The 72089-nt window shown below is 34.5% G+C and overlaps 2 protein-coding genes across 2 annotated transcripts; one reads left to right on the top strand and one right to left on the bottom strand.

Moving 5' to 3' along the window:
* Positions 1 to 23446: 23446 nt before the first annotated feature.
* LOC107189979 (arginine kinase-like) lies at positions 23447 to 35552 on the bottom strand. Its single transcript, XM_015578680.1, has 4 exons — positions 35037 to 35552; positions 33168 to 33333; positions 26076 to 26377; positions 23447 to 23611 (listed from the first exon to the last, which is right to left on the bottom strand). The coding sequence occupies exons 1-4, from the start codon at positions 35550 to 35552 to the stop codon at positions 23447 to 23449; spliced, it is 1149 nt and encodes a 382-aa protein (XP_015434166.1).
* An 8299-nt stretch (positions 35553 to 43851) lies between these two features.
* LOC107191148 lies at positions 43852 to 56928 on the top strand. The gene is made up of 7 exons (XM_015580117.1): positions 43852 to 43911; positions 44003 to 44125; positions 45938 to 46000; positions 47511 to 47573; positions 47734 to 47775; positions 47848 to 47922; positions 56854 to 56928. Exons 1-7 carry the CDS (start codon positions 43852 to 43854, stop codon positions 56926 to 56928), a joined length of 501 nt encoding a protein of 166 aa, XP_015435603.1.
* Positions 56929 to 72089: the final 15161 nt, after the last annotated feature.

Raw genomic sequence — 72089 nt, 5'->3', positions numbered from 1 at the left:
TGATTTGAACGTATTTTTCCATAACACTCTTTTTTGGCCTGCCAAATATTTTGGAATTTACAATTTGGCCCAACTAGGTAAAACTTCGGGAACCCCTGCAAACGACACGTTCGAATCTGCCTCAGTCGTCCGCAGACACTGTTAAAATGTAAGTGTCATTATTACGTTTTTTTTCGAAAAATACACAAAAATTGTTGTTATTAATGAAACAATATTGAAGCGTTTTGTCAACTGGGACGTGTTACCTAGTTTTTCCCTAATTAAACGACCGCAAAACCGTTCTCACAGTCCTCTATAACCGCGTTGCCCGAATCGGGCGGTATAGGTCATGAAATTGATATAGTGCAGTCGTAAGTTAAAGCCTCAAGTGCGGACGTCGATAGATGTAAACCGCACCCAGGGCTGTACCCGTCTTATAGAAGTACTACTTTGCATGTCAGCCACCAAAAGTCATTTGTGAATTGATATTTAATATTTCCGCTTACAGACTTTCATTAAAATTGTACGATATATAATTCCCGTATTAGTACAAATTAATCAGCAATCGTTAAGGATTAGGAAGAATGTAATCTTTCACTCTTGACACATTTTACGACATCATTATATCGATTCCAGGACCTATACAATTGTATCTGTTCGTAATTGAGTGGTTCTTAATACAAACGACCCTTAACAACTTTTGTTTTATTTATCAGGAGAGTAAAAGAAATATTCTGGCAATTTTACGAATGTTAAAAATCGATCAATTTTGTTTTTAGAATAAATCGAGACTTACATAGGTCGCCTTTGATAGCATAGGTTCCCACCATGTTGCGAGTCTTCTGACTACTAGAATCTATTGTTACCACAAAAAACGAAACATTTGACAAGGGTCGTTTCTATTATGAGAGCCCCAATTATACAGATGTAATGATATACAGAGTGAGTCAATAAGAACTACTATCTGAAATAATTCGCTACCTATTGATTGTATCAGAAAACGTTTTAATGAATCATATTAGTATTATACGGAATGCATCGGATGGGTACAATTTGATTGTTTTATATCTTATTTTTTTTTTAGATATCAAGGTGACCTTGAGGTTTTCCAAGGTCCATGCATCTTTTTTTAATATCACGTTGTTGCCAATGGAAGGACAAATTCAATTACTTATAGCATGGTGGTATTAAAAAAACAGATTCTTGATATTCTTTTTTCGAAACCATTCAAATTATGCTTCAAACATATTCCATATTCATTAACCTCTTAACCGGGGAATTAACCTTTGTCTAACTCGTTTGACAATGGGTCCATATGGCCCATACATATTTTATGTATATTTTTCCATATGGCGACGCAAAGTTTTAATGGATAAGAACGACGTAAAACGTAATGCGGATCATTAATAAAAAAAAATGAATTAATTAAATATATATGTAACTAGCCTCTTTCACTTATAGTGCATTCTGTGTCTTTCTCCAATGAAACACGATCCATAGAAATATTCTTCTCTATTCTTCGAGCACGTCTGACAAACAAACAACCGTTAACTTCCTGACAAAGTTTCTAAGTGCAAAATTTTCTGTTATAGATTCATGAACTTTACTGCGCGACATAACATGTCTTACATACCGTTCGCTGCGGCGACAATTAGCCAGGTCGGTTGCGGCCGTGTAATTTACACGGCCGGGCCAGACGAGACGACGACGATACGAGGTGACTCTGGAATAGCGGGGCAAAGAGTGCCCGTCGGAATCGGAGATCGAGTGGAGACCCTCGTGTGCTATCGGAAGACACCAGGGGAGCTCTACGAAGACGGCGCGCCGGTTCTTTGTCCACAGGGGACGGTTCGTAGTTCACGATACGGAGCCCTCTGTCGTAAGTGTTCTCCCCTTTCTGTTCTCTCTGTGTGTTTATGTAAGTGACAGTCAAAAGTGAGTTCACACTTTGAAAGTATAGGATTCATTCATATTTATTTCTCTCACTTTAGAATCTAACATTTTTCATAGATGCTCTATTACATTGAGATCTGGTGACTGTGAAGGTAGGACCTGACTGATTGAAAGTGTTTTCCAGCAAATAATTTTTCATCGCCTTTGCTATACAGGATGTCCCACCTAACTCTGTCACCCTTAATTATTCTCTTATTTGTTACGGTACAAAAAATGGTTCGGGAGAAAGTTAGTGTATTTTGGGGGAAAATCAGGCTATGAGATTGGAGGTCATCTCAAGGTCATATCTTCTGAGATTTCTCTAATGGTAACGTTTTTTGTAAATAAAAACCCTATTTTTTGTTTGCCATTACAAAGAGGCCATCAAAACGTATCTAACAATGTATCACATTATGCCCTTCAAATGACCTTGGGCTGAAAATTTCGCACGTAACTGGTTGAGATGGAAGCTCACAGACAATGAATTGTAGAAACAAAATAAACGCCATAATCGCATTATTTATTATTTTAGTGTATGTTCAAAGTATTGTCACCCCATAGTGTGGTACATTGTTGGATACATTTTGATCTCCTCTTTGTAATGGCAAACAAAAAAATAGGGCATTCAATTTAAAAAAACGTTACCATTAGAGAAATGTTAGAAGATATGACCTTGAGATGACGTTCAATCTCATAGCCTAATGTCTGATTTTGAAATATTTAAATATCCAAATCTGTCCATAGTACTATAAATAAAAACCAATTGTCCTACATCAAAGGTTGCTATGCTGCCCGCAAACCATAATAGTACATTCACCATATTTAACCAAATTTTCTGGTTATAGTTCCGAATTTCTTTTTCTCGGACATGTTGGTTGCCTATTTATCCCGAAAACTTTAAAAAAATCAATAGCAAGATGCTACAGAAGTATTACCACGAACCTCACGTTTTATAAGGTGTACACTTAGTTCAGACTCTCACTGTATGTACGGGGTGGCCACTGAAAGATTGAAGGGTTTGAAAAAGTCATAACTTGTTCATTTTCATTTTTTAGAGGTTATAGAGCATCCCTAAAAAAATCCATTAATTACATTTCTAAATAAAATAATAAGAAATTAAGAAAACATGTGTTTGTAAAAGTTATTTTTATTTTATATCATTCAGTTTTTCAGTGGCCACCCTGTATGTGTGGGTACGTGTGTTGTCGCTTCCTACAGCTACGGTCGTTACCCGCCACGGATACGCGAAGCAGTTAACAGCGACGAATTTTGGATACGAGCAACGGGAGAATCGTTTTCGCGGCGCGATTCCAATTGCTCGTCTCACGAGAGACTATAACGGTGTTATTACAACACCCGGCGGATCAGACGAAATTGATCTTTACGTGAGACATATTCCACATAAACTCAATGTCGCTTATAGAATGGAAAATGCATGCCACTCCGTGCAGTAAAGAAACCATCCAGTCAGCCAAATCTGCAAAACCAAATTTTGTCCAATGCCTGTTATAAAGTTATGACTACAGGTTTTATGCAAGATTTGCTATAAACAACTTGCATGCACATTGGCAGCAATATTGGCAGGGAATTGACAGCAACATATACAGCAAATTGGCTTGCGCAAACCTTGTTCCGGTTTTGCCCTCAATTTGACATACAGTGGCGGCCATATACTTATGTACAAATTGTATTTTAACTTTCAAACTACCTGCATTCTGTTGGAAAGTTCATAAAGATATGGAAATCATGTTTTTATAAAGTTTGAACCTTCTTTTATTAAATACTACTAAAGCTTTTATTTATTTATAAAATTCGACAAATTCGTAAATATTTTATGTTTAACAATAGTTTTTGGAACGGACAATTACTTACGTACAAATTTATATATTCCTGTATCAAATGTTAACTTACAAATGTTAACGCTTAATATCTAGTAGCTAGTCCTTTTTGTCGTAACACAGCTGCACATCTCCGTGGCATGAAATAAATTAATCTGATACACCTATCCACGGGTATCGACTTCCACGCTTCTCCTACTAAAGTGTGCAAATCTTCTAAATTCTTCGGTTTTCGTTGTTGTATGTATTTCTCTACATCAATCCACAACATCTCGATGGGGTTGAGGTCGGGAGATCGTCCATTTCAAGCAATTAATATTTTGATCAGATAAAAACGTGTTCACGACACGTGCGGTATGTTTCGGGTCGTTATCTGCTTGATAAATCCAATGAATTGTCAGGAATCTTTCTGCATACGGTAGGAGTACCTCTGTTACTATATTTAAATAAACATAACGGTCCATGATTCCCCGTATTCGATGAATGGGACCCACACCATTCATGGATATTGCGCCCCATACAAGTACTGATCCACCTCCTCCTTTGATCGTTGATATTGTACATTTTTTTTGGTATTCCTCTCCGATGCGACACCTAACATAAGTTTTGCCATCGGATCCAAGTCTGTCAAATTTTTATTCGTCTGTGAAAATTACATTGGACCACTGCTCCCGTGGCCAATTTAAGTGCTCCTTCGCGAAAGCAATTCTGGCTCGACGGTTTTTTCTGAAATAAAGGGCTCCTTTCTTGCAACTCTTCTTTTTAATCCAAATTCGTTCAATCGACGTCGGACTGTTCTCACGTTAATATTTTGGTCAAGATTTGGCATTATTTCTTTATGAATGTCAACGGCTGTCTTAAATTTGTTCGCTTTTCTTCGTCTTCTAATTTTCCAAAGAATATCATCTACGGTTCCATGAGGCTTAATATGTTGCATTGCTTGACAACAAGCCATTGCAGATATTCCTAACTCTGTAACTATCTCACGGAATGTTTTTGGCAGCTTTCGAAGAGATTCTACTTGACGCCGTTGATCTGGTGTCACTTTCTTTCCTCTGCTCATAGTAATCACTTACATTACACTTCTTACTAATTCAACAGTTCGACAGACACTGACGAAAGTTGATTACACCGATGATATTTCGACTTACGCTGCTACTACCAGAGTATACGTAAGTTATTGTTCACCCTAAAAGCAGTAGCTTACAAAAAAGTAAATATAAATAACCTTGAATTCTGGGAATGAAAAATACTTTACGGAGACTTTATAACAAAAGGTTCAAAGACTCTAAAAACATATTTCAGATATTTTTGCATGTTTCACGGAAAGCTGTGTGCCATTTGAAAATGAATATTTGACTTGTACGTAAGTGTATGGCCTGTAGGTCGTGTTGCAAGACTTTCTGCCAATTTGCTGTACCATTTTGTCAGCTGGCGTTGCAAAACCCAAGTCAAATACGGAAACAGATGGCTATGGTATTTCAGACAACTTTTGTCATTTGTTGCTGGCAATTTGCTCGAAACTTGTACTCAACTGGTTATCAGGGCACCTTTCTATTAGTCGTTAGGGGTTCAGCTGCGTCTCCACTATACATACAGCAAAATAGTGTTATATAACAAATAGTTAAACAAATATAACCTTGCTATACAACATGGTTCTGTAATTTGTTACAAGATTATACATTTTGGAGAAACCTGTAACAAAGTTGCATAACAATTCGTATCTCATTATTAATAATGGTGTCACATTTGATGGATAATATATAACTTAGGAGTTCTAATGTGTCAATAATGCAACATAAATACTAACAAATTTTATTAGAATCTTTATTTAACTACGTTTCACAAGTCGAGGGGCGCTATAAATGCATAAATATCATACTCTACTTATGAAAAATCCAATAAAAAATGGACATTAAATTAAAAAAATAATAGGTTGCGCGAAGAGCAATAAAAATATTTCGATGTCAATAAAATAGAATTTATCTTGCACTTTCTCCATTACTTGCTAATATTTAATTAAATTTACTTGCAAATTTGTAATACAAATTGTTTCTTAACGTTCAAGGATGAATATAGGTGATCAATATTTCAAGAGAATAATCCGTCGTTCAACCAAAACGTCGAAGTTAATGGTCGAAGTTTAATTAATAACGGGATATGTTGATTCATTAGCGCGGAAACGCGGATAGGTCTTATCAAATTACTATTTGCACGGGAAGGATGGGGGGGGGGGGCGTTAACATAATTCTTTGCCTGTCAAACGACGCGTACTGTTCGGAACAGTAAGAAACTAACAGCATGATGAATGGATTAATTTTGTACGTAAGAACTTTCGCCGGTCGTTTCGCGGGAAATTTTAGTTTTTCATTTCCAGGAATACGTAATTATACGGAGATACGACCTTCTAATTTCGAACAACCGTCCAGGTCAAACCGATCCTTAACAAGACCACGATTATTCCATTCCATTATCCATAACGTATCATTCTTTTAACCGTATTATTACATTTTTTGATAGGACCGAATCGCGATGTGGGTCAACGAAAAAGTTTCACGAGGGGACATTTACAGTGTTCAAAACGATAAATCACGCAATTCGTTTGTAAGCGAAGGATTCGAATCGTGAATGTATTGTGTGAGTGGTTATACCATTTCAAAGCAGCCGCTAATAATCTACAGTGGGTAGAAAAAGTATTATTTAAGTAGATAAAAAAAGTATTAAAAGTATACAAAAAGTGTTCGTACACTCTTTGAAACAGGACAACTTTTTCAAAATAGGACCAAGTGACTTGAGTTTCTTCGTGAAGTTAGAATGATTAGTTTACTGAATGATGTGTTTAAAAAATTACCCTTGTAAGTGTAAATAAAATAACAACTACTTGTGATACTAGTATTAAAATATACATACAATTATGTGCATGCAAGTAGTTACATTAAATATATCTTACTATTTATAATTGCTTTCATGTGAATGTCTAAAAAGTTTTTCTTTATGATAATGTTTATGAATAGAAAACTTGTTTCTGGCTTTTTAGTTCAACCTGCTATCTATAAATTCCAATACATACAATAGATAACTGTATAATTAAATTCTAAATTTAATGCACTAATCTGCCAAAATAATACAGTATTTAATTAATTAATAAATATTATAAATAATTAGAATGTAGTTTCTGTCGTAGTCGGGATTTTTTGTTAATTACTTTTTTTTATTACTTATTGACTATTTATTATTTTTTATTTATTTTTCATTATTTTCGTTGTATGAAAATGCTCTTTAGGACTTTGCAGTATTTAAATTGGTACATATAACGGTAGAAAACATTTTTTGTCAAGTTCATTTTTTAATGAAATTTTAAAGTTATTACTATTTTTTTAATGGAATCCTATTTCTTTCTATATCATTTCAAAGCATGAAAAAACTAATTCGACGACCTTATTAACCATACCGTTCCGATCATTTAACCCCGTGATGTTTTTTTGATCTGCGCTATCGCATGCTATAGTTAGCTTGTCTCCTACACCCTCAATTTTTGAAATAAATCAAGATCAGCAAAAATTGGTACCTTTTCGGTGTCCTCGTCACGTTGATCATTATTTAAACATATTTAGATGTCTATAATGTAATAACAATTTACATAATTTTGTTCGAAAGAGGCCAGAGAATTAGTTGGTGTCAAAAACAATCGAATAACTTTAAAAGCACAACACACCTCCAAACTTGAAAATTTGCAATTCTAAAAAATTGGATTTTTTCCAAAATTGGACATGCTGGTAAAAAACTGTTTGCAGATTCGTATTCAGCTCATAACGATATATCAGAAACATCTATTAACAACAATAAGATAGGAGAAAAGTTAAAATTTGTTCAACAGTTTTATTGCCGACAGAGTAATTCTTGTGAGTGCAGTCGTCAGAAAAATCGTAAGGCAAGGGGTTAATGACGTTAAACGAGATACTTGTTAAAGCTTTCCGCGAGATACTGCGAAACGAAAAAAAAAAAGTGATCGGTTCTATTAGAAAAGTTTCAGAAGTTGTTGCCGCGAAAGGTGGACCGAACGACTCGACTGAGCCAGAAGAAAAAAACAGTACGGACAATGACCGGCGGCGCATTCCCAATTAAACGTCCAGTTTATCTCGTTCCGCCGGTGTTATTATTACTGGCACGGCTGTCGACGTGATCGCCGCATTATCGTACATCGTCGATTAAATGTTGCCTGATGCAGCGCTACCAATGAAACTCGTGTTCCCCAGGTAAAACGTTTTTATTGTTTCTCGCATACATATGCAGGCGTGCAGGTATACGGTATAAGTTACAAAGTGCTCTCGTTCGGTTTAATATTTCTGCGAAAAGTGTTCGGCACACAAACAAGAGGTTCACATCGTTAAATTACCGTGTTTTTTTTTTATTAATCCGTTTCAGTGGGTAATTATTAGATACGGTCAATGTCCCTATTTATAATCATGTAAGAGTAATCGCAGAAATTGATTTTTATTATTTATTTATGCAGCAATCTAGAAAAGATCTTATTAAATATAAAATTTAAACCTCCCTTTATAATTAAATTTAAATAAAAGTATTTTTAAAAATATTTTAACTTAATAATAGCTCATTTAATACGAAGTAGAAAATGTCCCTATTTCTGCTCAGCGAAAATGGAAATGCTAAAACGAAACTTTGAAGAACCATATTAAAGATTTCATAAGTTTCTCTTAGTAAAATACAATGTCCACGTGTAACTCACGACGGACAAACTTGTTAAATTTATTTTTATTAAAATGCTTCCATGTATTGCACCGCATTATGTACGAAAATACTAAACTGATTTAAATAATTTTTTGTATAACTAATTTATTAATTAACTTTTTGCATTAAATAACACGTACAGAGTCACCTAACGTTTTTACCTCAAATACCTTTGTTGTTTTTAAAGATACGTAACATGTCTTAAGGACGAAGTTGAATGGTTGAATGGGACTCACACGATGCCAAAAAAAGTTTTGTTTTTATGTCATTTTTCTTTAGAGATATCAAGGTCACCTTCATTTTTTTAAACGGAACGACCCTTTTTTCCGTGACCTTGAATGACCTTGAATAATTATAGTTACTGAATTCCTAATGAAAGGAACTATCTTTGTAGGTGTTTAAAAAAAGGGTGGTTCCATTTAACAAAATTTTTGGATAGACAATTGACAAATGTAATGTAATACAGAATACATTCTGATCTTTATAAAATGAAATGGTAATTTACTGTATCTTAAAAACGATCAGAATAACCAAATATTTGTACATAGACATTACATTCCAATATCTAGACAAAAATTTCAATATTTGATGTCACATTCCTCCTTCCATTTTTTATTATTTATACAATAAACAAGATTATTCGTTGCTTTGTTAATATTATTTATCATGTAATGGTAGCTCTATAGAATATTTCTATGTACGTTTCACTTGCTACTAACACATACGTATGTACATAAAATATTCCATGTACATACTTTCTAATTGCATATACGTATATAGTGTGCATATTATTTCAATTTTTTTCAAATTTGAATGTACATATGTACTTGATATATATTTTCTAAAATATCTACAATTTGTACACATATTGTGAACTTACTATCCTATCGTTTGAATACTTTCGTTACTTGTATATTTCAACTACCTTTCTCTTATGTAGAATACTTTAAGAAGTCTTACTAATGGCATTAAATTCAGAAGATGGAGAGGAAATACATGTTCCACGACTGCAAAAATTTCAGAAAGAAATAATATTAATGGTAACAGTAATTATAATATTACGTTCGTACTTCGCCCCCAAAAAAATTGCATATTACAAGAAATATTATAGATTCAAAAATATACTGAAAATTTTTCACAGCATAATTCTAATTATTTTGGCCTTTATAGCCGATTAATTGTAAGTAAATATGTGCACGAAAAATTAGTACTATACACTTTAAACTCGTCTTTCTCGAAACGTCAATTTTCTAACGGGAGCAGGGAAAATAAACTGCTATTCAACCAATCGTTCTAAAATTTTTACACGTTGTTCTACACATCATTGATTTTGGTGGGTACCATGATCACATTTTTTTTATTGAAAAGTTCATAATTTTTATATCGTACGATGATTAAAACACTTATCTAATTGCGATAATTCATGTTTGCACACGAGCCACTTTGTTACTTTTTAATTTATTATAATTTAGACTGCGGATTTTTATGCAAAATAACATTTTATAAAATGTTTTATAAAGTCAAGGGCAAAAATACCAATTTCCTTTCTCTCTAAGCAGGCATCGGAATTAACTGATCTTTTCGGCCGATTTTTGGAGACAACGCCCCCTTTCTCCCACCGCACGTCTTGACCGCCGTGACGGCCGAAAAGCTTGATCCACCTCAGGCGCGTGCCATATTAACCACACGTGGCGTATTAGGGCGACACTCGTACATATTAATTCGTGGGCGCGTCGAATCACAAACCAATGTTATGTTAGGTTATGTTTCGTTGCTTTGTTAAAAATTGTCTTGCATTTGCTGTAGCAACGCATCGTTACTCTCTCTGCCTCTCTCTCTCTCTCTCTCTCTCTCACTGGAGAGAATATAATAAACGGTACATAGCAAGAGAAGATTAGGAAGGTTGCACGAAAAATAAGTTTTATAAATAAAATCGAAAAATAAATTCGCAGAACATTTTGACTAAATCATTTGGAAATTGTCATTCAACATAAATGGAAGCGAATTTCGAAGGTACGACATTGGAGTCGAAGTTCAGTATTACATAAAGACTAAAAAGAATTTATTCACCTAATGATCTAACATAACCGTTTATTTTAAATTGTTCAAATAATACCCAACTCTAATTATTCGTACCATTATCTGAATAATTTTTTAAAGATTTATTCAAATTGATTATGTGAATGAATAACATACATGTTCTAACATCATCCGCATCGCCAAACCGGGTACGATGTAAGATGTATATTAATATATTAATAGTACAACAACAATTAAATGCCAGGCATGTAAAAGTTTTGTATGTAGGAAGCACTCTAAAACAAACATAATGTGTATTTATTGTTTATATGCTACTGAAAGAGAAGATTCTACATCACCAATATAAAATTTGAGAATCAGTACCAAAAGGAACACCTCCTTATAATTCGAGATAGTGAAGTTTTTGTGTACATTTTACTTATACATAATATATATTTTCCAACGAATTATCCATCACAGATAATAAAACAACTGCTCCATTTTTGTTCAATCACAATATATGTATTATTTTTCGGTTGTCAGTGCCCGTGTTATATTTTTATATGCGTATAATTATTTCCCATTCATTGTAAAATAAAGAGTACACTAGTCAGTTTAATAATAATTATAACAGTAATAATAGACAATTGGTTTGCATTATAAATTAAACCACGTTTTCATTGTACCCGTCTACATAACGCGTCCGCTCGTGCTACTCTGACGGGCGTGCCCGCCTGCGAATTAATATGTGCGAATTGATATGCCACGCGCCTGAGGTGGATCGAGCTTTTTGGCCGTTATGGGGACCCAGACGTGCGGCGGGAGAAAGGGGACGTTGCCTCCCAAAATCGGCCGAAAAGATCAGTTAATTCCGATGCCTGTTCTAAAGTATTTTATTAGGTTAAGAATAAAAAAAGGATCTCGTTACATCTGATGAAGGTTTTGTCTTTCATTGTATTTCACGGAGCTGTATAGTCTATAAATACATAAAATCCGCAGTCCAATTATAATAATTCTGGTACGGACGAAAGCGACACCCACATTAAATAAAAATCCTTTTAAATTCTTATTTTCCGATGGATATTACGCCTGGAATCACTTACTCTAGTGTTGCGTACACTTTTAGAGGAGTCACTTTCTTCTGTGTATGTATACATATTCAGAATAAAAACATTCGAAAAAATGTTTAAAAAATTGCTTTGTTTTCACTATTTCTATTGAATAATTCGCTGATGAACTTTAAATCTACTTATTAGTTAGTTTTATTCTGCCAAGAAAAAATTCCTAAAAAATGATACATTATTGAGACGTCAGAGTAAAATGACTTAAGTATCGGAGATACATCTGGCAAGTTTAATCGTTCCCCACGATTTCCAACCGTGAAAGTGTTCTACCACGATAACGATGTAACAGCATTACGTGTGTTGGCGTAACGTTGATTTCTGCTCGGTCGATTTGCTGACCCATTACTTTTAGCCGACCGTAAGGATTTGATCGTGCAATTAACCAGCCGTGACGAGCTACGCCCCCACCCCCAGCTTCCAGGCAAAAAATGGATCCGACAGGTCGGAGGCGATAATTGAAAGGGACAAGCCGGAAGGGAATCGAGCAAAACGGTTGATGAATATTTCAGCGAAGATCCACGAAGAATTACGAGGCGGAAAAGGGGCCCCGTGAAGAGGATCGGAAGGATGGAAGAGAGGGAGCCACGTGTCCACCGTTGATGTCTGCCTGCGCACGGGGAAATCGACGTTTTGCAGAGCAAACAATCGTGCTGATGTTATTTTCTTATTTACGCAGTGTCAAAATGCTCGTAACGTGTTTCGTTTCCGTTTCGCCGCAGAAATATCGTTCAATCGGTCGACCATCAATACTTCATGGCTTTCGCCGATGAATATCAGCGACAGAAACTTGCGTAATACTCGATTCGCGAAAAATTCGCGACACCAGACGAGATCTATTAGGTTATTGCACATGAAATGATCGGAATTCGATGTTATATTCAATATTACGCGAATTTTATTAGACAACGTTACATTAAGGTGGTTCGTAACTGACTCTGTACCCTAGTAGCAGTTATGGTTGTCCAACGGTGGCCAACAGTTGGGAGTTAGTTGGGATATGGTTAGTGTTTTTGCCTACAAATTCTCAAAATAAGGCCTACGACGAAAAAGTTATGACAAATTGCCAACGAATATCCAATGTTTGGTCTACAATTATTATAGTTAGGTAATTAACAAGAAATTTACAATGATAATACAACATTGGCCTACTCAAAGTTTGCCAACATTTAAATATAGTCTTGAAGACGCCAGAAATGTTGCTACAACCAAAAACTTGTCATTATATTTCAAATTAATTTTTTTGTTTTTTTCTATTTGTGACTTTACTCGCAATTAGTTACTGTCGCGCAACACATTTGACATTTGAAATTTTGTGAAAATAGAGTCAGAGGACAGAAAATTGGAAATAATTTATAATAATTATTTTCTCTAATTAATCATATTCTCGTGCATTGTAATTTAGAAAATTAGAATTCACTAAAACACAAAATAAGTAAAATGTTTTTTAAATGTATTTGTATTTCGCGGGTATGACTTCAGCAACATTATCAAGTTCTCCACATAGTCCCAATAACCATCCACTGACCTACATATCCTGGACTTTATTGTCAAATATCTTCCTGGAATGTTCGGCATGGTACAAGATTTAGTTCATTATCAGAAAGCTCAGGATTTATACTTTTAGTCCCTACTTTTTACTTAGCCCTTTTAATTTTTGTGAATAGAAAAGATTATACTTCCAGTAAGAAATCGTAAGACTACCATAAGAGTTGTGTTGAAAACTCAAGTTTTCACAAGCTTTTTCTTATTTATTTGATCGGCGACCGATTCTCAAATTTGCGTGTGTGTGTATTTCCTTCTAATAAACAAACTGTATGAATTTTATTTAATTATCCAGTCTTTCGAATTTGGTACGAACCACCATAAACGTACACGTACACGAATGTTGAATCACTCCGGGGAATTACAGCAACGAACAGAAACTATATTAGGCATTCATTTGAGCAATGCTGGACATTTTCGATAGTTTGGACGGAGGATAAATAGATTATGACATATTCGCGTTGCCAAAAGAGAAAATTACTTTTATTTCCGACACTATAGACTTCTCGAATAATGTTTACTATGCCCTCAGAGCGTATAATTCTCCGTGACACCCTATACAAATACAATATTCCCACCCCATAATTACACGGCTTAAGACTGATAACATCATTATAGTAGAGCAGTGGACACAGTTCTACTATTGTTTGATGAACGGACCGCTTATTCCATTCTTGTTCCTTCTTAGTGATTCATCCGTACTCCCTTTCGCTTTCACCATCAGCAAGACTGAAATAAAGTCCCCCTATAATTTCTCCGAGTACATACACCTGATGGTTGAAGGAAAAGCTAACAGGACAAGCTGAAGAAGTGAACTGTCATTGGGATACTTTCGTATGTCGGCTACTTGAACTGACAGGAGCCGTGAATCTGCGCCCTTCGTTTTTGAAACGTTGATGACGGAAGACGACAATAGAGAGGCTCGTAACAACAAAAACAACCGCTGTCAATTTTTTTTTTCCAGATAGTAAAGAAATATTCTGGTATCTTGAAGATCCTTAATTTGATGAGTATAGGGATGAAACAGGGAATGTCCATATTTACTGATTTTATTATATGTATACAGGGTGTTCCCCTTAAAACAGGCCATCTTCTATCTTCTCTATCTGTGATAATACGAGAAATAGTTTTTACGTAATTTAAATGGTTTTTAGAATCGGATGGCGGCAAAAATGTGTTATAAGTGTCTTTTTTAATAATTTTTTCAAGGACAACCTTGTTTCTTTACGTATATGCACATCATTTTTCCTGTTACATGTTATAGCCAACATTATTATGCATTTATCCATGTATAATAGTATCACCTTGAAATGACCTTGAACTCTTAAATTCACTTATATAATTTTTGCCATCATCTGATTCGTCTTTTGAAACCATTTAAATTACGTAAAAAATATTTCTCGTATGATCACAGATGGAGATATTTAGGTGGCTTATTTTAAGCGGAACACCCTGTATAACGCATTCTTTCGGTGGACACTGGGACTACTGAACTGTAGAATCACGATGGTTCACGCCGTAGAAATATCCACATAAGATAACATTAAAAATTTGATATGTTGTTAGAATATGCTTGTTAAGAATCGGAAACACAGCCAATAAAAATAGTTTTCCTCGGTAAAGGTATTTTGTGACATTTTTTATTTCTTCCCCTTACCCTTCATTTTTATTTTTCTAGCTGATATTGATTTGATTTTTTCCTTTCCGATGCAATTATACATTTTTCTAAATGCAACTATCCTTTTTTACATAATTCGATTCTTTTCATTATTCTGCGTTTAAAAGTATTAGGTTAGGTCATTAATAAGTGAATACTTTACGAGATATCAGACCTTTCGAACAATAAGTATCCAAACAGTTCCATATAAATTCTGAGAACTGCTGATTTCGTGTTTATTGTTTCGTATTTACAATTTGCTATCACTCTCATGCTCACTATTTGCACTTCAAATCATTCTGATGTACATTTCAGTCGGTTAATTATTACTTATCTGTTAGTTCTTATTTGTTATTAGTTTGATTGCATGCAAGGTTAAAATTAAAATACTGTCAGCAATATAGTGCAGCAGCTCATAACGACCAGATTGCAACATTTGAACGAAACTTGTTAAAACAAAATCATTTGATACCCATAGTTTGATTTGAATCCATTTGACTTTTTTTCTCTGGGATTATCTAAAAGACAAGGCGATGTGAATAACAATCATCTTCATAACGTTATAAATAGACTACGGATTTTTATATAGAATGAAATTTTCTAAAGTAACTCATAAAGACAAGAGCAAATGTAACAATTGCTTTATTCCCTTAAGTATCTTATTAGGTTCGGAATAAAATAAAAAACTCGTTGCGATTCATGGAAGTTTTGTATTTTATTATACTTCATCGACCCTGCATAGGCTATAAATGTACAAAATCCGCAGTCTATTTATAAAAACATAAAGAAACATGTTAGACGATGTTTAGAGTGTAATGGGGGGACACTTCAAGACTTTTCGTAACACAGTTCATTTCTGACATAAAATGTCGAGTACTTCGCAAAATATTGACCTTTCTGTTGAAACGGGATTTTAAAAACTTTATATTTGAGAAGCAAGTCAGGAAATTTAAACTATATATATGTATATCTATTTTGTATCAGGTGGATAATATGGTTCAAGTAAAAAAACACGTAGTTTCCTAACCTATATAAATATACTAATTTATTTAAACACACAAACATTCTTATAGTTAAACTTACTGAATTAGAAACAAACAAAACTTGTTGAGAATATTGTATAAAAAATTGAAGATTCCTAATGACTATCTTATGAGACCCTTTTATTTTATTTTATTATTCGTTTTGATAAGCTCACCTACACGCCTTCGCAGTCGCCGCAAGAAGGAAGGAAGTGCCGACCGCAGCGCACCTTCCAAGAACACATAGACTATAGCGCCGAACAGAATTACCAAAGCTTAAGATATAATTTTAACACTTTCGATTACATTATCTGATACTTGTATACGCAAAATAATTTAAGTAATCGATTTATACAAGAAAAGATACAACTATATTTAAAAGAAGCTGTAATTGCAGCGGTTAAGTGCTGTTGGAATTTCGAAATTGGCGCCATTCCAGAAAATTCGCGAGCCCTTTCTTTTGCTTTTGTGCAGCCAGAGGGCGCTCGTGCTGTGAGTATTCCCCGGGTATTCCGATCCGTTCCGTTAGTGTGTATGCAGGATGTAATACGTAGTAATATAATTCAAATACATAGCAATATAAATTCATTTTAATTTTCCTATTCCCAAATAAAACCATCAAGTACACCAATGCATCAGCAACAAAAGTGATGTCAGGAAGTTAATCGTGAGTACATTATGCAATATTTTTCACTGCTATTTCTTTCTGTCTTCACTTTGAAAAAAGCATTACCCTGTCCCAGTTGCCAAAATCATTCTCATAGGTAATAAACTTACCGGGGCGATAAATGAAAGCTTCTTTCGTATGTGAGGTCCAAAAAATAGTCGCCAGTAGGAATTCTAAAATTTCCTACTTTGGTGTAAAAGGAAAATTGAATCAGAAAGAGGATGCTTTGCACAGCACTGGACGAGTTCAGTTTCATTTTCTTGGTGTCATAACACCGTTTATTGTCCGCCAGATTCAAACCCCCTTTTATGATCCTGCTGAGTTTATCTCACTATACCACGCACATCTCATTTCAGAGGCATAAGAGTTAGTTATGTTATGATGACTATGATAAATGTCTTGTTGCCTACGGATTTTATTAGCGTAGAAAATTTCGTTTATAAATCTTATTATGGTTAGTAAAAATTCGGTAAAACATGTGCTGTGTGTTTTTTCGTAGAGAACGTATCACTAATAGAGTTTTTGAATTTTAACGCTTTCTGAATTGTCTACAATTTAGTGCTAAACTACTTCGACAAACGAACGGCTCAATTCTTACGAGCTATAGAACGTATTGACACAATTTGTTTAATGATACCTGCAGCATACTACATACACTATTGCTCGTAAGAATTTGCCCACTAATATTAAATTCATCTCATCAAAAACGTGGTAAATTAACAAGAAAGAACTAGTTATTTTAACAATAAGTGTTATAATTGAAGCAAAATTCGTGATTATTTAAGAAAAATCCTCAAAATGATATGTAAAACGAAAAGGTGCAACTGTTTCTTAGAATTAGATGACAGGACAAATTTTGTAATTATAATATTATGTAATATTACATACCACATTTGGAACTTACTTTATTTTTCGGATTATTATGGACATTCTAGTGCCACTTCTGGATCTACTATGAACAGTAATGGAAGCACAAGATTATGTATGTTTTTAATGAGCATTACTTAATGTATAATGGCATTTTCGTGTTGCCACGTTGAAGTATGCACATTGAACTCTTTCATGAGAAGCTAGCCAATGACGAAAACTTCATAACTTCACGAGACGTTTATCGCGTAATAAGAACGTCTAAACAGTGAGAAAATAAAGCAATATTTTGTTCCGTTCGCCAAATGTTTTTTTTTCTAAAATTAATTTTATTTCACAAGCATATACAGTATCGGGGAAAATTATAACAACGTGACCATAATGATTCATTAAAAATCAATTTCTTTAGCATATTCTGTATTAATTAACGAAAAGTATGGATTTTCTTAGACGTTATTTTCTGTTCTTCAATGCCATGTGAAAACTGTTTGAAAATTACTAAACATAAGAAAGTTACTGTAAAAGATGTTGAATCATCTGAAAACTTCTATAAAAAAATATAAGATTTATTCTATAAAACTTACTACAGTGGACTTACGATATTGTCGTGATTGGGGCTGTAGGGGAATAAAATGGCAATTAGTCGAGAGCCTTCTCCGTGTTAACTTCTGTCGTCATAACCCCAGACGCGAATTTGTGTGTGTAAAAGTACGTGTGGAGGGTAAGTCCCTCGGGTGGTAATATGCCTAGTGGCAATATCGTAAGAGTCCGTACATTACTATTCGCATGGATGTAGATCCAAGCAACAAAACGGACTACAAGAAGGAAAATGGTCAATTACTGCTTGACATCGACAAGTTATAGACTTCATTAGTGGCATATGAGAAACTCGCAATACTAAAAATGAAATATTATTGCCTATTGTTTTAACGAATACGTTCTAAATCATCCCCATAATATAAACACAACTTTATTTTTAATGTAACATGAAGTACATAAATTAATCGACTATTTTTGTCATATGATCATCTTACATTTTCAGTTAACGTAAGAAAAATATGAATATTTTTTATACAATAAGTGACATTAGTTTTCATTAAAAAATACTAGCAAGCTCGAAAAATATTTTAGAATGACGCCAAATGGTGTGCTTAAATCTAAAGAGATTCCTCTCGTGTTATATTATATTTCTAGTATACAATGAGAAATAAAAGTGTCTGAGTATAATTATTAATGGTACATAAATTATAGCTGTTTTTATTTCTGCGTTCTTAATGTATGACTAGTTTTTTATACATATTACTCAATAATATATTAATATGTATGCATATAATTCACACGTTAAAGTACCAAAATTCATCCATTATAAACGATATTTCGATTTTTTCATAAAAATGTTGAACTACTTATTTCCGTTTCGCTAACAATAAACTAACTTCACTATCGATAATCATAAACTGCAAAACCCATGAATGCTACTATTTTAAATGTGTATATAATGTATAAAGCAGTTTGTGATAGTCAATTTAAAAACTGAAAGTTGGGATCGCCGGCAGACAAGGAACTGATTTATTGTAGTGGCAATCGATCATTTCTAGCACTTGACTTCCACTTTAGAATGAATATCGTGAAATAGAAGGCGGGACATTTTACGAAAGAAAGGCCGGCAGCCTCATTAAATTATTCCGCGACGTTTAAAGTCATAAGTAATATTAGTCTGGTCTCCGTTTCTCGTAACATTAAACAATTTCTGGGGTCAATTTTCAGCAACCTTCGAAGTTTAAAGACATATCTCACAGCCTCTTTACTTCTTTCTTTCCTTATCTTCATTTATCTGTATCTTCTTATTTTTTTTTTTTATTAAATATATGAGAATTTTAGTTAAAAAGCTTGCAAAATCGAATAATTAGTTAATTAATAGTATAGTATTGCAAGAATTCCATTCGTGGAGACTTGACTTTACAATTTGTACATTATTCGAAGTCTGCATTATCTAATTTATTAAACACAAGTTATACGCAAAAAAGTTGAGATAAAAAATATGTTGCTCATAAAAATGACTAAAAAGTTCTTTATGGATTAGTGAAACATTTTCTTATGTCAGCTGAATAAGAGTGGCTGGTAGAATTTAAAAAATTGTTATATGTCGCTTCGTTTCCTAAACAATTAATTTTTACATTCGGGTGGAACGAAATATAGGGACAGAATTTTCGAGCAAAAGCTTAGAAAATTAAATTACAGTTATTTCTCCATTTTTAATACTTTACACTTTACAGAATTACACATGCCTGTGTAGGTAGTGTTTCCTGCAACTTTCATATCCGTTTTCATATTACTAATATTTACAACGAGTGTAATTAGCCCTCCTATACCATTTGTTTCTTTAATATACAAGCAACAGTATTTCTATTTAGAATTAGAATTAAATTTATGAGTAGAAGTAGAATTATACTTTTTATACTTTTGTATAGTAAATAACTGTGACTAATAAAATTATAGAATAGTTTTTAGTGAAAAATAAATATACATTTTCAGGAATCACATTATTACCATGTTCTTCAGTATAATTGTTTATATTGAACTACTATTCGTTTACAATAGTCGAAAGTGCCTAAAAAGTGTTAACTCAATTTACAAAAACCACTATTTCAAGAAATCAACAGATTGATTATTAAACTACGAATGTTCAAGAATACAGTGAAATTCTGATAAGTTTAATACCATTTATGTATTATTATTACAATACTAAAATCTCTAGTACGTAAAATAACATTCGAAGCAAGAATAATTTATATATATTAATATAAAAAATTGTAAATATGCATAAACTTTCGCAGTCAATTGAAAAATATAGTGAAATAATACTCCGACCGATCGTAATTGTTATATAATAATATAACAAATTGTAAATATACATAAATTTCCGCAGTCGATTGTTTATAATTATCAAACACGAAGATAGTCAGTTGTAAACCTCCTTATATCCTGGAAACAGCTTATGTACTGTATATCTGTATATGCATATGTACGTGCATACATTAAACGGTACCTGGATACAAAGTAGCTGAGGACCATGTGCAATTACGTTGTCTTAATTGGAAGTGTCAAGTGTTTGCGCATCTCTAAGGAATTATTGTTTACCGAGTGAATTAGTCACCCTGTGTGTCTTCGGGGTTGAAAGGCGGGGAAGTCATCAAGGTTTCGAAGAGGCTTGCGTGAAATCTAAGCGTTCCAGACCCTCCACATTACGCACCCTTCTTACGCCAACAAAGACAATACTTGACGCACACTGGCATCTTTCTGTTATCTTCCTTGTCGAATGTAAAAAGTAATTTTTAGTAATTCATGCTAATTTCTATCAAAGTTGGGCATATTTTATTGGACATAAGATAACAAATTATTATTTGAAACAATGAATTATTCCAAATACTTTAATATCTTTATTTTACATACAACATAAGAAAATGAATAATAATTTTAATTTATGTTTAATTCAAATGAATTATTTTCAAATAATTTTTTGTTTCAGTTATTTCGCTGAAATAAAATAACAAATAATTTTACATAAGAGGTTATTGAACTAAATTAATTATTGAACTTAGAATACGAGAATTGTTTTCCACATTGCAGTAAATCTACCATTCTAGCAAATGAAAACAACCTCTTCACAGAACTCTGTATTTCTAACGCAGTTGACGATGCTGACATGATATAATTAGAGAGTATTTGAGAAATTATTTGAATAAATATTTGATCAAATGAAAAATTGTTTAAGGTCTGGGTTGAAAGAAATTGTTTAAGGTCATTCTTCCGTGTTTTTTCATGGTTACCGGTATTGTTTTGCAGAAAAGCATATATCTTTTTTCTATGGTATCTTGTAGTGAATGAAAAAATACATTCCAACATCCCTAAATTATGACCTTCAGATCACCTTCAACAATAAAAACATGATCCAATTCTAAGGTACTACTAAAGCACTTTAAGCATTTGTAACATAAAACAGTAAGTTAACATATGTACCATTCCTAATAACAGTGTATTAGAACTTTATCACTCTTTTGATGTTTAAGGCCATTTGAAAGTCATAAATTAGGCACGTTCGAATGCATTTTCTCAGCTACTACAAGATATAATACAGAAAAGATATTTTCCTCTTTCGAAATCATTCAAATTGTACTGCAAGTATTATATTATTGCTCATATCATTGAAAAGGAAGAAGACATTTAGGTGGCTCTTTTCAGCTGGAACACCATGTCTAACGTTAGATACAATTTATCTAAATTAGATTCTTACCCAGATAGCACATGACGATTTGAAGCCGGCTTAAACACCCCCTAGACCTAAAATAGTCGTAAAATAGGCGTCTTCAAGGCGTCTGGATTATGTGGGTTAGTGATATTCATGTCCAATCCCCCTCTAATACAGCTTATTTTTATCCACAATACTCACCGATAAGCTTTCTTCACCTTCAAATGTGTTGTCGTCATGACTTCACTTATTATTGAACAAAGACTGCTTTTCTTTTCAACGTTTTCACGAGCGTTGAAAGCGGGAATTCCTCCGTGTTAAATAACAGAAATTCCCGACTCAAGGTCCGAACGTGTACCTATTCTCACGAATAAAAAGAAAAAAGAGAGATGAAACGGGTTCTCGAAAGTTTCTACGCTCCGAAGCAGCGGATAAAAAGAGGAAATAATATATTACAGAGGGTTAAAGAAAACTTTTGAATAGGACGCGTGCAATCAATTTCTGGACAAGCCTTTCTTAATGGTACTCTACTTTCTAGACATTTATCAAATGAATATTATGATTAAGTATATTACCAGGTATATGTATATTGGATTGGTGGGAAATCAATTTCGTGTTTGTTATTATTCTAAACTTCTGCCTGTACTGTGTTAATTCCAACGATTAGGTTCATTAAAGGGAACATAACCTCAACAATTGGGTCCATTGCAGGAGATGTAATAAACCAGATGACGAATGTTAATGTTCTGAAAGACTACAGTGGGAAAGCAATTTCATGTTTGTTGTTATTCTAAACTTCTGCCTATACTGTTAATGCCAACAATGAGGTCGACTAAAGATAATGTTGAGTCAATAATTGGGTCTACTGAAGGGTACATAATAAACGAGGCGATTACTGCCAGTGTTTTGAGAAGACTACACCAGTGGCATTTATTGGTAGTGGCTCTCACTTGCTACATTTCCCTTCTCTGAACCTTTTCTACTTGTAAAGTAATTTCTGTTGCATAACAACTAATTAATGACACCAATCCTAATACAATATTTTGAAATATACCAGAGTTTTGCAACTTTCTATGTAGTATTTTCCTAAGTTTCCTGTCTCGAACGTATAATAAGTTTATTATAATGACCATGATTTTTTATTTGAAGCTTACCATTAAAAATTTAAGAACATCTCTATTATCCTATGTATTATACGTTAAGGAATTAATATAAAAATGAAACAACAGTTTGTCAACAAAAAAACAAAGAAATATGAAGTTGATTTATTTCTTAAACAAATTGGTATTTTAAATAACAGTTTACGTAGTTAGATTGCAATACTTTTAATTTTTTTATAAATTCAGCACAGACATCGGACAAAGACAATTATATGGTCACTTTGAACAATTTTCAACTGATTACCATTTACACTAAAATAATAACTCACGTAATACATTAAAATAGACTATTTATTTATTTAGTCATTTTACAAATTTGACAATGTGTAAATGCATACATAATGCAATGATTTTCGTTATACATCTGAATTTGTTAAATTTCAGGAAAATACAACGAACGTCTCTAATAAAAAAATAAACGAATCGCGGTAAAACTTGCCGATAATACTTCGAAACAACAACGTTTTCCGCACTCGTAACTGTACCATTTGCGAAGAACATAGAAATATTAATTGATAAACCTTTCGATATTTCAATGCAGATGAATTACGAGGATAATATTATTGAATCGATGAAACGAAACGAAATCGATAAAACGTTTGCAACTCGCCGTTGCAAGGACTCCACTTAGAAGTCGGACATTACGCCTCCCTTTCTTCCAGTTGTTTCTCCTGTTTGATCAGCTCGAGTACACCGTTCCTCATCTCCAAGACCACTTCTCGCTCGGTCAAACCCAGTCGTCGTTTGTTGCTGATGTCATAAACTCCCCCTTTGCTCTCGGTGTGCTCACCTTCGGTGCCTCGTATCTAAATAATTAATACGTGTATATGTATACGATTAAACTGAACAAATTGCGACGATAAAAATAGTCATAGATATTGTTAGAAATAAATACTTTGTGTAATAAATAACACTATTTAAATAATAATAAAAAAACGGAGCATCGTACGACAAAATGTTATTCTACATTTTCGACTTATTTTTGCGTGTAGAATCCCTTTCCGGGTTTTACCACCATTTTGAAAGCAGCCTGTATACAATGAAAGAATGTCCTAGTAGCAATTACTGTTGGCATTTTGATGGACCTTTAATGCACTATTGGTTGGCCAATAGTTAGAATTGTCACCTTTTCTTGCAACTAGGCCAACAATCGTACTTAACGTAAGGCCTTAAATTCTTTTACAGGTCTCTATAATATACAATCTGCCTAAATAATGAGATATTAAATATTCTTAATATTTCAGTTTTTCTCTTACCGTATCCTCTACTTGTAATATTCGACTGTATAAAAAAAGAAATTTTCATTACGTTTACTTCATTGTAATTATTATTAACAAATTGATAAGAATTCATAGAATCCACGAATAAACAAGTTTTTGCAGCAAAATTAAACATATGTACGTATATAGTGCGAAAGATGCACACGATTATGGAAAAAATATAATAAATGTCGACGAGGTTATGTAGATATAATGAACATTTCTTGCATTAACTAAACGAAAGCAACAGTGGGAAACAACTGGAACAAATACCGATAGATTATTACTTTCATACACGTGTTTGAAATATTGTCCATTTGAATTGCTCTTTTGTATTTATCAGCAACCAGGATTTTCGTGTTAATCCGATAATTTCGGTTTTAACGTATTTGTTATCGCGGCGGTAACGCGTTGAAAATATCCGCAAATTAAATACAGTGAAATTAGTATCGAGCAAGCGCTCGAATTTCCACGTTTTACCGGATAGATAACGCTCAAATGACTAATTATACATTCCCTCCGCCTCGAATTTTATTCTTCCGTGGTGAAAACGAAAATTTAGTAACTGACAGTTCAATTATAATTTTCCACACAAGCATGTGATAAGAGAGATATAAATCTCGTAATGCGTACATATGACTATGAGATCACTATTCCTCGAATTTAATTACCTTCAACAATTTCGTCAGTCTTAAAAGATCTGTAAAATAATTTTTACAACCGTCAGAAGTTCAATCAAGATCAATTTAACTACGTAAAAGTCTTTTTTATAACTGGATCAATAAATTTACTGGCCAAAGTGACTAACTTCAATTTTGTACTTTTTTAAAAATTTCAGTGCCAAAACACTTGATTGGTGCTGGACTTTTTACATTTAATATGATTTCCTACTTGCTGTTTTGTGGAGTTAACCACTTTGGCAAATGAACGGATCAAATGTCACTTATGCATTCACTGTACCATTCATGGTGATTCATTATCGTGCTCCCTTTATATGTATAAGCTTGTACGATCGATCTCTGCATAATCGGATCTCCATTTCCGCCATATTCCTAACCATCAATCATACGCACAGTGGGAGACATACAGGATGGTCCACGCAATTGTTTCAGGTCATAATTCCATTATTAATGCATTTATGAAAAAATGCCACAGGAGAGAGATAAATGGCTCGAAGAGCACTACATCTGTAGGCCCTTAGATTTTTTTTAAGTGCAACAATGCACATGCAATTAACAATTGCATCATTTCTTTAAATGGAAATAAATATTGTTTGTTGCACAGATCGATTCCTCTGTTCATTCTATGTAAAAAATTATTAGGGTACCACTGGCAAAAAAATTATTAGTTCTCGAGATATTTTCAAAAAATGTCTTTATTGAAGAAAATGCTCAAACGCTTCATGACTATTATGTAGTAAACGTAAATATAAAAAAAAATAACGTAGATAATTTAAATAAAGTTTGAAAACAACAAAAAAACGTTATCAGAAATGTTTACAATGTAATGAAGAAGCGTTCGAGTATCTTCTTCAATAAAGACATTTTTCGAGAATCGAGAAAGTTGTGTTCGACCAAAGTTGAACTACATTTAAGTGTGCACAACTTTTGTAAATATGATTCTTGTAGATATGAATGTTACCTTTTATTTTCTAAATAAAAGTACGGAATTTTAAACTGTTTTTTTATTAAATCATAAAAATCCGACGACTATAAACATGTAACCAGAAAGAATTATGTGTCTTTTGTTATAACATATTTAGAGTAGTTGGATTTGTCACGATTCGTTCTAATGAAAAATGGTACATAGTGTCATTTGCAAAACAAAAGGTAGCATCTGTTTCTGAAAAAAATGCAGACAAACAAACTTAATATGTTTACTTAAATATGTTTGAACTTTTGTTTAACACAATTTTTAGTAAACTTGATGGAATCTCTTGCAATTTCGTGGCGACATTCGCATGGGACACCCGCTATAAGCATATGAAAAATGGCAGAATTTAATTTCTTACTTGGAGATTGTACATGCTCGCGATTTCTTCGAATCTCGGATAATCCGCGCTCAATTTTGGCAGCTTGGCGTGAACGGAGGCCCTGATGGTGGTTCCCAGGTTGGTCGGGCAGAAGGTAAGGTAGCCGAGTCTTCGGTGCCGTGAGAATTTCAGTTTCTGGCCAACTTCGGTAACCGCCTTAACAAGCCTCGCATGCACGGACGACAGGTTCCCGCCCTTTTCCATCGATATCAGACGCAAGTGATCTTCTTCGTTGCACCAGACGAGAAAAGTTTTCGCGTCGTTAAAAAATATTCCTCTACCTGGAAACCAGATTTCGAACGATGAAAAAAGATGCAGTCAGCCAATTATGTCTTTCCGATTAACCGTCGGACAAAATGATACTAAACTGTATCTATGAAATACTTCACGTCTCGTAATTAACAAAGTACATAATATTTCTTTATTCGTTTACACAGGGTGTAAGAAAACTTGTTAGAGGACCCGGAAATGGGAAACTCGTGGGGTGATTTAGAAAAATCTTTGCTGTTATTGAATCTCCAACTTGATATTACGCACAGACCATTTCCAAGAAACAAAGTGAAATTATTCGTTAATTATTAGGTTCACGGCTAATAAAGGTCGGTACCTTTTTACTCAAAATTTAACGCTCTTCGATATTTTGGCATAAAAAATATAGCATTCTATTTAAAAAAACGAAGTTGACCTTCAAATCTCCGAAACGCTTCCACTTACAAAAACAATATATGCATTACATAATGTATCCCTCCAAACCATACAACTTTTCTATAAAAAGTTTTTTCATAGAACGCATATTTTAGAAGTTATTCAGGGTGAACGAACAACAAATCATGGTTCCAATAAGAAAATGAAGAAAAAAATGGATGATATCAAATAAAGAATGTTCTATTTCTCAGAAAGAGCTCCAAAAAATACGAAAGTTATCTTTTGCTTTAAAAAAAGTTCTATTCGAACTTATATATATGTTTCGTTTAAGAAAAACTATGTTCCTGTGGAATTGTTATGGAAAGAAATGTTACCCTTAGGACCTTCTTTAAACAGTGTTCTCGTGGAACAGATATTTTAGAATCTGTGTAATAAAAGTTCCATGAAATATTATTTTAGAAACGTTTTACAAAATGGGTCTCATATTCGGCTACTTTACTCTGCTTAATTCACTGATCGCTGTTGATTATCAGCTATTCGAATGTCGACAATTTCATGTGGTACCTGGTTAGCAAGTATAATAATCAAAACTTTTCTGATAATTATGAAAATTTTAGACAAACAGAATTCAATCAAATTAATTTTATACGTAATCTTTGTAACACTACTCATATACAAGAATATGAGCCTAACAGCCTAAAATAGCATATGATACTTACATAGTCATGTTTATTAGATTAAATTCATGTAGATAATTAATGGTCGCTATTCATCAACCATAACCCCATTATTACAAACATTACACATTCGTTTTACACTTATATGTAGAATGAAATATTCATTTAAAATAAAACCATTTATTTTTTAAGAATCGTCCTTTCATTCTATCATAATAAAAATTAAAAATTAGACGCATATTTTGATTTTCGTTACATTCCACGCCTACCTGTTCCGAACATAATGTATCGCTTGGTGACATTTCCATACAGAACAAGAAGTAAATCTTGCATCAATGAAAACGTAATCGAAAGTTGGTTCACCGAGTACGCGTTGTTCTCTATGTTTCAGTTCGCCTCGAGCAACGCGAAATTGAATTATTAATGCTCCGTTTCAGCTGCGCCGTGTGTATAGTGTATGTAGCAGTGACAGAAACGCGTACGCGTTCTCGAAGAACTGGAAAAGCGGGAGTTCTACGAGGACTATAAACCCTTCTTTACCTTTAACATAGTTGTATCTTTTTATATCTTGGATCTATAATCTTATAACGGAAGTGGAGGCGTACTGCGAAAAAGTCAGGCATGTTAGACATTTACCGATACGAATTAATACACTTGTTGGGCCTATTGAAAAGTTTCTGTCGTTCGTCTTTGCGAAAAATAATTAACTCTCTTTATTGTATTCATAATTAATTATTTTATAAAATTCTCCCTGCTTTCCATTACTTTTTGATATCATTTATGTAGCAGATTAATTTCGTGGTGAAAAAATGGTAATGGTTTTCAAGAAATATAATCCTATTAACTTTAATAAAATTATTTTTAAATAAAGTTTGATATAATGTGAATATGTTGTAATCTGTGGGATAGAGGTCTGTAAAATGCATTACATACGGAAGAATTTGTTCAAAGCAAAGTTGAAACTATTTATTTTTTGAGAAGATTTTACAAGAAGATGACTGCAACTTCATTGGCCAGTAAATAGCATGTCTTCCTTAATTCGCAATTTAAGTGTTTCAACCAATATCTACATACATAGTTGGTTAATAAATTCTGTCTCAAATCGACGAATGATTAAAGATTAAGAGCTTGTATAAAATCAAAAGGAGAACATTTTGAATAATTTATATAAACATCTTTACGTGACCAGTGGTAGAATATGTTCCAATAAATTGTTTGTCCTACACATTGTTATTCTCTTGTTAATTGTCAATACCGTATGCGACAGAATTTATTACTTAACACTTAACTGTACATATATATTGTCCTCCATCGTTAAACTGTTATTATCTAAAGAATTATGCTTTTCCAAGGTTTTTCGAAATAGTTGGAAAACCACCAGTATTTCACATTTCAATTAAAGTTAAAATATCCTACGTGATTTGTAGGACCCTGAAAGCAGTTAAATTTATTTCTAACTGTTTTTTAGACGATTTTAGTTTTTCCCATGACTAATTTGTATTGTCCAATGTAACATCAACTAACAAAAGTTACATGTCCTAAGTTATTACTTGAAATGTAAAAACATTTCAGCAGAAGGAAAAAAAAATTTTATTACGAAATTGAAGCATGTTTCCTTACATTTTGGGAATAATTAACAGTTTCAGATAATTGAAAAATATACACAGTTCTTTTATTGTAGTGTTTCTAAAAATATACTTAGAATGCTCAATTTCCCTCTGAACGGAGGCTAAGCTCCGTAATATCTTCTAACCCTTTTGAGCCGTTTAATCTCAACAGTCAAGAGATTTCCCAAGGCCAACGTGATGAAAATCACTAATGCAAATTCGCTTAATCACTTGACCCTTAGACGGCTTTCTAGCATACTGCGAACCACAAGGCAGCCATTGAGCGCGATATATTCGAGTTTACGTTTCAATTAAAGGAATTACGTTCCATTCGAACTTCAACAGGAGATAATTTTTCGAATACATTATCAATTACATTTCTTCACTTTCAAAGTATACGCCGACGTGAAAAAGGTATCAATTCATACTATTAATTTATAACTTCTGAATAAAATATTTTGCTAAAAATTGTTTTTACAACTACTCGGTATAAATGCATTACTGTATGAAAATAATTACTCCTTTAATAACAGAATGACTAAAAATGTTATGTAGAATTACTTCTATTGCTATAAACGTCTCACTCAAAAATTAATGTTTTTTGTCGTTTGCATCAACAATGCAACGAAGTATCAAACTCATAAATTTGTAAATGGTAACTAAAGGGTTATATACCCGTATATTAATAAATAAATAAATCATTCATTGGGGAATAAAAAAAAATGAATATTTCTCGTTGAAAAGCAAATGTAAGTTCTACTTTACACAACGATGTAGTTCAAAAAAGTTCAGATTTTAATGATTTAAGTCAAAAGTGCATAGAAAGAAAACAATTCCTATTAAATATAAATAGATTAAAAATTTAGTCAATACTGGATCATAAGACACATGAAGCGCTAAAAGTTTAAGGATAACAAAGATTATATCTTAAACAAACTGATACATGATGTGACTTCTACGCTGAAGATGTTTATGCAAATTGAAATTTTTAGATTTATCTAAAAAAGAAAAATAAATAGAAACTGATTTCTTCGTCAGTAATGCTCTCTTACGTTGAAAATAAAATAATGTCTTTATTAAATATTCGTGAAGTTTCTATTTCACTGCATTTTCTATACTGAAACATTCTATAAATGCACGTCTTTAAACGTAAAAGTTTCTATTCTATCGGACGCAATATTGTTCAACGCAATTTCCTTGCTTCTTATGCAACACCCACCTTACTCCCATTAAAGTAGACACTAATGGCTTTAAAGTATCGAGAAATCTGATCTTGATTGCAAAACTTCTTTTTCTGATGCCTGTCTCATCAAAGTTAGTAATTTCTATCTCAGACATTATCTCAATGTAATCCAGATATTCATGGTCTTATTGTTAAACAATGCATACAGTATAATATTAATACAAATACAACAATTTTTCAGTTCTATACCTCTGGTACTTACACTATAGCCCATAAGTATAGGAACACTTATAAAACCTTTCGAATTTTTTATTTCAAATGATTCATTTTCAAATAGCGGCAGTCATTGCAAAGTAATGCAAAGCATTTCACGAAAAAAGCACTTCGTGAATACTATGTATTATTGTTGGATTAATAATTGCTGAAACTTACTAAATACGTGACTTTTACAACGTAATGACATTTATCATGAAGTTTTCCAGGTTTGCCTTAAAAAAATTCCCAAATATGCATGTTTTTTTGGCCTTCCTATTGATCATGCGACTCCTGTAGTATAATCTGCGAGAGTTATCATAATGGTTTTACTTTTTTTTAACTGTATTCCACGAATTCAACCCTCCTGCAACTTATATAGATAATAAACTAAATAGTGACGCGTCACTTCTGATTTTTTCGTAGGTGTCACTCAAAGGGATGTTTGCAAAAACCACCCCCAAAAAATTGATTCTTTTATTTCTACCCTTAACAAGTGATTCACAATTCCGGGAAAAATATATGTTACAGAGTTAAAAATTACCTACTATCTGCATGTTGAAGCATTGAAATATCTTAATTAGTTGTCGAAAAAAAAAATGGTAAAGTTTAGGGTTGTTATCCCAATATCACCCTTACGAGAAGGGATAGAGACTTGAAATTACTCACAGTTGTTTGTTTTAGGCAAAGAACATTATTTGGTAAACATAAATACTAAAATTGGTGCTGGGGCCGTTTTCCCATGCTTACCCAGCTAGATCCTTTGTAAATATTTTACAAGTAGGGTAACTGAAACAATTATAGACATTCTTGCAGTTGCTCCGCGGGCTTGTTGTTGTAAAAAAATAATAATAAACTATTAATTATTGTTTTCTTCGTGTCTTCTAGTGCTTTTAATTGTTCTAGAATTTCCCAAGAAAATTAAAATTTGATTTTATACCGAGCAGAAGGGAAAATAAGAGCTTATTGCACCTATTATGGAGTGTCTTATTAAAAATATAATACTTATTGTATATATTTTTTTTCACTTTACCTATACCATAAAACTATATTGTTCAATTTTATTTATAACATCTTTACATACGTACAGGCGCGACTTTTGAAGAATCACAACCAAACTGTTGTGTTTTTTTCCAAGGCCTGGTAACAATTTTACTGTACTATTATAAAACTGATCAACGAAAACTATATAATTCAGAAAATAATAGAAAACACGAGAATCTCTTATTTCTTACACAATATTAACTTTCAATTATTGCTAATACCTTGAGTTCGAATATTTATGGATGATAGTGTATATCGCCTCCTTCCTTATGATATTTCGTTTCATATTTAACTATAAAATCACTATAAATAATCAGAGTGATGTATAATATAATTCTTATTAAAGACTATATATTAAGGTTTCAACGTTGTAGCCAGCATTTAAACAGGTTCTGGAAACTTGGTAATGGTTTCGTTCGAAGATTGAGTAGCGTAAAAAAAGTGGGGAAATTATAGCAGGAGTCGTGGTACTCATCAACTTGGTATTTCACTAACCTGTCCCTCGCCGAATGTACTTTAATCCCAGAAACTTTCGGTTTAATCTTCGTTTAAACTTGAACCCCCAATTTCGACCGTTTGGCTTACCGAGGATTAATGTTTTCAAACGAGCTAAAGGAACTTGAGGCATTGTAATTGAATGTTTTACGTAAGCTCTGGCCAACTGAAACAACTTCAACCGACGAACAAATTGAACTGGAGTTCGGTGTGTCGAAAATAAAATTAATTCCAGACAAAAAATGGAGGTGTGTATGTGTTCAAATAAATGGAATTTTGTTAAAAGGACTCTGTTCCCTTTGAAATCGGAAGATCAATTATATAGTTTCATATTTCCACGTATTTTATTCGACATGGGGACCAAAGTTTGAAAAGAAAGAAATGCTATATATGGACGCAGCTATTGAACCGTACAGATTAAAAAGAAACGAAACGTTGAGACTTTTCAATTGGAAAACTCTGTTGTAAAAACATCCGAGCGCACTTTGATTAGCGGACATATCACCAGTGATCTGTGCGAGAGCACACTTTTTCACGAGATATTGCTATCTTCGAATGTTATTTCTTTGTTTAATGTCAATTTAAATAAGCAGAAGAATAACAGTTTGAATGTTATAGTTACATTGCTGAAGTTTATGCGAGCTCTACATAATTACAAGTGAACTCATAAAAAGTAGGATGACACTTACTTGCTCTATTTTGGATTCTATTAGATTAAAAATAAATTAAAAATAATTTCGAACCTTATAAAAACTTTAAAGTACTTATGTGATTATATTTAGAACAGTGGGGTCAGTTGTGAACGCATGAAATCTCTAATTGAGTTATAATGAATTATAGGGACCAGGACTCATAAAACAAATTATAATCGACCTTCAATTATACCGTGACATCAAACGTTTCCAGGCAGAAAATATTATGTTATTATATTATGTTATTTACTGTCTTCGAGTACACACTAAGAAACCAGGAAGTTGACGAGCAGTTGAAGGTTACTGTAGATTTATAGTTTACTTTACACTGTATAGGCTATAATTGAAAACACTTTCAATTTGCCAGTGAATCGGTTCACTTATAAATTTCCAATTGTTTTTACGCGATGTAACTGATCGATCTGTATAAATTTACGAAAAAGTTTCCGAGGAAAGATAGGCTGATCGTCACTCACCGGATGGCCAGAACCGATTGGAGTTCGCCGCTTCCAAAAATCGATCGCCCTCTTTGAACAGAAAATGATCGTCTATGAGCTGCTGTTGCGTCTCTTTGTCCATCGCCATTAGTGTGTAAAATGTCCCTTTCAGTTCGCCTTCTAACGATTTTAAGGCCATTTGCACCTAAAAATATGGAAGATTCATGGCGTAAACAGATTAATAATTGCACGGCTGTCAATGGGTCTTTTCAGGCCCAGCAGGCATGTTTCTTTCATTCATTTTTCCCTCAATTTTTTATTAAGGTTTCTGGTATTCCTTATACACTTCATAACCTTTATTAATATAGGGTGGTCCACGCAATTGTTTCAGGTCATAATTCCGTTATTAATGCATTTATGGAAAAATGCCAAAGGAGAAGGATAAATGGCTCGAAGAGCACTACATCTGTACGCCCTTAGATTTTTTTTACGTGCAACAGTGCATGTGCAATTAACAATTGCATCGTTTCTTTAAATGGAAATGCATATTGTTTGTTGCACAGATCGATTCCTCTATTCATTCTACGTAAAAAATGATTAGGGTATTTCTTTATTAGATATTTTCAAAAACTGTCTTCATTGAAGGTAATGCTCAAACGCTTCTCCATTACGTTGCAAAACATTTCTGATAACGTTTTTGTATTGTTTTCATAACTTTGTTTGAATTATCTGTAGTTATTGCTACGTATTCCAGTATGATTCTTTCTCTCAAATCCTCCACAGTATTTATGAACGGTATTTACGTTAAACATTTTTTGAAAATATCTCGAGAACTAATAACTTTTTTTGCCACGATACCCTAATAATTTTTTAACTAAAATATTTGGCGACGACCATGCTAGTGTTAAATGAGCTGTTCCAGCCGTTTGTCGAGAATTTATATACTTCCCCCGTTTGCCGTAACTTGACGACAAGGGACAGTTAAACCGGATTAGGAAATGCAATCGTTTCCCTTAACAGGTAAGGACGGATTTCGTTTACCAGCAGAAATCAATTAGCTACGTGCACATTGTGCTTCGATTTAATTCTTTTGAGGGCAACGAACCGTACGTCATACAGTCATTCGAAGTTCCTGTTTTTCAGTTTAGTTCAATTTATGCTCATTGACGCGTTCTGAATTGAATGAAATGCGAGGTTATTGAGAATTTTACTTGCTTCTCGTTTCGAAATAATGGCAATTGTGGAAATAAAAATTTAAGTTGATACGTTTGCTCGAACATTCCTGTCGACTGATCCTTTGTAACGCAAAGTCGATCAATCAGTTTCAAATGTTAACGCTAATTAGCGCCTGATAATTGTCTATTTAATTTTACGTGTCTGGTTATTTATTCGTTTCTTTACACTGGTTGTTGTAAGAATATTTGGGCCAAAAAGAGAAAATGACACTATTCATTGCTTTTAATAACTGATTTCTGGAATGACAGTACAGCTTTCACTCCGAAGGAAATCAACTGGAATAAAAGTAGCAATTTTTTTTGCTTAGCGAGCAGTATACAGGGTGTAACAAAAACGTTGAAGGACCCGGAAATGGGAGACTCGTGAGGTGATTTGAAACAGGTTTTTCCTTAGCAAAAATGTTATCCGAGGCTTCGTTAACGAGATATTAACGAAAAACACCGACCAATCAGAGCGCGAGTCTGCCGGCTGAGTTCCCGCGGTAATGTTGGCTACCAATCGCAGCGCGTAGGGAACTCGGCCGGCAGACTCGCGCTCTGATTGGTCGGTGTTTTTCGTTAATATCTCGTGAACGAACCCTCGGATAACATTTTTGCTAAGGAAAAACCTCTTTGAAATCACCCCACGAGTCTCCCATTTCCAGGTCCTCTAACATTTTTTTTACACTATTACCTTATTTTCCAGCTCTTGATAGTCATTCATAGTCATTGTGGGATTCAACGTGTACCCGTCGATCGACCTTGCACAACGAATTCTCGTCGAGATCACGTACTTCCCGTCCGGATCAAGATCACCCAGCTCCTCGGATGATCCCCAGTCTAACTCCGGATGTACGTCTTGTGGCGTGAAATTACCATGATATTCCTCGATCACAGGATCGAAAAGTTCGGCGAATATGTCGTAAGATTGCTGATCGGCCGCGTACAATCCAACGTGTGAATCTGGATTCTTTAAACCTGATTGAATCACGTCCATCAACGTCGATCCGTTGTTGGTCGCACGTATCTTCAGTTTATCGAAGATCGCCCGGCTCAAGTGTTTCTTCAACAGAGACGCGCTATCGATCTTCTCGTACTCCGTGTAGGCGTTCTCAAGTGCCTTCACTTTCTCGTCGTCTTCAGTCATGAAGACCGGCACCACCGACGCCTTCTGCTTCTTTGCACAAGCACAGAGACGCTTGTCGCACATTTTGCTTGCCGTTCGTCTTCTCCCTCGTTTTCTTACCTTCCCCTAGCTTTGTGTCTGGCCGCTGAAACGTGGAATAACGAATCTGCAGCTCGAAATTATTTTCAACGCTAAAACTCGGCCGACGATAAACGTATATGTTTCTATTGGCGCGATAAACATGGGAAACTTTTGAAAGTATACGTTATATTTATAAATTAACTAATTCCGTAGTTTTCATATTACTATGAAAGTTGTAAATAATCTGAGAAACGTATTGAAATGGTCTGTATACAGGGTGTCCCACGTAACGCTTTTCGCTAATTTGTGACTATTTACGGCCATGCAAAAAAAAGTGTTTCGAACCGTACATAAATGGTATCGGGTGCTCTACAAATGACGGTGAAAAAAATTCCGAAAACACTTTGTTTACATAGCGAAACTAAGGTCACCTTGCTTAACATAAATAGGATCGTATGTTTTTGTTTTTCATGAGATTGTGGGGGACCTCACGGAAATTGAAAAAGCATAGTACTTGGTATTTTTTCAATTCAGTACCAGGTGTACAGTAGTGGAAATAATATTTCATTTTGGAACAGTGTAAACTGTAAACATATCTAGGGCAGAGTGTAAATAAAGTCTACTGTGAACCTGGTACTGAGTTAGTAAAAATATCAAGTGCTTTTTGAATTTGTCGTGAAGTCCCCTACAATCTCATGAAAGAAAAAAGCATACGGTCCCATTTATGTTAACCAAGGTCACCTTGGTTTCGCTATGTAAACAAAGTATTTTCGGATTTTTTTTAACGTCATTCGTAGAGCATTCGATACCATTTAAATACGGTTCAAAACACTTTTTGTTGAATGGTAGCACATGATCGAAAAATAGTGAGTCACGTTACGTGGAACACCCTGCATATCGTTACAAGAGTGTACTAACTAGTCATTTTGACTACTTTGGTAGTTCTAGTGTTGAATCGACCGTTATTATTATATATATAGTGTTTTCAACTATAAATATGAATTATGCAAATGAAATCACAACATATTACAGCTCTAGATTAATTTGTATAACACAATTTTTTTTAAATTATTATGAATAAGTAAGTGAATATATATGTACACATTTGTATACATACAGTTGTTTTGTAATATGAACGATGTTCGTTAATATAAATTTTTAAGTGCTTAACAAAATTTGACCACACTGACTTCGCAACAAAATATGCTTATATGTATGTATACAGTAATCTATATGTATATCAGCGTAATATGTTGTGATTTCATTTGCTGTACAATTCTGTACAATCGCTATGAGAATCAGTTCTATAACCGTTTTAGAATTTATACAGGGTGTCCCACCTAACTCTGCCACTTTTAATTATTCTCTTATTTGTCACGATATAAAAAAATGGTTTGGGGGATAGTTAGTGTATATTAGGGGGGGAAATTAGACTATGAGATTAAAGGTTATCTCAAGGTCATATCTTCTGAGATTTCTCTAATGGTAATGTTTTTTTAAATGAAATGCCTTGTTTTTTTGTATGCTATTACAAAGAAGGGATCAAAACGTAACCAACAATATATCACACTATGGGGTGACAATACTTTGAACATACACTAAAATAATAAATAACGCGATTATGGCGTTTATTTTGTTTCTGCAATTCATTGTCTGTGAGCTTCCACCTCAACCAGTTATGTGCGAAATTTTCAGCCCAAGGTCATTTCAAGGTCATAGTGTGTACATTGTTGGAAACGTTTTGATCTCCTCTTTGTAATGGCAAACAAAAAAATAGGGCATTCCATTTAAAAAAACGTTACCATTAGATAAATCTCAGAAGATATGACCTTGAGATGAACATCAATCTCATAGCCTAATTCCCCCCCCCCCCTAAAATACACTACTTTTTCTCGAATCATTTTTTTTTGTACTGTGACAAATAAGAGAATAATTAAGGATGGCAGTGTTAGGTGGGACACCCTGTATAGAACCTAAAAGTAACGATTACAGAACTGATATCAGAACCTTAACTGAAACTGACATAGTCTGAATTTTAGGTTCTTCATGACAGTTATTCAAAATGAAAAGTTTTCATAATTGTTTCAATTGGAACCCTTGTGTAGCAGTTTGGAATAGTTATTTTCGGAACCGTTTGAAGCCCAGCTTTTGACTCTCGCTGTATATAAACTTAGAATCTGATGTGCGGTTGCGGATCATCGAGGTTATACGAAACTGTCGCAAGACCCGTAATGTCGTTATTATTTCAGTTCTGAACTGCTGATTATTATTTCACCTCTAACCTTTCACACGTCGTCTGGACGGTCTCTATCGCTTCTCTGAGTCGCTTGGCCGCTTTCCACCCCCTTTCGTTTTCCCTTTCCGCCTGTACCACGAAGCATCCCCCGGAGCGTCGAGTTTTAATTACACATATTTTTTGTGCGAGCCGCACTCGAGGAGTTGCGGTATCCCCCCCCCCCCCCCACTACCCTCCGCAATGTAACTAGCTTCCAAAGCGAAACACCAGGCGGCAGCTGCTGTTTCCCATGGTGTCCATCTAGTCAGACTATCGGGAAGAAGTCATTTCTATGGTGAAATAAAGAAAATATGCAACAGAAATTTCGTGTCCCAGGAAACATTCCAAAGAAGCGAACCTCGAATAATATTTCAGAGTGCTTTATAAAAACGGGAATCGAACAAAAATTTCGAAAACAGAAGCGTCATAAAATAATACTTTTTGAATGAGTAGACACTTGGCACACAATTATTTAATTTCATTAACTTTTTAAAGGTTAGGATGACGATCTTAGATACTGCTGCTTTTCACTGTGTATTATTCGAATAAAATTGTGCCCAACTGTGATGTCAAGCAATTTGAAAACTTTTTTACTTGATCTAGTTTCTCAAAAGAGTGAATAAGAGGTTTCAAAAGTCTTATCATATGTAATATCTTCTGATCTTTATTAACAATATAATAGTCAATGCTCTTAAAATAGAATGATAGCAAATATCGCCACTTCTTATCCAAATATTATTTTCGGTAGAACATTACAAAATAATGGGTAGAAATCTCTGATTTTTTAACATATTTGTCAAATCTTCAGTACATAATACTTTAAAACATGTGGAAAAATTAATCAAACGTTCACTTTTAATGAATACGTTCAAAAAATGTAACTGTCAGTAAGTGATTTACATAGATAGTAATACAGTAATATACAAAATGTTTTCTAAAATTTGAAATTCACTTACAAGGCTTCAAAGAAGCTATAAATCTGTGAATTGCGTGCAACAAAGTGGTGGAATTACTTGACACATTATGCAACAGTGAATGTATAATTTCAATGAACTGACAAACACGGAAATATGATTTAATACTGCCTTTGATACACTCAAAAATTGAAAACAGTTGCCGAATAATAGATATTCTTTAGCTAAACCACGTAAAATAAAAATTCGAAGAAATCATTATTGCCATCGCGATTAATAAACTGCGTCAGCAAAATATACTTAAATAATTCGAAAATATCTTCATAAGAGAAAATACTATTTTGTCGTTGTAATTACACGTGTCATGCATAAATAGTACTTTCTTTAACATCCACTCAACGTTTATAATTAAAGTGTGCCACGTGAACAAAAGTTAAAACACAAATAAAAAGGTTATTTTCTGCGGTTTATTTGCCGCACAGGTGGAACACACTGTATATTACAGGATTATTAACGTAAGTAATGCTGTAAGTCCCTACGGTAATAAAGCAACGCAGAAAAGCGTGTATACATTTCCGTGTATGAAATCAGGTTTAATGCTATATTCAACGCAATGCACGAATATTGAGCTCTTTACCATAAAACCTTACATTTATACAAAGACTTCAAGTGAGCAAATTAAAAATCCATGTACTCTGAAACAGATTTTCTTTAATGCGCTATCTCGGTTAGCTTGAAAGCCCGTTGTATTTGAATTTAAATGCACATTCCGCTTGCAAAACGTCGCCATACTGACCCCATCTTTAGAATGTACAATTTCACGAACAGATACTGTCGAAATTGTGACTTTTTTTCAGAGTACAATGCATATTCAAAGGAGACCGAATCTAAGTAAATTGTATTAAACGATTTACTTAACTATACTGCAAATATTACTACAATAATACTTCTTCAGTAAAATTTATTTTGCTTATACAGGGTGTCCCACTTAAGACCTGAATATCTTCATTGTTTCAAAAAAACAGTATTCAACATGGAATATTTTTTTTTTATCATTTCTTCGATTATTTTTTAGGTCGTCAGTATTTTTTTGCCAGTCTGCATGTAGTTTTATTTATTGTATCAGGTTGAACGTGTTAAGGTGCATGAAATATGTTTAACTTGTGACCTTGAGATAAACTTGAACATTGAAAAAATAAAAAAATTCTGAACAATTCAAGTTTGGTCTAATACAATATCTTGTAAAGTTTAAGGAAAGTCCGGAAATTTCGTGGCAACACTTACGTAGGACACCCTGTATATGTATGTACATAGATGTATGTATATGAAGATCACAGGGGAAAAAAGTGATAAGTCTATTTTTGTTGACTTTCTGTCGTTTAGCAGTCACAGACTTTAATATGACATAATTGAAAAGGGGAGCTACCTATCAGATCTAAGAGTCAAGTCTTCTAAAAATATACGTACAGAAAAATAAAATAAAAGTTCTAATGAAACAGTGGAATAATTTTATTAGTCCACGACAAACTCATTATTAAAAGATCACTTTAACAGATTCAACGACTATTTAAGGGCAACGTAAAAGCTGATTATTTGAAACAATAATTATTACCAGGGGAAAAAGCTGATACAAATATAACAAAATCTTCGAAACGTATTTATTAAATTTTCATTACAGTCTCAAATAAACAAGTTGTATAAAGCGACCTTTACTATTTTAATAAAATTTGAGTACAACAATTAGTAAATCAAATCTTTCTACTTTTATAAAAAAAACATTAGTCACATGGACCAATTTTAAAAAAGTTATTCTGTTTTAAAGGGTGTGCAGATACTTTGTTTATCTTATGTAACAGTGTACTGTCCAAATTGGAAATTCGTAGTTAGCAGAAAAGCAAAACTATAACTAGGACAAGTATCCATTTTTCGCAACCTTTGTTATCCATCGCATGCCCTCTTTTATTTATAGTCTTTCGAATTTGTTTCGAATTTTATCCAACGAATCCGACTTCCGACATTGCCGTTCCAATCGTGAACAACCATGAAATCCCGTTTCCGGCCCTAACCGTGTGTCGTGAAAATATTTAACTGCGACGATTGCTCATGATATTTCCAGAGAAGATAAATGTCACATGGTCGGTCGTACGTATTCAGAATATATTTTCACGCTTTTCTTTAACATAACTATTGCCAAAAAATATACGTTTATTTGCATGAAATTACTATTCGCTATGAGAATGTACTTCTGCTAGAGAGTGGTCTCCTTTCTTCATTTTTAAATAATACTGGGTTTGAGAGTCGGTATTTTATGGCAGAAAATTTGAGTAATCATTGGTACACAATGTAACGGACTCTAAATATTTAGAAAAGTTTGCGTAAATGAAAGTAATGTATAGTAATAATGTAGAATTAAATAGATCACCCCATGATGATAACTGTAATATGCATTGTCTTTCAGCGTAAATGAATGATTATAATACATTATTATTATATTATTTTTATAAAGCATATTTTATGACAGGTTACATTTAAAGTATGAAGATATTTGTTTTTTTCATTCTGGTCCAATAAAAATGTAAATATAGATAAACATCGACAAAATTTTTATGCAAGTTCCCTAAATTTCTTCGAATGTCGAGAATGAAAAAACTCATTTAACACTGGAACTACCAACATTGAATGTATTCTAATTTAATTGTAGAATATATTGATACATAGAATATATAAAACGATTTAGAGAATATATATACAATAAATTAAAAGTGAATCTAAATTCCAACGAAAGCACCATTGTCATTTCAATAATTGTAAAGAAGTTTGAAATCTGTCATTTTGACAGGTTTAGTAGTTGCAGTATTAAGAATCTACTATTCGCTAAAGCAATAGAAAAGTGGAGTTTGCAAAATCTCAAGGAACGTTTGATGCGTTCTCAAAAACCAAACGATACAATTCCTTCCATTGAAAGATTTCCAATTTTTGTCCAGAATTTATCGAGCCAGCCGTCTTTAATGCGGTTTCAGTACATTCCGAGGCTCAACCGATATATTGACAGACCTTTTCTATCGATACATTTAAGCGTCGAGAACAAATAGTCATGAAATTCAATTTCGGCATCGTCGACTTAACACAGAGCCCTCTGACCATTCAATGGAGGTCGAAGCATTGAAAGAATAAAATAAGCACCCTGGCGCGGTTTCATCGATGATTATGCTTCGGTGTTTTCATTTCGACGTTCTGGTTCTCTTGTTGTTAAGACCGCCAGCGATTTGGTAAAAACTCGAGACATTAAAAACTGTTATCGTCATCGTATGGTAGGTGAGTAGGCTCAATTGGAATATCCGATGTATCCATTCACGCTTCCGGTGGATTATTGACAACTCCATTATCTCGAGCGGGTCTGGAGAGCTTCTGTTGAATGAAAAGTCACGGTAACGTTTCGAGCATACAGTGGGTAAAAAAAGTATTCGTGCACCCTTTAAAACAGAACAACTCTTTCAAAATTGGACCAGGTGACTTGAGTTTCTTTGTGAACTCCGAAGGATTAGTGGACTAAATGATGTGTTAACAAAACGTTGATAAAGTTGCAATGGTCGGAATCGCGAAGAAAATAGTAAAGGTCGCTTTTTGCGACTTTTTTTATCTGAGATTGTAATGAAAATTTAACGAATACATTACTTAGATTTATGTTAGTTATATGCATGTTGAAAATTTCATCGAAATCGGTTAACGTTGTATAGTTAAAGATTCTTACATCTTTCGATGCCTGTTACTTGTTTCTGTATTAACCGATTTCAATGAAAGTTGCCGCATGTATATAATCGACATAAATCTTCGAAATATATTTATTAAATTTTCATTACAGTCTCAGCCAAAAAAGTTGTAAAAAACGACATTTACTATTTTCTTCGACATTTTGAAAAGTCGAATTTTTTTGTTATAAACAATTATAGCAAACCTCGCCCATTAAAAGTTTTCATGTGTCTCCTCTGGTTTTCGAGATAGTACTTTCGTGTCGAAACTTCGAGGGGTGATTTCACCCCTTAAAGTCGCGTCTCAGCCGATAAAAAAAATACGTATCCCTTATTTTTGACTGCTTAACAGACATACGAAGTTTCATCAAAATCAGAGGGGGACATTTCCGTGCCTTCCCTTGTCAGACCTACTCCGATTACTCTTTCAATGTATGTATCTGCTCTTAAATATTGCATACTGCCAATTTTTTCAAGGTCAAGGTCATACACGAGATTGCCCTTTTTCTACATAATTACCCATACAGAACAAAATACAGTATATAGTATCGAATATATTTTTGCAAATATCTCGGAAACTATAGCCGAGCGATGGTAACATTTATCGGGAAAGGTTATTTAGATTGATGACCTTGACAACATATTTCAAAGTCATTGAAATCGTTGAGGATGGACGTATTCCGAATAATTACCACAATTCTTTTTATCCATGAACTATCTAGTAATAATGATCAAAACGGTTTCGTACTGTATGTTGCTCCATTATTTTTTTCTGAATTCATGAAAATCATGTATTTTTTTAACGTTTTAACGGAAGGGTATCCTTAAGCAATTATTTAAAAAAAAACATCAAATACAGTGAATGTAGCCCCTGTAATCATACTTCGAATAACGAAAGCGTTCATGCAAACATCGAAGAACAGTGGCCATGGCGTGGGGCGGAAGGGAGGGGGGACGATCGAGAATGGGAAGAGCAGTGAATTGGACAGATCCGTCGAACGGACGGTTGGTGGTGGATATGATCAGTGGAAAAGGTTTGTTGTTACGAAGTTGGTCCGTTCTTGCCAGGGACCCGGGGCTGGATTATCGTCATCGTCACCGACGTTGTTTGAATATGCCGCATCAATTTGTACCGTCGATGTTTACTGTTATCGCCGTTCGTGATCGATCACCGTGAAGGGGCTGGCCGTTGCGTCGGGTGGGGACGCGTCGCTGCTCGCCAGTTTCTGTCAAACGGTCCGCCAAAAGTGTCGGATTATTTTTTTCTTCCTTTTTCTTTCGGTTCGCACGACCCTCAACGAAATTGATGTGATGCCCGTGATATACGGGAAAAATTGTAGAAGTCTACTGCGCCGAGACGTGTCATGGACAGCGGAAAATTGTACAGATATTATCGGCCGAACGGTTTCGGATTTCGTTGGTTGGTCCGTATAACCTAATTGTTCCTCGACTTTACGTCATTACGACTCACGTGAGTTCTTGCCGTGGAAAACAGAGAATTCTTTTTGGTTTCAGATGTACCACTTTTTGCTCGCTGACGTTAAATTGAGGCACGCTTTAAATCTGGGCTCGAATTGCGGTGTCGTCACGTTTCTCACTTTGGTTATGGCTTCGATCGTCTTATTCTGCACGCTCGCGGTGAGTCGGGCACGAACTTTATTTCGATTTGGCGGGTTTCTTTTACGCGTGCTTGTGATTTATCGTTTTATCGTCGCGGTAATTGTATCGCCCCGGTTGATAATTTATTGGAACGAGTAGAAACGAAACGGGTCGTTACCAATTAACACTCGAACTACCAAATCCGTCCAGATGACGGATTACAGACTTTTTATTTTACAATTACTGAAATTTTAGTAGTGGCGGAATTGATGTTGGTTTCTAATTTACCTACATTTGATATACTATATTATGCTAGATCGTATTATACATTACGTGTATTACTATATTATAAAATTTAATTTTGTGTACATTGAAAGCTGGTAATGAGATCGAAAATTTCGTCGATACTCAACGAATAAAAAGTTTTATCCAATTGGATGCGAAGTTACTGGAGCACAATTGTCCGAAACCATAAAAATGTGCTCAAAAGTCAAATTTTCGACGTCCTTGGAAATGCATGATATTTTAGGTATAGATTCGTACATCTACATACAGATTAAATTTTGGCTTGCCACAAGCCACCAACATTTTTTTGGGACAGCTTCGAAAATGAGAAAAAGTGACTGTTTAGAACGATCATTTTTTTTTTAATTTGCGTTCTTTGCAGCACTATAATTTTTCTGTAGATAAGAATTCAGTTAAATCTAAAAATGAAGACATCTGATATTTGAAAGTGCAAAACGTCAACAGTAAAAGCCAACGGAGATTTATTTCATCGATTAATTCCAAGTTCTGACCCACAAGTTCAGTTTCACATAATGAACACAAGAAAAAGAAGATATATAAAGATTTCAAAAATTTAATAATTTCTCCAGTGACTTCCTTCAACGAATCAGCCATTGAAACGAACTCTGAAATGGACGTGTTGCCATCAGATCCTGCAAAATATGCTAATAGGGCACCATTTACAATTCTTTTGTTAATATTATTTCCTTTTTAAATCATCTCATTAATATGAAGATCGAACAATTTTTGTACATCCTTTGTTTACTGTATACAATTATACATTGCGTAACAATACTTCGATTTTACTTAATTTCTCAAAAAACTTCAAAAGCCCCTGTGATGAGGTCATTACTGTAAAAATCTGTACACTAACAATAACAAATTTTACTAACTGCTATTTGAGGGGTAATTGTAAATCACATAAAAACTCGTATAACCATTTTGGAAATGATTGTACATAATTCATAACTTTTCTCTTTCTATATAGCCATGAGATCAAACAGTTGTCTCAGTATAGGTCCTAACAAATACAATGAAGCATAATTCGTTATTTAGCCAAGCATCCATTTTGGATTGGCGTTTTATCACCACTTAAAAAATCATTTCAATATTTTTGTGTACCCAAAAAAACATTTATACCGTAGAAATATTAAAAAGACAAGTGTAAAAAATTAAATAACAACGACCATGTAAGGTTTACATAATGGAATCTGATCGAAAATATAAAATTAATTTGTAAGGGTAGTTCTTTATCCTAGTAAAAAAAAAATAAAACCAAACTCGGATTATACAGCAAAAAAGACCTCCAAAACCGTTCCTGATATAACGAATACGGTATAAATAACAACGTTATGAATTTTGAGCTCGTATTTACGGTTTCACCATTGTTCCACTTTATTAAGCTTGATTTATATCTGATTCATCAAAGTAGCCCCTATTAATATGAATTCGTCTTTGACACCTCGCCTATTTTAAAACGACTGGACGCAGAATAGTGTGACTCTTTCGAATCTATTTACGAAACTCTCGTTCCTTAATTTAATTCTCATCCGACATCGATCGCAGAGCACAAAGACGATTGCTTCGAACGAGGAGGACTTCCTGACGCTTCAGAAGGAGATCGAAAAGGTACGCCCGGTAATAAGCATAAAAGCGAGGTGGGGGCTTGTTTCAAAAGTTTTGAGTATAACAAGATTGAACGTACGTCAATTTATCAATGGTAGGAAATATCGCTTTCCGGGAGACAGATGGGAAACTTCTACAATGTCTGCATATACAGTTCTAGCACGTGGATAGGATAAATCGTAACCTTTTTTGACCACAGACAAAAAAGGAATAAACACAAAAGGCGAACAGTCTAAAGTCAGGTTCACACTGTGTAACAAAACATTGTTATACAGGGTGTCCCACCTAACTCTGCCACCCTTAATTATTCTCCTATTTGTCACGTTACAACAAAATGGTTCTTTTTTTTAGCAAAACAAAAAAATTCATGTTTAATAGTTTTTACTTTTCTACAAATTCATGCTAGTTTTAACGAATAGAAAAGTTTCCCTCAATTCATCGTTGATTAACTGTCGTTGATATGGACATGCTATTCTAAAGACATATTTAGTTGAATTGCAAACACAGAATATTATTTTTACCCTTAATAATGATAATAAGATCAGGAGTATTTTTATTATTTGCACGAGCAGGGCCGTTCCTGGGTTGTTGGCTGCCCGGGTGCAAAAGTAGTATCGCCGCCCTTATTAATTTAATATTATTCAATTAAGAATTTGATATGCAATGTTTACTTTTATTTATATATATAATAATAATAAAATATTGATTTTAAATAAAACCATTCATTTTTTAAGAATCATTGTTTCATTTTATAAAAATCAAAAATATTTAATTTTTATTTTCATAAAATGAAACAAAGATCCTTAAAAGATGAATGGTTCTATTTCAAATGAATATTTTATTCCACATATAAGTACAAAACTAACGCATAATGTTTGTAATAACGATGATATTGTTAATAAATAGCGACAATTAATTACCTACAAGAATTTAATCCACTAAATATGGCTAAATGTCATATGCTAGGCTGACATAAACATAGTTCCTTCCAGTATACGAGTACTGTTACAAAAATTACATATGCAATTAATTTGATTAAATTCTGTCGATCTAAAATGTTCATAAGCATCGGAAAACTTTTGATTATTATTCTTACTAGTCCAAGTTTTCAATATAATAAACGATCTGCGGCCGCCCCTGAGTTTGGCTGCCTTGGTGTGGAGGCTCCTTCTGCACCCCCGCTAGGAACGGCACTGTGCACGGGAGTATGTAGTGATCGGATGAGGCTGTAACTTTGGTTCAACCATAGATAGAATAAACGTGTAAAAAAAAGATTTGCATTGTTGAACTGACCAGACTCACATAATTTTCTATGACACATTTTTTTTCGCAGGTGCATCGATAATTTGTCATAGTGCAGTTCCATTATTACAAAAAATTAAACGTACCTTTTTTCCAATGAAAATCATATTACGAGAGAAGAAAACGAAACTTTATCGTTTGTTGAGGTCTCAAAACTTTTGGAACTACTCTATGCACAAACAGAGTAATAAGAATTAACACTGATTTACAGAAATTCCCACGGAAGAAAAGCGTGACGGACATCAGGCCAGCTTACAATTGTATTCGCAAGCACGTAAGTTCGTTTCAGACGCAGTCAAGTGAACCTTTTGCGCGTACCGAAACTGCATTTCATTTTGCTCTCGAGAGTTTCGCTACGACCCTCCCTCCCCCCCCCCGGACTCCTTTGCAACAATAAGGTTAAAATAAATGGTAAATTGCTCTCTGATTTCTAGCTGCAGCAGACCAACGTGTTTCAGGAGAAGACAAAGAAAATGGTTGGTTCTTCACTGGAAATAAATTTCTTTCTCGCGAATAAACTTATCAGAGATTTTTTTCCATTTCGACAGCTATGCAAGGAGCTACTGGAGATCGATATATTGAATAGCAAGATCAACTGTATTAATAAGCTATTAAAACCGGAGGTATAGTATTTGAAGAAAATTTTCAAAATTTTTAATTTCAATCTTCTCTAACAATTTAGAAGGTGTGTATAATTTAAGGTGACATTACTGTTTTATCAGACTCAATTACGTTAAATTTTTGTAATAGTCATTACATACTTGGAATGATGTAACATTCATTTTCGCAGTCCTTCGTAAATTTAGAGTCGTGTCTCTTCTGCAAGATAAATTGTCGCGAGAAACTGAATGCTATAATATTAGTATTAAATTTGAATATTTTACATGATTTTTTTTAAGTTTATCTGCAATTTTATAGACTGGATTATATTCAGAATCATTTCTTCTGTTTTATCATTTTCAAGGACATGGAAATATTTATTTCCTGAATACGTTATTCTTAATAATTAGAATGAAAAATTAATTTGAAAAATGAAAAATTAATATTAATGTATCACTATTCAATTTTGTACTGAAAACTTCAAGATTACGTATGTACAATGAGAAATGTAATTAATTACATTGTTCTTTCGTCCTGTTTACATAATACAATTTACTTAATTGCGAACTAAAGTTTCAGTAAAAAGTGAACGTAAATTATTTAGTATTGCAAAAAAATGCACATTCTACTATGGGTTTTACAAAAGTTACTTTTTCAAAAGCATCGTTACAAGCATTTCAATCGGGAATGCCCCAATTCAAATCGCTACAATCTCAGAAATAGTTCATTGAAAACTTTCGGACAAACTTGACGTTACAACACATGTAGTAAAGAAAATAACTCATCAGCGTGACCAGGAAATATACAGTGTGTCTCACGAACTGTATCCACTTAAACATCTTGATTATTTCAAACAATACGAGAAAATGTTGCTTATAGAAGTTGTAGGGTTTTAGAAACTACATAATGTGGTATAAATGATATTCTTGCAAGTGGAAGCGTAGAGAAGACATACAGGTCACTTTTGTTTTTTTAAATGGAATGTCCAATTTTGTGTGCTCGATTTCAATAGAATGGCGTATTCTGAGTAACTATGTGGAAGACTTGGCAACGTTGCTGAAGTAGGGTCATACCCGCGAAATACAAATACATTTAAAAAATATTTTAGTTATTTTGTGTTTTAGTGAATTCTAATTTTCCAAATTATAATGCGCGAGAATATAATGAACTTTACATATAAGAATATTAAATATTAACTACGCGGGAAAACTGAACACGCACCACGTATATAGATATGCGTGCAAAAACAACGTTGCCAAACCTACCAAATACGAGCACAGTGGAGTCATACGACTAACCAAAATATATTTTTTATTTACAATATAATGATGCATGATCAATGGAAATGTTGAATTTCATAGATGTAATTTTTATACATTATTAAAATGTATTAGCGGGTGTTTAATACCAATTATTAATATGATGCTTTATTGATTAGAGAGTCAGGTACGAACCACCTTAAGTTTCACTTAGGACGCCAATCGGCGTGCCCCATCGTTAAGGTGTTAATATATCTGTGTCAGTAGCATATCTGAGAGGATGCACTATATGCAAATAGAGGAGGCACATGAGCCGCAGTCTTTACCAATCATAAATTAACTTTGAGGAATTTATTCCCGCTCACGTCGCCTTCCTTATGTCGAAAGATATGGGAATTTCAGATCATGTCTGTGTTATAAGACATACAACGACGAAGCCTTAACGAACGATCTATGTAGATGTCAGCAGATATGTAGATTATTATTAGGTCGTTACACGTGAAATGGAAGAATTTACTGAGCAGCATGTAGTCAACGTTACCGCGGGAACTCGGTCGGCAGACTCGCGCACTGATTGGTCGGGGTTTTTCGTTAATATCTCGATAACAAAGCTTCGAATAACATTTTTGCTAAGGAAAAACTTGTTTCATATCACCACACGAGACTCCCATTTCCGGGTCCTCCAACATTTTTGTTACACCCTGTATGTGTATGGGTCGGTGTATTCCTGACGCACAGGTCAACTGTCGCATATAATACAGTCGCCGTAACTGCGTCCAAGGCCTCCATTTAACTGCGCGCGCAGCCCTTTGCGCGTAGTTATGGCGACTGTATGACATGATATGCTACAGCTGAGTATGCATTGGGAGTACGCTGACGGAGATCAACGATTGTTTATGTTAGGGCCTATAAGACGACTCAGATGTCTCGAAGAAATCGATTCTTAAGTATTGAGTATTCGCGTGGAAGCGTGGCAGATGTTTTATATGCTTCAATAATGATAATGAATATAAATTCAAGTGTGATAATTGCTAAAGATATACAGGGCGGGGCTAAACTTATACTACCTTGGTAAAAAAGAGTTCCTACAAACGTATATTCAAAAATGCTTGATTGAAAAGCTATAAGGGTTCAAAGATTTTTATCAATTGTTATGGCGATTATAAGAAATGTTCGAAATTTCCTCCTTCTGCAAGAATGCAAGCTTCCATTTATCGAACTATTGAACTATGAAAACTAAGTTTCTATGAACTTTTTTTGTCTACTTGGCCTCATTAATACGTAGTATAAGCTGGTCCCCGGCATTTTTGGTCACTCTCTATGAGTAAAAGATATTCTGATTCAAAAAACTCTATTTATGTTTCACTTTTAAATTACTCACATTTAATCGTTTATTTATATATATGTGTATATATATCCCTGTATATTTATATAAATATGAATTTTTATTAGCTTAGAATTGTTTATTTCGGCTCCTAAATTCCCAGCTTGAAGTGAATCCACAACGGTACATGTTTACCGCTCGAAGTATATCAAATTATAAAGTTACGAGGCCATATTACTAACATTCCTAGTGACTCCCGACAGTTTAGTTGCAAGTTCGTCCGTGACTACCAACATTCCTAGTGGCTACCTGAATTGGTTCATTACCATTTGAATAATTGTTTATCGTTTCAGTTTAGCTTTGTTATTTTTAATAAAATTACTCCCTTTTGTGGTAATAGTAATGGATATTGGTTATTATGATCAGGTGTATCCGGTTTCATGGTTTTATGATTGACACAGACGAGAAAATACATATTCTCGATATATTTACAATTTACAGAGCAACGAGTTATAAAATAGTAGCAATATTTCGGTAATTTGCTTTTCGTACAAATTAAATGTTTACAGATCCTGTTACCGGAATATGTAGACTTGCGTTCAGTTTAATTGAAACGCTAAATTTTGTTGATGTATCGATTTACCTGTTCAGTAACTGTGTAATGTCTTCACAGAAGGCTATGTATTTATTCTGTTTTCTTTTTCTTCTAGTTGATTTACTGTTATATTATTCGTGTTACGCTGCCATGTTATTTTATATTATACAGTAGAACGCCGAATACACTGTCCACCAAATTAAAACTTTTTTTCTGATCTGCAATATCCATTGGGAGATGTATTCCATCACAGTCTTTATTTTATGTTTATTATGCTGTTCCTTCAGAGTCTTTATTTTATTCATTCATTTCATTAGTTTTATGTACATGTATTATCATTTTGTAGGTAATAAATATGTACATACATTAAACTTTTTTATATTTACTGAAAAAACAGTACAAAAATTCAGTGAACCTTTTATTCCCACTATCTGACCCAGACCCCCCGCCCCATAATGGAAGCATCAGAGATGGGCAAAATTTGTATTTAAATAAAAATTTGGAATAATGAATAAAAGAAAAAAAAACTGTATTCGTTGTTTGAAGCTTGAATAAAAAAAGTATCTTTATTCGACGAGAATTATCCGACGAATAAAAGATAATTTTTGTTATTCGGGGCGTTTTATTCATAGCGTCGATGATATTTTCATCTTTTATTTGTATTTTTTATTCGAAGGCTTTGAATAAATCTTCAAATAACTTTGGCCAGCCAGTCAGCTCGAAAAAACAGACGTCGATGAGATAAGGAATCACACACGAATGAAAATTTAAACTTTTACAATTTTTAATATATATTAATGAAAATGTGTGTTATGAATGAATTGGAAAGATTCTCGCAATGAAAATGCGTCCAAATTCGAGTGTAATTAAACAATTTTTGCTCATACATACTGTTGCGGATAAAAATGATATATTATTGAAAATAGGCCGAATGATGTCGTATTTGGACTCATTTCCACAGGCAGAATCTGCTCAGTTCATTCGTGACACTTTAATGAACGTATACTGAAAACTATAAAAGATTAAATTTTCGTTCATGCGTGCTACGTTTCATTCTTTATTTGTTTACATTGTATTTCGATCGTCGGTCGCTGACTTTCACGTTCAGCCTTCTAATCCGGGAGTCAGTGAACTTTTTTCTTACGTCATTTCATTACAATGTTGGATTCCGGGTTGTGGAATTGAGTGGAACGCTTAATAAAAGAATCTTGAAGAGATTTTATTCGACTACGCGTCATAGAGTTGTCGTAAGATTTTAGATTATACGTTTCGGAGTTCTCAAGTCTCCGTCGGGACCAGAATTACACCCTGTGTCTTTTCGGAAAGCTTATATATAATAGTATTAGATGTTGTGGTAGGGAGAAAGTTGCAATGGCCCTTAGCTACAGAATGAATCAGAAACCTTCGCTAGGATTTTTGATTTTGAAAAGAGCAGAAGCGACTATGACTAAGATGTTTTGGACATAACAGTTCGGTTGTGATTATCAGATAGGGCCATTGGTGAGTCGGAAACCTGGTCATCCAACAACAGCTGAAAATTTCATAATCCTTTTTTCCAGTTTCATTACTAACTTTTATGCAGTACGTTTTAATTTTTATGCAATTTTTTAAACTTTATGTATAAACTTAGTAAACCTCGTGGTATTTTTAACTTTTATGTAACATTATTTTAATTTGATTTAATAGTAAATTAAATGTATAATATAAATTTGTAAAATAGAATTTTTTTATTATTCTGTTACGAACATTGTTGAATAGAATTCGATCTACTAACTAGCTAACGATTACAATTAATATTTTATTAGTTCATTAAATTAACAACTTACTACATTACAATACTGTTATAGTTGTAGAAATTAAATAGTATAATAATACGAAGACGTATAATATTCATGTATTCTATTATATTATAGAAATATACATATCATATATTGTATTATAGAATTTCTATGTATTTCAATTCATATAAGTTATAAAAAAATGTTATTTAAGTGACAAGACTGCCATTAGACCTGTGTTAAAAACTCAACTTTTTACAAGCTTTTTCTTATTCATTTGATCGGCGACCGAGTCTCAAACTTTTTTTGTGCGTGTATTTCTTTCTAATAAACAATCTGTATGAGTTTTATTTAATTATCTAGTCTTTCGAATTTGGCACGAACCACCTTAAGTGACTCTTTCTTCTTGATTTTCTGCTCGCACTATAATCCAGAATTCACACCACTTACAATAGATTCCCTCACAATGACATCGGGTTGTTCTTCGCACAGTTCATCATATTTTTAACAATGCGTGGCCGCTCGCTAATAGACAGAATATATCATACAGATAAGACGTACGATGTTCATTCATCGCAGCGACCCGAAAACGTCGCGTGACACCCCCTTAACTCGCTATTCACCGGCGTCACGTTAAACGGAATTCATTGCAAGAAACGTAACCGTCCCGCTCGCTCGCCCGCAGGAAAAAGCGAGATTTTACAACGCGATAATCACGTGAAGTCTGCGCGGGAGTTAACGCTGGCCCCGCGAACAACCGAAAATTAGATTAAAACAATTAAAAGTGGTCTCGCTGAAAGGGACACGATTCTCATCTTGTTAATTAGGATGAACTTGCGAAAATTCACGGGACTCAAGATATAGATTGCGAACTTGAAGTATATCTTGGCCGAGCGTCTCGGTTTTAAACAGTCTGGAAACTTTTCCAGTAGACGACGGAATTCGTGTCCTGGCGAGATACAATATTAAATTTATAATTACAGTTTTTCCCCGCGCGTGTCATCACTAGAGATGGCATGAACTGCAATTTCTAAATCACGAGTGATTCCATCATATTCGGTTCCAATTACGGTGATTTTTCGTGATAGTTTCTGATTGGTGGGAGACACAAAAACAATTCTTGCACGCGTCACATAACCTGTAGGTATATGTATACAGGGTGAGTCACCTAACGTTTGCACCTCAAATATCTCTGTTGTTTTTAAAAATACGTCAAATGTCTTAAAGACAAAGTTGGATGATTCCATGGGGCTCACAGGATACCAACAAAATTTTGTTTAAAGATATCAAGGTCAACATCATTTTATAAAATGGAATCATCCTTTTTTGAATACCTACAATGATAGTCACTTGTATTGGGTATTCAGTGACTATAATTATTCAAGTTCATTCAAGGTCATGGAAAAAAGGATGGTAACAGTTAAAAAAAAATGAAGGTGACCTTGATATCTCTAAAAAAAATGACAGAAAAACAAAAATTAGTCGGCATCGTGTGAGCCTCAATGGACCATTCATCTTTGTCCTTAAGATATTCGACATATCGTTAACAATAACAAAAATATTTGAGGTGCAAACATTAGGTGACTCACCCTGTATTTTACATTAACGACGTCGAAACAAAAATTCGAGTTACATCGTACAAAGTAAAGGACTAATGAGGAACAACGACGAATAATGGATAAATTAATTATTATAACTTCGAATCGACATGTTACATAATAAATATGTTGTGTAATTATAACAGATCAATTTCTTTATAATTGCTTTTCTTCTTACTTTTACTTTTAAAAACGCAAATAGTAATGTGTAGAATTCATTTTCGAAAATCATCTTGAATATGTTTTTTTTTCTTTTAAGGATGAGGATTACGATAACAGTGAGCAAATTCACTCTAGATAAAAAATCATGGTCGTGAATGATATTAAATCACGACCGTCATCCCCAGATAGCACATGACGTCTTGAAGACGCCCATTTTACGGCTATTTTAGGTCTAAGGCGCCTTTAAGCCGTCTTTAAGGCGTTATTAGGCGTCATGATAGGTCTGAAAATTGATAGGTCAAGTTTCGTGAACGAATCCGACGCGAAGTCGGGGAGCCACTAGGTTGGAAAACACTTGGAAAAGTAAGACGTGCGGACGAACCTCATGCGAAATCAGAGAGCCGCAGGAAATGTTAGTTAAGCCTCGTACTCATTTTATAAATTTAGATACAACTCAAGCGGTAAAGTTGTATCGTGTGGGAAAGATCAACTACGATTATAACGATTATCAAACCAATGAATTTTAATATTAAATTACTCACGTTTATTAAAGAATATTATTTGGATATTATACAAGCAGTCCTTGGTACAAGTGAGTGTAGTGTTGTCGCGGTAAAGTATTAAAGGGTTATGCCTACCTATGAAGTTAGAAAAAAATCGATTTTTGGGTTTTAATATTTTCTTACAGTACATCATTTTCGAAATATTGTGTGAAAGTTTGAAATTGATCCAACCAAAATTGGCGGAGATACGCCCGTTTAAAGTATACGGCCTTGGAAGTTTCGGAGCAGATATAAAGTGGTAGAATCCCTTTGTAGGGGTGCCTCAGTCATGAATACTGTGCTCCAATGCAATTTATGGTTGAGTTAGTAAATATACAAAGCTATATAAAGCCGTAATACTAAGAATAACTATATATAAAAAATTTGCATTAATTCGGTTGTAAACCTGACTTGAAACTTTAAACGTGTTTTTCTCAAAACCACATTTCCAAAATCGGGGACCAAAATATCTCGAGAACCGTTGCACCGAACTGATTCAGCTTTGACGGACTCATTCTATACATAAAAATCTACTGCCTGATCACGGCTTCTGTATTTCATTGCGTAATTTTTATTTTATGGATAAAAAATGAACGATCTTTTTGGCGAAAATCGATACTTCAATTTTGAACAGCCGCCATTTTGCCGTAAATTAATTTTTCAGGATATTGAACGATCCGGCACTAGATAATTTAATATATTAACTAAATTTGCTTGGATTTTTTATTTTAGATAAACGATCTCGAAGTTACGAAATAAAAACCCCGCCGTGAGATCGCTGATATTTCCTCTGTTTATTCATATTTTGCATTAACGAAATTATTATAAGTACTTTAAAATGTACACTTTCGGATACAATGACGTATGTTTTAAAAAAGTCTTCAAGTTTTTTAAAATTAAATTCCGAAAGTACATGTCTTTTTTCGAGCTCGCTGGTAGATAACCCCTTAAGTGTAAAAGCGGTTTTGAAAGATTGCCGAATAGAACTTCAATCGAACTCGCAGATTCTATAAGGTTAACTGATGATTCGAAAGGGAACTTAAGCCCGACCTCACTGGATACAACTGACTCTTTACCGGATATAATACGTCGTGACTCTACAAGTGACTGTACTATTCTGGCCCCCGTGGGTTAAAATCAGAGGGTTTATATAGTTCCAAGACTGGGTGGGGTTCCATTAGAATTTCTTTATAAGGGAATCTTAACGGTCGCAAGTGAATCATGATTCTGTCTCTAAGTTGCTATCCAGTTGGTCGACATTACGTTCCCCTATTAATTGAGGAATAAACAGACGGAGTTTTAGGGCGTTTTCCGTTGCCAGGCGCGCGGAAGAATACGATTAAAACTGAAATTATTCTCCATACGTAACAAACTTAATGATACTTCTATATTACTATCAACATAATAAGACAATTACTTCAGGAAACAAATTTCTTCCTGATTTTCATGTTCAGAAATTAATGTCTAAAATTTTGAATTTGCATAAACATTCGCAGTCTAGTAATAAGTATTATTTATCTAAACTGAGATTTCTGTTAGAATTTCATAATTTAACATTTTTCCAAGTATATCCATTTTTCCCTTATAGATAGAAAATATTTATAATTATATCCTAATGATTTTTTCGTTTTCATATCGTGTCTCTAGAGATAAACACGCACTTCCGTTTAAACAATCGTGTACACAACTGTTTCAGGCGCAGTCCGAGTGGCGACAAAGCAGGTTACCCAAAGTGTATTATCGTCCCATTATTTCATCGACATCGAAGTAATGACCAACGACGTAACAATGTAATTAACCAAATGCAAATGCGTCCAATAAATACTTGCATCAACTTATTATGCGCAGTCGTATTATCTGTAATGTTCGCGTTATGAAATCGATGAATGCATACCGATCACAAGATTTCATATACAGAGTATCGTCCATAAATGACCGGACAAACTAAATTGTCGATGTTAAAATGTTATTCTTTTCCAATAGGCAAGAGTTTCATTTCTTCTACTATTTACTGAAATGAATAGCTTTCTTTGGCTAATTTTACAATAGCACCAGATAGAGATGAACCGATTCAAGTAAATTCGAGTAAGCAATCGATACTTTCGTTTCGATACCAAATATTTTTAGTATCGATACTTTCGTTTCGATACCGAATATTTTTAGTATCGATACTTTCGTTTCGATACCGAGTATTTTTACTATCGATACTTTCGTTTCGATACCGAGTATTTTTAGTATCGATACTTTAGTTTCAATACCGATTATTTTTAGTATCGATACTTTCGTTTCGACATATACTCGGTATCGGAAAGAAGTACTCATATCGAATGAAGCGAGTAATCGATATGAAAGCTAATGAATGTGAAGGTGGTTAGCGTCCTGTTACGTATATTCCTTTGTTAATAAATGTTCGTTAATAAAATGTCTTCGGTATTAAATGTTCATTAATGAGATATATCTTCTTTAAAATCAAAGATGGGCAAATTCATTATCCAGATAAAAAGTTTTGAATAACGAATAAAAGATAAAAAAGTACTTTGTAATCGTTTAAACGTGGAAATTCCAAATTTTATAACAAAATACTTCTTTCTCTATTATATACGATACTTTTTTTCGATACGAGTTATGAGTAAAAGTATCGATACCTTGACGCTATCGGTTTATCCCTAGGGTCAGGCTCACAACGCCGATAAAATGACAAATGGTATTCCAAAAATCTTCGATCGGCAGTGTACGTCGTTAGCTCCGCGAAATCAACTTCTGCGTTTACCGAGCATGCATAATTCATTCGACCGTTTGACGTATGTAATAATAGAAACAATGGAACAACAGGGCACGGTAACGCGACAGCAATAACTCATGGTTGTCCCTGTGTGCATAACTCCTCAGGACGAGGGGTGGGGCTGGGTGGGGGGGGAGGGGTGCTATCTTTTGAGACACCGGGCGGTTGTGTGTTGATTAATCAAACCGAATAATCTGGCCGAACTGGATTCAAATAATACACCATTCTGGCCCCTTCTGTAACGACAATTTCGGCCACCGCATCATAAACATTAATAACAGGCGACACGGACATGATGGAAACGCTGTGCACGGCCGCCCATGAAACGATGGATCATCAGAAAAATCGGAAACGCGATCCGGTGTCACCCATTAACCCTTTCGAGACAGGATTTCTTTTTTAACGATGAACCCAGTAATATAATAGTACGAGTTATAATACACTCAAATATAAAAAAGAAATAGGTTAAGCATAGTTTTGAAAATGGTATAGGGTAGATGTCCCAATTACTGCCACCTTAAGATTGTAGCGTAACTTCAATTAAACATTTTACTTGTTGTTTAACCTATAAATTATCTCAGTTTGGAACATAATATTATTCAACATCCCCTTCATTAAAAAAAATAGTTTAATATATTAGGAGTGAAGAATTAATTAATAATTAAAATCTGCGAGCATTCCACTGCCCCTATCACTGTCACCTTAAACACCGTCTTGTCCCTATAACTCCCACTCAATAATTGTCAGTCCTATTAACTGTCACCAGATGACTGACGGCCCCTATTATTGACAATGAGACCCTATTACTGCCAATCCCTTTTATCGAGATCCAATTAATTGCAAACTATAGAAGAATTAAATATTACAAACACAATTATAAATAAAATAACCCTACTAAATTAGAAATAATTGAAATTACATACTATGAAGAAGCACACGATACGCTTCACATGTCGGATCTGAGGTTAGAGTTATGAATTTTGCAAATGACCTAAATGACAGTCACACGGACCTACTCTTACATGCCACGTTCTTTCGTCCCGAATACTGACAACAGTGATATGGGCAAGCCGAAAAATATTGCCCGTAATACTGTCACCGTTAATTCCCAGATAGCACATAACGCCTCGAAGACGTCTATTTTACGGTTATTTCAGGTCTAAGGCACCTTTAAGCTGTCTTCAAGGCGTCATTAGACGTCATGTGACCTATTGAGTGTATCAGGAAACGTTTTAATGAAATATGTAGCATTTTAAGGGACACATCGAATGGATACAATTTGATTCTTTTTGTATCTTCTTTATTTTGAGGTACCAAGGTGACCTTGAGTTTTTGAAGGTCGTTGCATCTTTTTCTTAATGTCAGCTCGTTGCCTATAGAAGATATCTAAAAAAAATAAGATACAAAATATCAAATTGTATCCATCCGATGCGTCCCTTAAAATGCTACATATTTAATTAAATCGGTAAACTGTCTTTTTTAGTACAAATAATAGGTAACGAGTTATTTTAAATAGCATTTCTTATTGACTCACCTTGTACAGTCCCAATAGGTGTCAATGGCAACAGAAAGAATTATAACTAGGACTTTAATGAATTCAAATGGTTAATAAGATAAAGTAACTTTTTATAAGTTTTTGAATTGTAAGCTGTAAAACATTTACGACAGAGTTCAATTCTACAACTTGAACATACAGTTCTAATCCGTCTTTCCGTCTTAGCTCCTAATCTTTTAATACATATTTCCCTTTATAAATTTTATTTATTAACAGAAACAATTGGATTTGGGAGGTCGAAAGATTGCCTAATTGATCCCAAAAATTTCCATTTAATGATCGCTTACCAGTTTCCTGAAAAAGAACTCCAAAAATTGCCCAGTTTCTGAGGTTTTCGAGAAATCAACCCCATTAAGTCCTGGCATAATTTCAGATACCTAAAGTTCTGTTATAGTTTGAAATGGTGGTTTATTTTTTCCGAAACAATTACCTTATTTTCTTTTAAATTAATTTTATTATTGAAATAGTTTATTTTCTCAATCTAAACTGTTCTTATTGATCTCAATTACCTGGACAGAGAATACTAATTGATCCGTCAATGTAACGAGGAAAATCTTATCGCTTTCGGCACAAATATTTGCGATTGTCTAATAATAAAAATATTTTTACTAGCATAATAAAAACTTGTATCTGCTTGGTTCTCATAAAATCATTTCCCAAATATTTATCGTGGGTTGTTATTTATTATTCCCAACGAGAATATCGTATCTATGGTTAATATGAAATACTTGTTTGCGAAATTTATCTCACACGCCGTGCCTTCTTTACGTAACGCGTGGCGCTTAAAAATGCATAACGATACGTGACCAGAAAGAAACACGATCAGGAATTAGCGTTTAACCTTAGATTGTTAAATTTCACATCGCAGTATAAAATCGCGGGTACTGTTTCTAGATAGACCAATTAGGAGATGGATTCTTTATTCGAAATACTTCTTTTTTCGCGATTGGTGTCCCAGATAACAAATGACGCCTTAAAGACGTCCATTTTATGGCTATTTTAGATTTAAGGCGCCTTTAAGCTGTCTTCAAGGCGTAATTAGACGTCGTGTGCCATCTGGGAAAATAGCCGTAAAATGGGCGTCTTTAAGGCGTCATGTGCTATCTGGGTTTAGGTCTAAGGTGCCTTTAAGGCGTCATGTGCTATCTGGGTTTAGGTCTAAGGCGCCTTTAAGCCGTCTTCAAGGCGTCATTAGGTGTCATGTGCTATCTGGGCGGTGATCTTCTTTTTTATTTAAGGACGTCAAATATAAACAGATTGACGATCGATCGATATCGTGGATGTGCAAATCAAGAGCATGTGATTCGTGACAACTTATCGCAGGTTTTCAAATTTTATTTATCAATTCACTTATTATAACTTTATTTAGTGATAATAAAAAGTAGAAACTATTAAACTATCGAGTATTAGTACTAAAAGAAAAGGATAAGTGAATATATTGTTATGTTTGTGTTTGTGTTTTGTTTAACTATGGTCAATAACGATTAAAATTTCTTAAACAAAATTAACGCTCCACGTTCTGAGACTTTCGAGTTTCGAAATCCTACAAAATTCCGAGCATTTAAATATTAGATTCCAACCCATCCCTCTTTTTAACTTACAGTAAACTTCGTTGTTGTTAGCAAATCAAGCGTTTAATTTATTCACCGTATACTCAACTCCACGAATCGTCACTAACACGGGTTTCGGATAAAAATATTTAGATATCCTTACAAAACCTGGAGGGAAACGTGTCCCCGACATTTCGCTACCAAATGTGTCGGAGTACACACATTTTGAAGGGACCTGCATGACCATCAAAGTATCATAAACCTACGAGTTTTGAGGCAGTAACATCGTACTTGGACTTAACGATGCCTGGAAACCGCTGCGAGGAGAGCAAGACCTGAGGGAATGTTCGCGATGTTGCTGAACTATCGTCTAACACCCAGGTCGAAGGATTGCTGCAACCTCCTCTATAAAGGAACTACGCTAAGGGCGTAATTGTGGAGGGGGGTCCACGGGCCTAGAGTCAGTTAGAATCAGTTAGACAAGAGTTGAGTAACAAACAGTCCATGGAACGCCAATTATGACGCTCACTTTAGTTCAGAACTACATATAAGTATTCCAACAGTCAAGTTCGATGTAGGTGAACAATCAGGTATATCTCGAGCCTCATCTGACAAGAAAAGTTAATTAGTTTTGAAAAATATCCCAAATAGCACGAAAACATCCAACTTACGTCCGGAGAACGTACGGTCTGGACGTTCGGTACATTGGAGGGTGTCCCGAAAAGATCTACATGTCCGCCCTACGTCTCATTAAGATCTTTAAATGTCCTAGGCAGGTCCTGTTTACAGAGTGAAACGTCCTGAGGACGTCCTGTGTCAACATTCTCAGAAGATTTTCAGAATATATACAAGCAACATTCTTTGTACTTTTTGGGAACGTTTAAAGAGTGTTTAAAAACGCTATGATAATGTCTTAAAAGGCGTATAAAAAAACGTCCCCCAAATGTTTAAAATTACGGTTAAATTTCATTCTGTGCAAGGTGATAGAAATTAGGTTAGGTTGGTTTGTGTTTGATAAATAAAAGATTAATTTTCCTGCGATTTCCGCACTAACAAGGAGTGTATTTTAGGTGTCCGCCTCCGATTGCTTTGGTTTTCGGATATGTTTTAGAGGACCGAAAAATAAGAGATACGTATTTTTTTATAGCGGCCCGTTTTCATATTTAGGGGATGAAACCACCCCTCAAAGTTTCGACCCGGAAGTACTATCGCGAAAACCAGAGGAGATACATGAAAACTTCTAATGGACGAGGTCTGCGGTTTTTTATGTAGAATAATATGGTGCTAACAAATTGTCCAAAATATAATTTATTTATAACAACAAAATTTCGGATAGAAATTTCGAGTGGTGGTTTCACCCCTTGAAGTCGCGTCTCAGCCGATAAAAAAAATACGCGTCCTTTATTTTTGACTGCTTAACAGACATACGAAGTTTCATCAAAATCGGAGGGAGACACTTCCGTGCCTTCCCTTGTGAGATATACACGTAGTTTCCTCCAAAAAGGTTCTCAAAATGATATTTTTTTGTTATAAACAAATTGTATTTTTGACAATTTGTTAACACCAGTTTATTGTACATAAAAAACCATGAAAGCCACCAATTGAAAGTTTTCATGTATCTCCTCTGGTTTTCGAGATAGTACTTCCGGGTCGAAACTTTGAGGGGTGGTTTCACCCCCCTAATACGTAAAAAATACGTATCTCTTATTTTTCGGTCCTCTAAAACATATCCGAAAACCAAAGCAATCGGAGGCGGACACCTAAAATATACTCCTTGTTAGTAGAAATTCGATCGAGTTAGTTCCTGTTGAAAAAAAGGTTACATTTCCTATAAGGAATTATAATGAAAATATAGGTGTGGCCCAGATAGCACATGCCGCCTTGAAGACGTCCATTTTACGGCTATTTTAGGTCTAAGACGCTTTTAAGCCGTCTTTAAGGCGTCATTGGGCGTCATGTGCTATCGGGGCTTACATATATTATTCTAAATCAGTGAATTCTGCAGATCCCAACAAACTCCTCGTGCGAATACTTGGAGCACCAGTGGTACTTTGCTTTTGGCGCTCTGTTTACGACACTTTTATCCCATCATTTTAACCTGCTCAATCTTTCTCGACGGATGATCAATGCTAACGAAACACCCAGTATATGTATACAAACCCAACGGGAGAAGCCCATGGGCAGTATCGGTCAGATACGATGGTGCACAAGCCTAGGAAAAGTTTCGTCGTCTCAGGGGCGAGAAGATTTCAGCGTTGCGCACGCGTCAACCCCCCGGGGGGTTTCTTCTTTCTTTTTGCAGCCTTGCAGCCGGTCGCGAAATGTAGATGTCGCTACTAGTGCCATCAAAATCCCTAACTCTCAACCTTCCCCGCCAACGTCGCCTACCCCCTTCATCCCGTCCTCCCGTGTCGTCGTCTATTTTCATTCAGCCCCTTCAACCCCCCCCCCCCTTCCCTGTAACTCTACGGTCGCTGTTCGACCGCCCCTGGCGCAGAAATTGAACCACGGCTACGTGCTACACGAGAACAGGGTCTTTGCTCCCGTTTAATATTTCAACCAGTCCATTGGCTGCCTTGAGCATCGACATGCGCCTTGCCTTCAACTCGCCTCCGTTCTCGTTACGTCAAAGCCCCTGACGCTCGAAATCCCGATGATAATCCACTTAGAGAGTGGGTGCCGGCATATCGATACACGGAAATACGAAAAATCGATCGCGGCCCGCCGCTGGCTGGCCTGGTCACCCTCCATTCTACATGTGCTGTGTACCGGTTTTATGGAAGTCGGCGATAGTTTCTATACAAAATCTGTATACACTGCCGATCCAATGTTCCGGGCCACCTGAAGCACCCCTGGCCAGGGATGAACCGATCCAAGTTAATACTAGTAAATAATCGATACTTACGTTTCGATACCGAGCATTTTTTGTATCGATACTTTCGTTTCGATACCGAGTATTTTTAGTATCGACACTTCGGTTGTGATACATCCTCGGTATCGAAAATAAGTACTCATGTCGAATGGAGCGAGTAACCAATATGAAAGTTAATGCATGCAACGGTGGTTGTCGTCCAGTTATATTACTTTATTAATGAATGTTCGTTTGTGAAATATCAGGCTGATTCATTATCTAGATAAACAGTTTCGAATGACGAATAAAAGAGTAAAAAGTACTTCGACATTTTTAATCATTTAAACGTGGAAATTTCGATTTTTATAACAAAGTAATACTTCTTCCTCAGTGAGTCGATATTTGGCAAACAATTATTTAAATTCATTAACTTAGGTACTACAGCATTTTACTATGTATTATTCGAATATAATGCTGCTCAACTTTAGTTAAAATGTAACTTTTTATTCACGTTCCTTCGATACAAGTAGGTATCGATACTTTAGATGTGATACTAAGTAGAATCGATTTTTTTTTCGATACAAGTTATGAATAAAAGTATCGACACCTTGGATGCGATACTAAGTAGATATCGATACTTTTTTCGATACAAGTTATGAATAAAAGTATCGATACATTGGATGCGGTACTAAGTAGTTATCGATACTTTTTTTCGATACAAGTTATGAATAAAAGTATCGATACCTTGACGGTATCGTTTTATCCCTACGCCTGGCTACATTGCCGTAGAAAATGTTACTGTAAAACAGTCATTATAATAGTCTCTAAGTCACTGGGTATTTACAGTGCCGTAAGTTGTATGTATTAGTTCTAAATGTATTGTTTCATTAGATATTTCGAACTGCAACTAAATCTACTATCTACATGTACTTTTGACAGACTTGGAAAAGGAGAAGGTATACAATTCGACGTGTATGTATGTTTTTTTTATGTATGTCCAGCGATTACTTTGCATCGAATGGACCAATCCAGATCAAACCTTTTGCATTTTGTAGAGGGTGATCCCGCGGTGGTCCTGCTTGCAAACAATCAGATTTCTTTTGTCTATTATAAACTATTGTTTTCACGCACAAATCGTGTCTTTAGAAATAGCCCAAAATAGTTCCCTTTGATTTTTTCTTTAGGATTACTGTCTAACTAATGCTAATGAAAATCATCTTACGTTGACCTTTTGGCCCACTAATATTGCTCCCTAGACTAGAAGGTACGAAATAAAGAAAATTTTGTTCAAAAATGTGGACCGAATTCGAAATGCGCTAAAAAGTATAAAATAATTTCTATTTTTATTATTCATACAGAAATGCAACAGATTAAGAAACCTTATTTTCTCTTACTGAACAGCATATTAAATACATTCCAACTAAAGCGTGCAACAATATTATAATTTTTTATTTTCTGCTGTCTCTGAAAAGGTTGCAAAGTATTTAATATGCTATTTAGAAAGTAAATCATAAAAATAGAAATTACTTTCTACTTTTTAGCTTATTTCGAAGTCGGTCCACATTTTCGGAAAAAAATTTGTTCGTTATTCCCCCTCGTGGTTTCCTGCTGCTTTCGCCTCGCGAGCACTCGCGTACGCTTTTTCTTCGGGGGTGGAAGATGCGTACGGATATCAAGTAAGTAGATTATTTCACTCGGCTTAAAACAAAGTTCGACCAGAGGGAAATTTTGTATATCGTGGTTACACAGTCTCTTCGAAGTTTAAGCCGCAAAACTCGCTGGGGATCAGTGTATTAACTGGCATAAATTTTTCCAGCAACGCCTTCCCCCGGCGAGAAGCAAAATCTTTCCTCCACTGAGGGGTTCTTTGGCAGCTGTAGACCTTCCTTTAGCATCGATCGTGTTTCCCGTCATCGAAGAAAAAATCGACGACTGTGCCTACCTTTCGTCGTCTAATATTCATGTCGACTTTTCCCACCGTTCAAAATGTTTTCCTTATTCGTATTTATAAATAGGACGCTCCCCTCAGCTGCGTCTACATTATATAGTATAACACGTTATATAGCAAAGTTATAAAATTTTTTAAGCTGCGCCTACACTATATAACAAAAGAGTGTTATATAACTAGACTGCGGATGTTTATGCACTTGTAGCTTACAGGGCTCTAGAAAATACAATAAAAGACTAATTAATGCTATTTAATTCTATTAGAATTTCTAATTTAATCTTAACCTAATAAGATACTTAAGGGAAAAAAGAAATTTCTCCTTTTGTTCTTTTCCTCATGAATTACTTTATAAAATGTCATTTTGAATGAATACCCGCAGTCTAGTAATTACAATATTTATGGATCTTACAAGGTAATCATCGAGTATGTACAGAGGTCGATGAAAAAAACGCTTGTAACAATTTTATTTCATTTTTTTTTAAATAAAGTGAACACATATTTAGAACAATAGCAGAAAGTAATAGATTTGTAGGTCACTCGTTGTTTACAGTGCCACAATGTTTACGGTGAAATGTCAGGAGAACACAGCCTCAACTTTTTGAAAGTGATGGATGGCTGCTCCATCATGGCAACGCTCTGATTCACAGCGCCCATTCAATTCAAGAACTTCTTGCCGAGACAAAAAAATTCCAATAGCACCTCATCCACCCTATTCACTGGATTTTGTTCCCAGTCATATTCTCCTCTTCCCAAAAATCAAAATGAAGCTGAAAAGAAACAGATTTGATGAAGCTGACGTAATTGAAGCAAATGACATAGGTAAAAACATATACATATATGTATATGATCAACAGAGGAGGATTTTTAATTAGATTTTTATTAGCATTCTTATCCCTACGTTAATAGCTCTGAGTATTCCACCACCCCATCTTACAAATTTCTTTTTGAAAGGAGTGAATGTTTATTTATATTCATATTTTTTTGCTCCAAAATAATCCTCACTTCATTCCCGAACATTTTTTTAGGGTGCTATTAGAAATCTCTTGCAAATAGAGTTGCAAATTTAGGAATTATTCCAGAATTAATTTTAATGGGGTGTTCAAATACCCCAGAGTACTAACGCAGAGTTAATTGAATTCTTACTATTTTCTTTCTTTGACCTGCCGACGGTAAAAGGTGTCGATCTTTTGTATTCCCGATCAAGAAATGGCAAACTCATAGGTTTGTTGGTTCTATGATGTTATTTTGACGACCCACTTGATTCCTGCAAAACAGAATCCCAAGTCAATTTTGTATACAGAGTTCACTCGATTATCGTCCCGAACACGGGTTCGCGCTGGGACAATAATCGTATAGGGAGAAATGCTTCAGCCTTAGACTCTCGTAAATTCATTTTTGGAACTATGAGTTTTGGACCTATGTTTGACAGGTTCCATCCCCCCCTCCTCCCCACCCCCAGAGGTGGAAATAACGCCTGGACAATAATCGTGTAGAAGAAGCCAGACGATAATCGAGAGGAGCCTATAATATTTCAGATATATAGGTTGTTTGCGATTTATTGTATACAATATCTGTGTAAATCACAAATACAGTATAAATTATACAGATTTTACTCATTTTAAGACTTTCCCGTGAAGTTTACAAACAATTGTGTTGGACAAAATTTGACCTACATTCGAATGTGTACAATTTTCTTAAATTATTATTGGTCTACTTTTTTTAAAACAAACAATATAAAAATTTTTGCAATCACCTAATATGTACAGTATTACATTTGAAACGTAAAAAAGAATTGTACACGAGATTTTTAGTTCATCTTTCATTTTCTAAACGATCACTGTACCGAACAAGCACGTAAGTTAAATACTGTTTACTAGAATTCAGATGCATCAGCAATGAACAATATTATTTGAGCAAAATAATTAATCAAAGAAGATGATAGAAGCTAAAGAAAAACTTATTAGACTGCAGGTTTTATGCATTTGTGTAGTACCATAACAGACAAAACTGTTGTCCGATGCAACAAGGCTTCTATTGTTTACCGAACTCAACAAGTACTTAATCCACTGACGACCGTAAGCGTACCAGTACACCAAATTGCTTATCTGTCATTTTTGATACAGTAAAGTCTCGATAAGTGCGACAGACTCGGGTCCACTTCGGAGCATTCGTGGCAGGAAGAAAGGTTTTCAGCCCATCATAAATTTCTTTTTTCCCATTGAGTCAAAACTCTGCTTGGTTTCTGTTTACTCTGTTTTGATTGGTTTCACAAGAAGACTCCAAATTATCGCAAAAGTCTACGTTTTATACGACCCGATCTAATATAAAATAATTAAGGATTTCGAGTAATCTAATCGAAAATGCACCGCCCACGCCCCGTTATCGTGTCCTCCTGATGCTGATAAGTTCGAGTAACGGAACTTCCCGATTCGAATCCTTCGGAAAATCCGAGGCAGGGGAAACGGAAATTTAATACGTGATTTCGCAGAGCAAACAAACCCTTGCACAATTACGATTACAGCTCCTGGCGGCCCGATAAGCCCTCCCCCATCCCTCCCCCTCCCCTCCCCGCAAGGTACAATCGATTGTAGCCGAAGCTTGTTGTTTATGCAAGTGTCGGTTACGTTACCACGCCAATAGCCTGGTTTTCAAAGTGTCTACCGCTACTCCGCCGCATAGGCAATAACGTATGATTACTCTGTCATGCGACTTGGCCGAGGAACGAAGCCAGAAAGCGACGTGTATATGTGTGTACGCGTGTATAGTATGTGTCTCTCTGTGTGTCGTTGAAATGACGCTCTTTACCCGTGCGAACTTTTCAGCAGCTTTCTCTATGACACCTAAATATATCGCGTTGCCTGGCATAGCTGCTACGGAAAGCTTCATCGCGTTCCGCAGGAATATTCCAAAACGCAGCCGAGTCAAGCGCAATCGTTGTAGACAGGGGGAGGAGAGGGAGGGAGGTTAGAGCCTCTGACAATTCCATGGAGCAAACTTCGGCAGCACGTTTCGTGGTTAAAACTGAGAAACTAATGTTGTATAAATGTGCCTCGAGAATTGCCCTGTCGGAAATTTACAACCGGAACGTGTGAAACGCGAATGGAAAAAGTAACAAGCTTGTTGTTATTAAGTTGCCGCGCGCGGGTAACGTTGTTATTAGGGATGAGTCGATAGAAGTAAGTACGAGTACATTACTCGATACTTTCGTTTCGATACCGAGTACTTTTGATATCGATACGTACAATTGCGATACCAGGTAGGTATCGAAAAAAAATACTTGTATCGAATGGAGTGAGTATCTACCCATCAACATTGGATATAGTAATTACTTTCAACACAAAACAATGTTGTTTATATTAATAATTAAGCAATGTGTATTTAAATATTTTCAATATTATAATATATGGTTAGGTGTGAGTAGGGATGAGTCGATAGAAGTAAGTACTAGTACATTACTCGATACTTTCGTTTCGATACCGAGTACTTTTGATATCGATAGGTACAATTGCAATACCAAGTAGGTATCGAAAAAAAATACTCGTATCGAATGGAGTGAGTATCGACCCATAAACATTGGATATAGTGATTACTTTCAACACAAAACAATGTTGTTTATATTAATAATTAAGCAATGTGTATTTAAATATTTTCAATATTATAATATATGGTTAGGTGTGAGTAGGGATGAATCGATACAAGTAAATACGAGTACATTACTCGATACTTTCGTTTCGATACCGAATACTTTTGATATCGATACGTACGGTTGCGATAGTATCTATTGAATTGAATCATAATTTGTGGAAAGTATTCAGAGCATGTCGTATTTTTCTCTAGATACTCGTATCAAAATAATGTAATTGTATGATTAGAAAACGGCAATGTAATAAGAGGAATTAATGGCACATTATTCATATTGCTGTACATAAAAATAATAATGACGACATTCTTACAAGTTCAGAAGTATTCATTGTTCTAAACATAACATTCACACAGTATGTATCCGAGGTATTAAGTATGTTCATTAAAATAATTGCATAATGGGAAATATATTAGTTCGTGGCCCGAAAATAAAGCAAGAATGAAATATGAGGAAAACTGTTAAGCATTCGATTGTGTTCAGCGTTGAAATATTCGAATATAATTAATAAGCCATTAAATCTGGAAAATATAGAACAGAAGGTCTTAAATCTAAAAATACAAGAAGAGATTGCTGGTTCAAATGTAGCAAGTGGTGATATTTTGATTAATCTTATAAAGGAATAAATCGAAAACCCATCTCTCCAGTTTGCTTAATTAATTAACAAATCGATAAAACTTTACATAGTGTGTATAAATACACAGTCTGTATCGCACAGCTACACACAGTCGGATCAATGTCTATTACCTTTTGAGTAATCTTCTATAATGCCACCGTAACCAATTGCATTAATACAGGACATTCCGAAACTACAGTGTTCAATTTAGACGTATGTATTTTGCTGACTATAGGTATAATATAGTTTACTGACCATATAATACAGTTCACTGGCTACATAAAACGACGTGAAATTATTTCTTTTTGAATTACTGTTTTCTGAATTACTCGTTGACCATCGATCATATTCAAAATTTTATTATGTCATATAATCATAAACGAAGCGTTTCGTATATTGTTTCCTTCACAATACTTTGAAGAATATGTTCGTCCGGAAGATTAATTTTATCAACAAAATATTTAGAAGGTAATATACAATACAATCAGTTAGTCACTATAGAAGTACTCACAAAAATATCCGTCCACCCTGTACCCCTTTTACAAATACTAATTATAATTAATATTAGTAGGAACCTCGATTAAGTAATTCAGAAAATTATACACAGTGTATTTATTAGATATACCTACTAGATGTACCTAACCCAGATCTAACCCACTATTCTTTTCAATTGCGATGCGATGTGTTTTGATCTAAAAATATCTTCCCTGTATTCGTCGATCAAAATTGCGTAGAATTTTCGAAAAATTTTATAAACGTAAATGACACAGTATAGATTCTTAATCTTAATAAAAATGTATACAGGATTTCGTCAAAAGATAGTGGACCATTAATATGTATCGTATCAGTCCCATCATTAGTGAAAACAGTGAACAGGAAACGATGCAAAGAAAATCGAGCAATGACAAAGTTTTGGGAAAACCTGGGGTAATATAGAGAAAGCAAAAATAGAAATAAGCAGACAGTGTAACAAAAATCGTAGAGGACCCGAAAATGGGAGACTCGTGAGGTGAGTTGGAACAACTTTTTCCTTAGCAAAAATGTTATCCGAGGCTTCGTTAACGAGATATTAACGAAAAACCCCGACCAATGAGAGCGCGAATCTGCCGGCCGAGTTCCCGCGGTAACGTTGATTACATATCGCAGCGCGTGGACAACGTTACAACGTTACCTCCGATTGGTCGTGCTTTTTTCGTTAATATCTCGTTAACAAAGCCTCGGATAAAATTTTTGCTAAGGAAAAAGTTGTTTCAAATCATCCCAGGAACACCTTGTTTCCGGGATTCGAACCTTATTTGGAACACCCTGTATACAATCATAATATACTATGAAGTAAACTACTTTTCATAAAAGTCTTAAAATCTTATAACGCTACTGTTGCGGCGTGGCTTCCTCTTGCACTGATCCCCTCAAATTTTTGTCCAATAACATTTCTCTCTTTCTTTAATTATATCAGACTTGGTCCAACACATTTGACCTGTAGTGTATTTCATGCGTATTTTCAGCAATTAATAACTCGGACAAGTCTCGAACGCAATTTTAAGATTCCTGCTTTCTGTCTTATTGTTATTCTGGCATGTATACTACACTCTGTGAAAGTATCCCACACTTTTATTATCAGCCTGTAGAAACGAAAACGTGATTGGGTCGGAATAGACCCGAGGATCATATCAAGCTTAATATTACACATTCTGTTTAGGTATGACAATTATACGATAATTTATAGAAAAGGTCATGGGTCACGCATACAGCTACATTATAATTCACAGACTGCCTTATTATCAGCTGTTGGAATTAATCCAACAACCGATTCCGACGTGGGGGTACGTATACGACCTCTAACTCAGCTATAAAGCTTCTGAAAACGAAACAGCGTCAGGCCGTCCGTTTTCACGAAAGTATATTTCACGGTCCAGGACCAGCCCTCTTGCCAGCAACTGATCTTGCGCTGCTTTAAAGGTCGAAAACCTCGACCCAATGGTAACTTTAT

The sequence above is a fragment of the Dufourea novaeangliae genome, unplaced genomic scaffold (genome assembly GCF_001272555.1).
Source record: "Dufourea novaeangliae isolate 0120121106 unplaced genomic scaffold, ASM127255v1 scaffold11, whole genome shotgun sequence".
NCBI classification, from domain to species: Eukaryota; Metazoa; Arthropoda; class Insecta; order Hymenoptera; family Halictidae; genus Dufourea; species Dufourea novaeangliae.
This window is presented reverse-complemented; position numbering and strand designations above follow the sequence as displayed.

Coding starts and splice junctions, on each gene's coding strand:
- LOC107191148 (XM_015580117.1), top strand. CDS start 43,852: ATGGACAGCGGAAAATTGTACAGATATTATCGGCCGAACGGTTTCGGA. Junction 44,126..45,937: donor TCTTATTCTGCACGCTCGCG/GTGAGTCGGGCA, acceptor CATCGATCGCAG/AGCACAAAGACGATTGCTTC. Junction 46,001..47,510: donor TTCAGAAGGAGATCGAAAAG/GTACGCCCGGTA, acceptor ACTGATTTACAG/AAATTCCCACGGAAGAAAAG.
- LOC107189979 (XM_015578680.1), bottom strand. CDS start 35,552: ATGTGCGACAAGCGTCTCTGTGCTTGTGCAAAGAAGCAGAAGGCGTCG. Junction 26,378..33,167: donor CAATCGGTTCTGGCCATCCG/GTGAGTGACGAT, acceptor TCTGGTTTCCAG/GTAGAGGAATATTTTTTAAC. Junction 23,612..26,075: donor CGAGCATGTACAATCTCCAA/GTAAGAAATTAA, acceptor TTAATTATTTAG/ATACGAGGCACCGAAGGTGA.